Source organism: Mustela erminea, chromosome 2 (assembly GCF_009829155.1).
Source record: "Mustela erminea isolate mMusErm1 chromosome 2, mMusErm1.Pri, whole genome shotgun sequence".
Lineage (NCBI taxonomy): Eukaryota > Metazoa > Chordata > Mammalia > Carnivora > Mustelidae > Mustela > Mustela erminea.
This window is the reverse complement of record NC_045615.1, coordinates 77,406,016-77,472,081: the sequence shown is the minus strand read 5'-3', so window position 1 is coordinate 77,472,081 and position 66,066 is coordinate 77,406,016. Positions and strand designations below refer to the sequence as shown.

General features: G+C 40.7%; 1 protein-coding gene across 1 annotated transcript; it reads left to right on the top strand.

Moving 5' to 3' along the window:
- The first annotated feature begins 8,129 nt into the window (after window positions 1-8,129).
- ANXA5 (annexin A5) lies at window positions 8,130-38,091 on the top strand. The gene is made up of 13 exons (XM_032333314.1): window positions 8,130-8,287; window positions 8,394-8,437; window positions 19,142-19,226; window positions 20,752-20,846; window positions 21,956-22,069; window positions 24,038-24,128; window positions 26,918-26,997; window positions 27,437-27,493; window positions 33,225-33,318; window positions 34,217-34,312; window positions 35,848-35,906; window positions 36,100-36,222; window positions 37,555-38,091. Exons 2-13 carry the CDS (start codon window positions 8,429-8,431, stop codon window positions 37,615-37,617), a joined length of 966 nt encoding a protein of 321 aa, XP_032189205.1. The 5' UTR covers window positions 8,130-8,287; window positions 8,394-8,428; the 3' UTR covers window positions 37,618-38,091.
- Window positions 38,092-66,066: the final 27,975 nt, after the last annotated feature.

Below are 66,066 nucleotides of genomic sequence, written 5' to 3'. Positions count from 1 at the left end.
ACCTTGAGGTTAGAGAGGTCATGAGATTAGGTCTACCAGTCAGGCCCACCCTACTCAGTCCCCCTTGGCTCCTAAACATTGTGTTTAATGGCAGAGCAACTGCATATCTCATAGGAAAATTGTGGATAATGATAGTGGCAGAAAAAAGAAATCATGCCAAGCTTAGAGGTTCGATCCACATGGTTTATGAAAGGGAAAGATAACGTGCTGTGGTGTCACAGGGATATAATTCAATCAATCTACCAGGACCTCGCCCTAAATAGACAAACTGCCATCACCTTGAACCAAGGTGTGTCTCCCAGGAGGCCTGGAGACATCTGAGAAGCCACCCCCACCCCCTCCACCTCCACCCCAGACATCTCCCAGAGTGATGTTTCCTGGTGTGTTTTGCCAATGGCATCTCCTTTATGTTATTTTGCTGTAACTGCCGAATTGATGCAGTAACATGCTTGTTTTTGCCCAGGCTCCAGCTCAGTTGAATCTGTCTGGGTTGAGTTAAGGAAAGAAAGGCCACTCTGTTTAATACAGTTATGAAAGCTTCACCAACTGCTAGAAAGACAGCAGGGCGGATCAGGGACACCACCACTGAATACCTCGGTCTGAAGTGCCAAAGACAGTAGAGGTTCTCAAGAGCTTGTCAGGAAGCTGCTGCAATCCTCCAAAAGTCCACTGTCTTGTTCTGTAGCCCTGTACTGGGAGCCACTGGTTCACCAGACCTTTTCAGAAACTTGCCAGGAATTTCACGTCTGGCCGATGCCTCTGAATGCAACTCTCACCTCTGATATTTTCCACAACTTGGCAAATGCTTCTCATTGACAAATTCTAGCAAGGGATTCTGGGGAATGTAGTTCCAGGCTCTTCATCCACAGTGGAGCAGAGAGCTTGTAAGGAGATGTGGATGGTGCCCAGCACTCCAGTAGTGTGCATGGTGTGACCATGGTGTGACCACTTCTCACCCTCTGAGATCTTGGCCAAGTAGCGCAGAGATATCTAAGCTTTCAGAGGCAAGAGGGGCCAAGTTCTGGTGGGTTTATTTTATGCACAGCATTCATTTCCCAGTGGTAGCTTCTTCACTGGAGAAGTTGGCAATGTGATTTGGGCATTGTCCAGCCTGTGTGCCCCCAAGGATGATTTCCTAGTCTTGCCAGACATTGTGCCAAGGCACCTAAAATCCTTTAGTAATTCTTTGCTCATGATAGTTAGGATGGGTTCTTATTTTTTACAGTTAAAGATCTTGCCAGGCACCTTAAATAAAAAATCCCGGGGGACGCCTGGGTGGCTCAGTTGGTTAAGCAGCTGCCTTCGGCTCGGGTCATGATCCCAGCGTCCTGGGATCGAGTCCCACGTCCGGCTCCTTGCTCGGCAGGGAGCCTGCTTCTCCCTCTGCCTCTGCGGCCATTCTGTCTGCCTGTGCTCGCTCTCCCCCCCTGCCCTCTCTCTCTGATAAATAAATAAAATCTTTGAAAAAAAAAAAAATCCCGGGCGCCTGGGTGGCTCAGTGGGTTAAGCCGCTGCCTTCGGCTTAGGTCATGATCTCAGGGTCCTGGGATCGAGTTCCGCATCGGGCTCTCTGCTCAGCAGGGAGCCTGCTTCCCTCTCTCTCTCTGCCTGCCTCTCTGCCTACTTGTGATCTCTCTCTGTCAAATAAATAATAAATAAAATCTTTAAAAAAAAATCCCTCTTTTTAACTAAGCTAGCTTGAGTTGGGTTTCTGTCACTTGAAACTAAGAGAGTCCAGATTTTTTTTTAACTTTTAAAAAAAATTTGTTTATTTATTAAAAAAATTTTTTAAATTAACATATAATGTATTATTTGCCCCAGGGGTATGGGTCTGTGAATCGTCAGACTTACACACTTCATAGCAAAGGGAGTCCTGATTTAAACAGCTTTGTTAATTTGGGCTGAGAGGAAGAAGGTAGTGAAGGGAAAAGATTTAAATATAGGTAAAGGGGTGCCTGAGTGGTTCAGTCAGATTAAGTGTCTGCTTTGGGCTCAGGTCGAATTGAGCCCCATATTAGGCTCCCTGCTGAACAGGCTCCCTGCCTGCTTCTCCCTCTGCCTCTGTTGCTCCCCTGATTTTGCTTGCTCTGTCAAACGGATATATAAAATCTTAAAAAAAAAAAAATAAGTATAGGTAAGAGTAAGACCATAATCCTAGAGGATGAATTTTATACCTCAGGGAGGAAGCGTATCTTTTCACCCTCTGAGCAAGAAGAAAAGTAAGAATGAGTATGGACACAATGTATATGTAGGAGAAGGACAAGAATTCAGGGTGATAGGCCTGCTGAGCAGGAATTAAAACCATCTGCTGGAAGAAATGGGAAGGCTCGGATCTTAAGGAGAACAGCGAAAGACTAAAATCAATATCATGCGGGGTGGAGAAAGAGCCGAAGAAGGACATATTAAAGGGTTGCTAAGAAATGCTGAGGATCCCACTGAGACTGATAACCCAAGTTTGTTGCAGGGCCAATCTGTGATATGATTGGTTGTGTCCAGTGACACTCAGTAACCCCCAGGTGGGGCAGGCGATGGTGTGGTCTGGTCCATGGTCATGTGAAGACAGTAGACTGGACAGAGAAGGGCGGGCAGAATGACAAGATGGCAGCTGTGACGACGACCAGCTGGCTGGGATGCTGGGCTGGGGGCTGGGCAGAGAAGACAGTGGAAGCAGGGGAAAGATTGGTAGGCTGGGCGAAAAGAGAAGGAGAGATTTGCATGATGTCCAAGAGTAAGAGAAGATACGGCTGTAATGGTACGAGAATGAGGACAGGAAGAAGCAGTCAGGGAATGGGAATTAGATCGCAAGATTTTAGAGGAGAATGGCAGTGTCTGGGGCACGAGGGTGACTATTACAGCATCCTTCAGAGGGTGGGTCCTCTCCCTCCCCTTGCTCAGGCAAACTCCCTCCGCAGTAACTCTTCCCCAGATGTTCTCATCTCATCCAAGTAAAAAGATTGCATAAAGGGGAAAAAAAGAGGAATCCTGTAGTTCCATCCATCACATGCTTTGATCCCTGTTAGACTGACTGCCGGGATGGGCACATATCCACCCTGCAAAGGGTTTCCTTGTATAAGCCTACCTCCTACCTTCTTATGTCTACCCGAATGTTAGCAGAATTCTGCTGTGTCACCTCATTTAATCTGTCAGACGGAGTGCTCTAACTGGACGGATCCTGTGTATCTTTAAAAAAAATTTTTTTTTAATTAAAATAATTTATACGCAGTTAGCATGCTAGGGTCTGATACAATAAATTTGTTGAATGACTGAAGAAAACCCCCAGATAAACCAATGCTGAGAGGACCATCGACGTACCCCTGAAGTGGGAGTGGGTTGGGGCTGGGGGGTGAGTAGTGAGAAATTGGAACGTCCCGCAGCAGTGGAGCAAGGATTCTTGGGGACTTAATTTTGGTTTCTGAGTGGGCTGGGTGGGGACTGAATCATGAGCATGGAAGATGAGGGTGGGGTTTAGTGGGGAGAGTTTTTTTGGAAGGAGAATGAGGGATGAGAAATTAAAACCAGTCTTCCTGTTTATTTTTAGGCATTAACTAAATGAGCTCATCTAATCCTAACCACCACCCCATATTAGGAAAAATCAAATCACGTCCAAGGTCACATGCTAGTAAAGTCATAAAACAAAACTTTACCAACCCTGAGACGAGATCTCTCCAGAATTCGTAATTCTTGTCTAAGAATATTATCTATTTCTCTGGCAAAATTCTCTTCCAAGGTTTCCTTTTAACCTTTTTTCAATCTTCCTCATCATTCTGAATATCAATGATTTTCAGTTAATAGCAACTATCATTAAACACAAAAACCCCGCAGCACACAATGGATTCATTCATCCATTCACTCATTCTTTCCAGATATTCAATGTGCAGTAACTAAGTGCAGGGTGCCGTGCTAGGGGCAGGGGATGCAGTAGTTAAAGAGAAAAAGAGAGTCAAGATGCTTGCGCTTTTGTAAGTAGGCTGAGTATTTTTACTGTCTGTTATTGCTAATAGTGCTGAAGATTTCAGTCAAGCTTAAAACATTCTGTCTGAAAGATTCCTATGAGAATCTCCTTTACGTAATTATTTACCTAAGACCTACATTCCAGTCTCCTGCTAAGGCAATTGATTTACATTTTACTGGATAAATAGAAATACTGTTTTGAATAAAAACAGTGGAAGGACATCTAAAGCTAAACATCTCATAGGAAGTCTCTGTTTTTAATTTCTGGCAGGCACACGGATCTCAATAAGGGGAAATTAAAGGATCTTCTAGTGATTTAGCACTGTTGGCTCAGGACAAGGCTCTGAAAGTCAATCTGGATCTATTTTCCCTAAGGACGCTATAATCACTTTAAAGCGCAAGGACAGGGAGCCACCAGAATGCTGGCTGCATCCCCATGTCAGTGCTGGGATGTCGGAGTGATGGGAGAAACAGGGCAAAATCTGCAGAGAGATGCACCTCCTCTTCTCACCCCCATATGGTCATGGATAGATGAGCTGAGGCCAGGTAGGTGGCTTGAATCAAATTCCAAGTAGTGCTTCTGGCTTCCCTGGCACCATCTGATGGGGACCGTGTGGGCCTGCATCTGGAGCAGAGTCTAGTTTAGCTGTACATCAATAGGCACCTCTGATGGAAGACTCTGGATGTGGGAGAGGGGGAGGTGGAAGGGAAATGGTACCAGGAATTATCAGGTTGGTTCCCAGAAGTTGGGGGCTGCCAGGTGTGAATTGGCTGGTGATAAGACAGGCCTGCTGCCGTAGAACAGTGGAACTACAGGAGGTTAATTTTGTTTTCCTTGTGAGAGTGGGGGCTGAGTCAACAGAATAGGAGCCGAGAATCATAAAGTTTTTGGAAGGAGGAAGAACCATGGAGGAATAAAAATGTTCTTAGGCATTTTCACAAATTAGCTCATTTAATCCTAGCCACCACTTTAGATAAGGAAACCTAGGGTCACACTCCCAAAGTGCAGCACAGTGGGAATTTGAACCCAGTTCTCTCTGACCTCAGTGGATGTGTTCTTTCCAGCTCTAGTCTGAGAGGCCGGGCATTCCTGCTTTCCTTTGGTATCTATCCCCTATCTTCCTCCTCAAGCATTCTCTTGTTTCCTCTGCTTATTGCAATTCATGTTCCTGTCTTTTTTCTTCTTTAAGTAATTACAATTTGTAGCAACTATATTTATTAAACATACCAATTTTGCTTTATTTCTTTTAAAGATTTTATTGAGAGAGAGAGCGCGTGTGTGCATAGGCGGGGGAGGGGCAGAGGGAGAGAAAGATGGGGGGAGAGAGAGAGAGAGAGAGAGAATCTCAGGCAGACTCTGCACTGAGCATGGAGCTTAATGCAGGGTTTGATCTCACGACACTGAGATCATGATCTGAGCCGAAATCAAGAGTGCGACACTTAAACAGCTGAGCCACTCAGGCCTCCCTAAACAAATTTAATATTAGACTAGTTGAAAATTTTATTGTCTTTTAAAACAAAAGATTCCCACTCTTTTGTAATTAGGGAAAGCTTGTCTTGTACTTACTTATGCAAAGCCTATTACTCATTTTTCTCTCTCTATCAATCATTATGTTTAAGGGAAACAGGTCAGTGGATGTATAATCAAAATATTACAGTTGGAAGATGTAGAAACTGAACACAAAGAAGGCTAGTGATGCATTTAGAATAAACTGGCTAGTTCAATGATCCAAATAAAGGAGGGCAAGAGTGACAGTGGGAAAATCCTGAGTTTACATAAATTGAGTTTCACAAGTTAGTTTGTAAATCAATTATTTGCCATTTGGTATATTTCCTCAATGAAAAGAAAATTTTAGGTGGGAATGCCACCTGATTATCTCATCAGAAAATAGCTGAAATCATTATCTGTACCCAAGAACTGTACAACAGTGGATGAGCAAGTTAACTGGAGGGTCTGGTGGAGACTCTGAGGATGGCTTTTGAACACTGATCAGGGACTTTTGGAAATGGGTAATAGATATTTGTTGTTAAAATCCATCAATTAAATATGCCACTCAAAACAGCATCCAAGTGGCAGTTTCTATTTATGCACTTTTCATTCCGTGCACAAAAGAGCATTTTCCTTTTGGTTTTGCTATTCATCTAACCAGGAACCAACCTTTCTTTTCTTCATTGTCTTATAAAATATCCTCCCTTAGAGCCTAATGCAAATGTCATAGCAATTTTTAGAATCCCCTGACAAAATATTAGTCGTCTCTTCTCTGAAACCTGTTGCATTTTGATTACATTTCCTTTATGATGTACAGTTTGTCCCCTATTTTAGTTTTGGGGTACCCAGTAAATAGTTGTCAAATACAATTAAATTGTAACAATTCAGGTTTCTCCTCAAGAAATGCCTTCAGACCACCTTTGCAAAATAGTATTGCCCATACCCTAGTATACCCATAGTGTAGCCCTGCTTTATTTTTCTTATAGAACATAATAGGACACAACAGAGCTATATAAAACATATAGGACATAATAGATATTTGTTTATTGCCTGTCTCCTCCACCACAATTTCTGACCTACTTTGTTTATTTCCCCATCACCTAGAACTGTGCCTGGTCCAGAGTAGGGGTTGAATAAATCAGTGTATATGGAAGTGAAAGAAATACTAACTGGGATATATCAAGACACTGGATCTGATCATTCATTAGTTCTATAGTACTTAGCTGCAGGACATAGAGCAAGTCATTAGCCCATAATGGGCATTTCCCTATAAAACCAATAAGATTCTTAGATCTGATGTCATTTCATTCCTCTGAGAGTAGGAAGCAAGAGATGCAATGAATAAATGGAGTTCAGGTAGCTGTGCATGGGAAAAAGAATGCTCTAGGCCGCTTACAGGGCCTGCTCTTGGTGAAAGGCAGATAGAAAGCACAGAGTGTAAGCAAGGAGAGATGCAGAGAAAGGGCTGTGTTCAGGTGCAGGGGCATGTCAAGAATGCTGGGGGAGCTGTGTAGTGGAGAGCTGATGACCTACAGAGATGCTGGGCTGCTGGAGGAAAGCTCCCAGAGAAGAGGGAAGGCAAGCTGAAAGGGGAGGCTATGTGTATGTTGCAAGCTCCACACACTTTTCGATTTTGCCTTCATTTCCAGTAAACAACCACTCTGCTGTGACTTTGTCAGGGCTTGATTAAGCACGTGGCTCACATGTGAAAGCAAATGAAAATGTTCTATCCCAAGAATCACATTAGTTCTCCATTTAATTTGACAAGACGACTTCTTTATTCCCCAGAGCAGACTAGATTCTAATCTCTTATCCTGAAATCTCCACAGCACTGCTCTTCTCATCTGAGAGTATGGGCTCTTGTCTAGTGTTGCAAGCTTCTCCTCTTGCCTTGTTGCCCCTGCCCTGGTACCTCTCCTCCCCCACTCTGGGAGGCCTATGAAGGGCACTATCTTTGCTTTTTCTCTATCAGTCTAATAAAATATCCTGGAGTCAGTCTCTGTCTCTCAGCCTCTGTCTCCCCCTCTCTCATATACTTACGTATTTCATACTCATGCTTAATGTGTATTTGAGTATGAGTAAATTTGAGTATACCTCAAATTTAAGTTTTATTAAAGTTCTAGGCTCCTTTGTAAAATAGGAACTGACCCAGACAGAGGTTTTGAAATTTCCTACATAAGCAACAAAGGGCTCTATACATTTCAGGGAGGGCCCTCTAAGAAGTAACCACTGGCACTTTTTTTGTTTGTTTACTTAGAAACACACTCAAAGCTTCACTCTCTTTTCCAGAGGACGGTCAAAGATGCACTGTCCTTGGCTGCAGTGACTGTCTCGCCTTGCAAAAAGTCGGCTACGCCACGCTGTGTCCGAGTAGCTCTGCCAGGCCACCGTTCCTGCGGCCACGGTGAGAGGAGAAGCCCCAGCGACCCAAAACCCACAGTCCTGGACAGAGTCCCCACGCCCTTCCCGCTGCGCTGCGCGAGGACAAGGAGGCCCAGCGGTCCTTCGGGATCCGAGCCTTCTCCGGTTTCCAAAGCAGCTGCAAGCCCGCCCCACCCAGGCTTCGGGACCCAGGACAAGAGGCGCCCCGCGCAGGCGCACTGAGGCCGGGGAAGGGGCGGGCCGGGCTCGCTGGGCAGGCTGCGGGAGGGGCAGGCTGCGGGAGGGGCGGGGCGGGGCGGGAGGGGCGGGGCGGGGCGGGAGGTGTTTCCGTTGCCCGGAGTGGGCAGAGCGCAGCTGCCTGGAGCCTCTTCTGTTCGCATCCCTACACTACCTTCCCCGCCGGCGCCCCGCGCTCTGCCGCTCCCTGGGAGGTTCGGGGCACTTAGGTCGCTCTTTCACCCTTGGGTGAGTGCTCGTCTAGCCGGGGGTGGGGGCTGCGTCCGGAGAGGGGAGCCGCGGGGAGGCTCGGTCTGCGGCTCGCTAAAGCGGCGGTGTCTCTCTTGTCTTGCAGTTTGGCATCACCTTCTCCTGACCTGAGCAGTCGCCATGGCACAGGTATGACCGTGCGCCCCCCGCGCCGCGCGCGCATTTGCCAACTTTGTAAGCTGTGTCAAGGGAGTTCTAGAATTTGTCCGAAAGCCAACAAAGTTTAGGAGTCAATGAAATCTGCCTTCGAGAAATCTGCTACACCTTTCCTGTTTCTCCTTCAGTCCCCCTCCCTCCCTTTCCTGTGTCCCTGGCTTCTTTCCGTCCAGTGGCCGCCGGAACCTGCTCCGAAGCAGCCGGTGGGGCGCAGCAGCCGGTGACGTGGCCGGATTTGTGTGCACTCCCTTTTTGTGAGTGAATGTGTAAAATCCAAAGAACCTAAAATTAGAACCAGAACAGGAAAAGCTCTTAGCGGTCAAGTGAGCCGCACGCGTTTTTTTCCGTGTCTTTCTTTTTCTTTCTTTCCACGCCTGCCTTCTTCCTTAATTCCTTTCTTCTTTGCTCCCCTCTTCCTTTCCCCCGCCTCCCTTCTCTTTTTTGCTCCTCTCTTCCCCTCCCCTCCTCTCCTTTCCCTATCTTTCCTTGTATTATTTCCATACTACGAGTGGGCATGGCTTTTCCCAGTAGAACGCTAGTGAGATTTTTCCAGTTGCTCAACACAATTTTACTGAAAGGAGCTGTTCCTGTAGGCACTGCGTCCTCCCCCCTGCCCCCCGCCCCACGCAAAAGATTAAACAGAAGAGCTGCTTTTCTTAAGTAACTCGTGGAACGAGTTCTAAATTGAATTTGCCTTGGGATTGTTTCAGAACTTGATTACCTAATATTGGGGTTTTGTTGTTGTTGTTCTTGACATTTGTCAAAAATACAGGAAAGAAAAATCATTCATATAGTAGTCTTTAAAAACAAAGACTGTGTTGTACAGTATTTTGTGAATAAAATATCAGTCCTAACAACTCCAACGCAAAACTAATTTTACAGATCTTGGCAATCAATCTGGCTTGTCAGATAATTTTTTAAAACCAGTAGTTTGGAGTTCCTGGGTGGCTCAGTTGGTTGGTTGTCTGCCTTCTGCTCTGGTCCTGGTCCTGGGATCTGGGATCCAATCCCACATCAGGCTCCCCGCTCAGCGGGGGTCTGCTTCTCCTTTTCTTTCTCTCTGCCTCTTCCCCTGTTTGTGTGCTCTCTCTTTCTCCATAAATAAATAAAAATTTAAAACGAGTATTTTAACTCTCAGACAGTGTCCTCTCTTTATACTCTTCATTTATTAAATCAGATTAAAACAAATAAACAAAAAAACCCCACCAAACATGACTGACTTATCAAAATTGAGTAAGGTTTCAAGGTCCTTTCCAAGAGAACATGGGAGTATTATGAAGACCTGGTAACTTTATTAAATTTATACAGTGTTTCCATTCTTACTTCCTCTTTTGAACTTAGGAAATATTACAATAAACCGATTCTCATATTACTTCAAATGGAAACTTTGGTTTAGGTTCTTCCCCTCATAAAGGATACTTTTATGTGGAACTAACTTTCCTTCACTGAGTTGTTTTTCTTATCTTGATATGCTGGTGTGGTGATGTGAATGATGATTGAACAAGCATCAAAGAATAATTCCCTTTATCCTTGCTCATTTGGGTGTTTCTTGAATCTCTTTCCTAAGTTGACCCAGTGATGTCTGAAGTTTTTCAATCAATTCCTTTCAATTATATAGACTCCAGATAGCACAAATTAACATGTTTTTCCAATTATGGACATTAATTATTTCAAATAATGAAAAGTATAAAGGCTATTATATACACAAAACCTTGGAGAATGGTGGTTTGCATTATAAAATTGGGGGCATGATCTCTATCACAGTAGAACTCCAGTATTGTTTCCTATCAAAACCACAGTTGTTAGTCATCATAGAAGTTGCAAGTAACGTTAAGAAAGATAGATACAGTGTTGAATTTTGCACTTTGTTATTAGTTCTCCTTGGAAACCATGGAAGTAAAACATTTTGTTAAAATGTTTAACATTAAGATAGAGTTTTGTTTTTATACTCACACATTTGATGGGATGCAGAATGCCCCCGTTAAGAACTTGTACTTTTACTGTCAAAAAATACCTTGGACCCCAGTGTAATGGTAGGAAAGCTGAAGTAGTTTCAGTGTTAGGTTTCAGATGGTTTCTATGGTAGTATGTTTTGTTGACCTGTGGTTATGGGAACCAGAGACCTCCACTCTGTGGCCCTCTGTAGAGTAGTGAAATCAGATGCCTCAGACTTAGAGGTGCACATTTCAGCCATTTAGACCGTATCATTAAATATTGTCTCTTACTTATTGAAGAATGACAATGTATACTCCCACAGCAGTAATTCTTCATGTTTATAAATTGTACCTTCCATACCAGTGTTTTGTCTTTTTACTTGATCTTGGGACCATCCTGCTAGTCATAGTCTACAAAGATCCATCAATCAATTATATATGTAGCTCTTGGGCATGACCGTCTTGTTAAGAATTTAAAGAGAAAGCATTGACTGACTGATCTTTGATAGATAGAGTTTCTATTTTTATACAAAAATATTATTAGGGATATTTTATACTCCTGTGTATATTTATAATAACATTTTTGCTTATTTGCTATATAAATTATACATTTAAAAATCTCATAATTCGTATCAATATAAATTCTTAAAATTTTACTTTGATGATGTCAGTATGGGGAGACAAAGTCATAACAGATACCGTGAGCTACATAAAAAGTGATTTATATTATCATGGTGAGTAAATAATTCAGAGCTGTGATTATATAAATGTAACTTTTTTAAAAAATTAGTTTTTAGGGTCATTTTTCTCAGTCTGACTTAACCATATTTTGGGTTGGATTTCTTAAACTGAATTCTGACCTATTTCTCTCTTATTGCTTAACTTGCTCATGCAGGTTTTTAAAATCTCACTATTTAGCTAGAGCCAAATTATTTTGCAGATACTCTAATTTATTTTAGGTACATAAAAGTACATGCTGTACTTCTGTATTTGGTTTGGAAAAATCAGGAGTTGGCTGTATTTCAAAGATGAATGATCCATTTAATACATTTTAATTCAATTCGAGTCTGTATAATTTTCTTTAAGATAACAAAACTTTAAAAAGGTAATTCATGGGGCGCCTGGGTGGCTCAGTGGGTTAAAGCCTCTGCCTTCGGCTCAGGTCATGATCCCAGGGTCCTGGGATCAAGTCGGGCTCTCTGCTCAGCAGGGAGCCTGCTTCGTCCTCTCTTTCTGCCTACTTGTGATCTTTGTCTGTCAAATAAATGAGTAAAATCTAAAAAAAAAAATAAAAAGGTAATTCATTTCAGTCTGTATAATTTTCTTTATGATAAAACTTTAAAAAGATAGATTTTGGGGTGGGGCACGTGGGTGGTGGCTCAGTTGGTTAAGTGTCTGCCTTCGGCTCAGGTCATGATTACCTAATCCTGGGATGGAGCCCTGCCTCTTTGGGCTCCCTGCTCAGAGGAGAATCTATCTGCCCCTCCCCGTCCTCATGCTCTGTCTCTGTCTCTTAAATAAATAAATTATATATATATATATATATAGAGAGAGAGAGAGAGAGAGAGAGATTTTAGATAGATTTTGGGCAATCTGATTTTAGCTTTATAATATTGTTTATAGAGTTAATGTATTTAAAGCAGCAAGAATGTCATGAAGCAAAATCAGGCAACATAATTTTTCACTAGAAACTTCATGAACATAAGATTTCTCTCCTCCATACATAAACTGTTCAAGGTTTGATTAGGAATTTCTTTGGTTGGTTTGAAATCATTGTACTGTGATAATTTATAAAGTGCCTGTGCAGAACAAGCAGGATCAGTGTAAATAAACAGATTTGAGATGAGGTTCATTCTAGAGGAGTTGACCAGATATTGATTGTATCTTTTCATGCCATTCACTTTAAGGTCAAATCTCTCCTTAGAGATCTCTCTTGATATCTTAGATCAGGATTACCTATACTGCTTTGGGTTAGTGTCTCTCAGTTCCTGATACCTCTGAGTCTTGTTTGCATTTTGAATGCTGAGAAAGAACTAGATCCAAAACCGCTTGGCTGCTTGGCAAGCCACTGAACAATTCATTGGCTTTCAGCAAATCTTAATTCTCTTCTCTAGATCTGGTCCCTTTGGACATAGGTTGGGAGCTAGTGAGAGTTGGGCAATCTGTGGTTTTCTTCTTTCAGTGACTTAGAAATTTTAACATCATAGAAATATATTTTTACATTATAGATCAATTTCTGAAATAAATTTTATTTTTACATTATAGATCAATTTCTGAAATAAATTTTATTTGTATGACCTGTATAGTATTACAAAACTTCACAGATGCATTAGTTGATCTTTACAAAAATTAGTGCTCGCAGGACCTTTTTTTTTTTTTTTGGACCCATCTTTTCAGTTTAGTAGTTTATATAATATGTAAACCTGTACGCAGTTGATTTAGTGGAATGAATGTGTATTCCAGTTGGTATCATTTCTTTGGACACCTGTTCCTAACTGTTCTCTTTATTTCCCATTCATGGATGCAGTCATGAATATATGAAGCTTTTGAGTTCCCACTATGCATCAGGTATTGTTAGACCGGGAAAATAAAAAAGGAAATGGGACAACAGTTTATTGGTATAACAGATGCATTGCTATGTCCATTGTATGCATTATTTAGTGCTTACAATACAGCTTTAGAAATCAGTATTACTATTTCAGTTTCACAGAAGAGGAAATTGAGGTCAGTCACTTACGTGGCAGTGGTCAGATGGGACAAGGAGGAAAGGCATTATATGTAGAGGCAACACCAGCAAGAGTGAATGCTCAGAGGTATAAAGGTGTGTTGCCTGGCCAGGAGCTGCAGACAGTACGGTATGGATGGAGTGAAGCTGTGGTCAGGTGGGGAGATGGAGCCCTGCCTGGAAAAGGATGCCAGAAAGAGCTGAAGAATATGACCCATTTTGTAGGTAAGAGGAGCTGTCAAAGAGTTTTAAGTTGGGGTGTGCCATGGTTAGATTTGCATTTAACCAAGATCACCCTGGTGCCAGTGTGATGTTGCATTTCTGAGGGCTGAAGAGATCGCATGGTGGTGTGGGAGGTTTGTGGGGGGTGGGGGGAAAGGCAGGAGAGAGAAGCTGGATATTGGAAGACCACTTAAGAATCTGCTGCTATGATCCCAGTGAAATCTTAAAGACAAACTAGGCAGTGACTGGGACTGCAGATAGGAGGGGACTGTTGGAACAGTAGGCAGGTTGGGTGCAGAAGTGGGGTGGTCGTTGGTGATGAAGGCTCTGTCTGGTCAGGGTCAAGATGAATGGCTTGCTTGACTGAGTGGTTAATTTGTGTTTTTCTCTGACAAAGGAATACAGGTTTGAGGTGCGGGGAAAAGATTGAGTTAGTAGTGGACTTGTTGAATTTGAGTTCCTTACAAAACATTTAGGAGGTGCTGTCTTAGTAAGCAGCAGGGTATATATGATCTTTAAAACCTCTTTCATCTCCGTAGGTCATTTATTTATGCTTATTTCTCTTCCCACAACTAAAATTGATTTGAGGCTAATGTTTCTACCTCTGTGTAGGACCAGCCGTGTTTATTAGATTTCTGTCCCTTGTTTAGATACAAAAGGAAATAAAGTTGTGAATCCCTGCACACTCTTCTCTAATATGAGAAATCTATAAGCTTGTTTTCTGAAGCATTGGTGAATGAATTGGTTAGTGATACAGCTTTTCAAGTACAATTCATAGAATGCCCAGTTGAATAGTTATGTAAAACAGAACCCCTTGCAACCCCCACCCCCATACCCCAGCTCAAATGTGTACTCAAATGTGAAGGCTAATGCATTTGCCTACCTTAACTAACTCAAGGCATCACCATTATTCATGGACCGCTGGACTTAATGTTTGTTGGTATTTGCCAAGGAAAGGGATTCTTATGGTGGCAGGGTGTCATAGTCATGGGAGCATTAAAGAAACAACAAAAACCTAAATCATACTGACAAAATCTTTATTTTGTTATCAAAACTTCTTTTCTACCTTTGCACATTTAACTTAAATGTTTACAGTGATACTTTCCCTTGATGCTTGGTTTTAAAAAAGGGACCAGATAATGGTTAAAAACCAATTTGACTTTAAGGCTTTGAACTTAACTTTCACCTTTTTGGATAGATTTGGAGCAAGGGTAAGAATTAGGTCTTGAGATCTTATTTCTGACCCCCTGTCATTTGTGTTTGTACCCCTCAGTCCTCTTGGAGATTCTAGGGTTTTTTCCCCCTGATATTTATTTTACTTTGCAACTTAGATCATAATCATATCATGCTGGTTTTGCCCTCTTTTCTTGCTCATTTTATTTTTCTTGGCACAGTGATATTTAATTTTTTTACTTTGCTCATCAGTAGGAGCAAAGATTTCATTTTTTAAATGAAATCAAAGTATTGATTTCATTAAACTGAAAGATGGATTGAAAGAGGGTTTCTGTACCTTCAGGAAAGCTTCAGTTTAAAAGGTTCCAGACAGGTGAATGTTTTCTCATCTTTAAATTTGAAGTTCTTATTTCTGTTGTTGTTTTCCTGTTTCTTTAAATTCTGTCTAGAAAAGCAACCCTTCACATGTTTTTGGGCTTAATTGTATTCATTTTATTTTGGCATACCTAGTCCTTGGTGGTAAAGAACTTTCTCATTTAGGATAAATGAACAAAAAAAGCCAACAAAATTATAGAGCTAGAAGAGTGGATAATTTTGAAGGTCAGAGTTAAAAGAGTGAATTATATGTTTTGGCCATGTATGGCCTGAAAATATATAATAATGCCTTTGAAAAGGCCTTGGTGGCAGGGAATGAAGGTAACTGAAGATGACCTCAGCATGGGTGAAGGGATCTGTACCTACTCATAGTTGGAATTACCCTGGGCAGGGTATAAATGTTTAACTTGAGGCAAGTGGATCTATGGGAAAAAGGAGAAGCCCTCTAGTATGAGTCATGGAAAGTCACATTTGCCCAGTGCAGATAATTTTATGTGGGCCAGGATGGGGTTTGGACAGGATGTCCAAACAAGGTTTCTGCCCTTGTGACTCATGACTGTGATTCACTTCTAGTCCCTTACTACTACTATGTGGCTTTGGCTAGCTTTGACGGTGACTTGGATCATGTGGAATGTAGCACGTGTTTCACAGTTTCTAGAAAGCTCTCAAAAATACAATCAGCAGTTATTTCTTCTTCATAGTGAGTCACTGAGATTCTGAGGAGACGCCTCTTCCTTCCATCTTTCACCTCATTTCCTTCAGTCTCAGTGGTCAGATGTCTTTTTAAAGCAAATCTCTCTAGTCCCCCCTGTTCTTAACCTCTTGATATACTAGCAACTCCATAGCCTGTAAGCTGGAGAAAGTATGTTTTTTTAAAGTGAGTTTTTAAAAGCATGTTTAAAAAAAAACCAAACAAACCATCATTTGTAAAATCGGAGTTCATGGAGATGCTCACAATTGACTTTTTTGGTGTTCCCCAGTCAGGCTTTTACCACCATCAAAGACCTCCTCGTTACCAAGTCCAGTGGACCCTTTCACTCTTACCTCCTGTTTGACTTCTCTGTGATACTGGCTTTTCTTCCTTTCTTCCTGGAACATTTTCCCCCTTTGGCTTCTCCATGCCATCACACTCTTTGGAGATTTTGTTTTTGGGAGGCTGTGCAGCATCATGATCAATAGTCTGCAGTCCCATGGCCTGTCTTCAGGTACTGGCTCCACTGCTTGCTTCATGGTTGCTTGGATGATTCCCCAAATCTTTCTAAGCCAATGTGTTTCTTCATCTGTAAAACGAGATGATCTGTGGGAAGCTCTGAACACTGTGCTTGGCTCATTGCCACACTGAGCAAATATTAGGGTCTCAAACCAGGGGCTTGACCCTGAGATGGAGACCTGAGCTGAGATCAAGAGTTTGGATGCTTAATCGACTGAGCCACCCAGATACCCCTTAGCTGCCATTCTGATTGTAGGGGACCTTCCCTTCTTTGTTGACTCTTCCTGACTAACATTGCCTTTTGTGATAGGCTCCTCATACAGCTCCAGTGACCACCTATGTGCTCTGGTAACTGACAAAGCCTGGTTCTTTTCTGTATGCCTACTGGGGAGAAGTGTAAGACTAGTCATTCTGTTCCCCATCCAAAAAAGGAGTCATCCTAATTGGTTCCCTTCTGCCTTGGTTCTGTTACTCTCTGTCTCTTCCTTTCTATTTCCACTGAGGCTCCTGACATCGATCAGGTCCTGTCTTCTTCCCTTGTTAGTGTTTTTACAACAGCCTTACTGTCTCCACTCTTGCCCAGTCCATTCCGTTGTCTCCACTGCTGCCCCAGTAATATTACTGTGCATAGTCGACATTGTTCTTCCCTACTGAAATGTCCTCCAGTGACTTCCCTTGCCTACGGGATGAAGTTGGCACTTCTTCTTCTTCTTCTTCTTCTTCTTTTAAGATTTTATTTGAGAGGGAGAATGAGAGAGAGAGAGAGAGAGAGAGAGAGAGAAAGAGCATGAGCATGAGAAAGGGGTGGGTCAGAGGGAGAAGCAGATTCCCTGCTGAGCAGGGAGCCTGATGCGGGACTTGATGTGGGACTCGATCCTGGAACTCCAGCATCACGACCTGAGCCACAGGCAGTTGCTTAACCATCTGAGCCACCCAGGCGTCCCGAAGTTCACACTTCTTAGCATGGCTGTCCAGCTCCTCCTCCCCTTCCTCCACGACCACCATTTGCTTTTCTATGCATACTTAATGTTTGTTTCAGTCTGTTCGAACTCTTAATCCTTTGTTCAGAGCACTAGAATTTTTCATTTTTTCATGTTTTTATGCATGCTGGATTATACCTTCCTGTACTTACCTACTTTTTTGAACCTGCCTTGGAAAATCACAGGCAACTTTCAAGACATTTTCTGGGAAATTTTTCTGGTATCTTTTCTTTCCATTCTTCCCAATTCAGACCCTTCTTTATGTGTGTATGTGCCCTGATGAAACCTGTGTGTGTGTATACTCTGCTGCACTTGATTATTTACGTGCCTATCATGTTCTCTTGACGTTTAGAGATCATCACTTTTTCTTAGTACAATACTCGGCATGTGGAAAGCATTCTAAAAAATGATTATTGAGTGAATGAATAAACAGACAAGGCACTGAGTTACCTGTTGTGTCAGTCCTAGGTTCTCACACTGAGAGGACCTGTGGTATTTATTCATTTTTCATGATGACATATTGGTGGTGTCTTCCTAATCAATTTGAAGTGGTCCTACGAAACTGCAGTTTGACCTGAGAGATATGACATTCCCGATCTGTGCCAGTTTTGGAGGACAGTTTTCTCAAATCTTATCAATTTCTCTCTCGATTTACTATTCCTCTTGATTATGTTGAACCATATGAAATTGCCAGACAGTTTTTCCTTGTAGGTCACTTTGCTTCCATGCATTTATAATAAAGCACATGTGATTATAAACCAGACAAGTGTTCTCAGCCCTTCCCCACCTTGTAGCTGTTTTTCCTCAGTTGTATTTGTTTTTAAAAATTTTTTCTAAAAAAAGATGTATTTATTTATTTTAGAGAGAGAGAAAGTGTGTGTGTGAGTCCATGTGAACTGGGGGAGGAGCAGAATGAGCAGGAGAATCTCTTCACAGGCTTCTCACTGAGCACCGAGCCTGCCCTAGGGCTCCATCTTGTGACCCTGAGATCAGGATCTGAGCCAAAACCAAGAGTAGGATGCTCAACCTACTGAATCACCCAGGCTCCCCTCTGTAACAGGAGCTTTGAAGGACTTCAAAAGCATTTATTAGTGAAAGTTTATGCTGGGATCCTCCTTTTATCATAAGATAAAAATTTAGGACTCAGTAGTCATAAAGTCTTCTGATTCTCAAGAACTAATGATACTGCAGATTTTGAGGGGAAAGCCTTAAAATAGTTTGATGATTAAAAACACTACATGTATGATAAAATAAGCATAACAGGAAACCTTATGAAGAATGTCTTCCAATATATTTTTACAAAGTTCTTTTTTTAAAAAGATTTTGTTTATTTATTTGTCAGAGAGTGAGAGTGAGAGGGCACAACCAGGGAGAGGGGCAGGCAGAGGGAGAAACAGGCTCCCTCCTGAGCAAGGAGCCTGATACGGGGACTGATACAGTTCTAGGACCCTGGGATCATGACCGGAGCTGAAGGCAGACGCTTAACTGAGCCACCCAAGTGTCCCTACTTTTATAAAGTTCTAAGTTCAGAGATTTGGCATGTGAATTACCAAATATCTTTTTAGGCTTTACCAGGTTATCTTAAAAATCCCTAAGCAAATATAAGGAAACAGGACTAGATGAAAAGTTACTTAGTAAAAATACCGCTTTGAGTTGAGTGCCTAGGGCATTGCATCAGGTTTCAGTGAAGGTTCAGCATGCTCCTTGATCAAAGTGGCAAGAGACTTAAATGGAAGAAATCCTGCAAGGAAGTGCCTTCTGTGAGTCTGGGGGTGTCACCGGGCTGTGGACACTGGGGGCAATGCCCAAGGGATGAAGGCCCTGGGAGCCAGACCTTCCCATTAATGGTATTGCAGGTGGACCAGAATAGCTCATGCACTGAATTGGTTCTGCTAATCGAAACTGTAAGCGGTCCTCTTTCCATTTCAAATGGGGTTATCAAATTGTAAATTTATTTAAAGACTGAACATGATATAGAACAATGGCTTGCTTTGTTATTATTTGCTTTGTCGTATGGATCATACCATGAATAATACCATGTTGTGTTTCCTTTCTCAGGTTCTTAGAGGCACTGTGGCTGCCTTCCCCGGATTTGATGAGCGGGCTGATGCGGAAACTCTTCGGAAGGCCATGAAAGGCCTGGGTAAATTCAACCCTCCTTTTGTTCTTAAAAAATAAAACAAAACAAAACAAATGTCAAAACAAATGTCACAACAAATGATGTTTGTTTTTCCAAACAAAATTCACTGATTTACAGTAAGGTTAATTTTAGAATATTTTATCTGAAATGTATAAAGAGAGAGAAGATATATGAAGGCAACAAAAGAGTATGACTTATCATCCCTAATATTCAATGTCTAGAATTGAACAGGAAGTTAAATGTGCCCTCTTTGTTTTTTAGCTTTCAGCTTTCCCTGGGACGTAGCTGACCATGTAGATAAGCAGACATTCCCGAGAGTGAGCAGCTCTGCAGGGCTTTGTCCCTTTTGCCCGATCAGGAGTCTAGTTCTGCAGTCTCTTCTCTTTCCCCAGTCTCCTTTTCTTTTCTTTTTCTTTTCTTTTTTTTTTTAAATTTATTTATTTGACAGACAGAGATCACAAGTAGGCAGAGAGGCAGGCAGAGAGAGAGAAGGAAACAGGCTCCCTGCTGAGCAGAGAGCCCGATGCGGGGCTCAATCCCAGGATCCTGGGATCATGACCTGAGCCAAAGGCAGAGGCTTTAACCCACTAAGCCACCCAGGCGCCCCCCAGTCTCCTTTCTAGCCACAGATATATCTCTCATCTTGAGGATTTCTACAGAGAACTGGTCCTCTGCCCTTAAGCTGCTTCTATACTAGGGTCCATGAATGGTGATCCACCTTCTTCAAACTTGGCTCTGACCCCTTCTCTCTCCATTCTGCATATCTTGTGAGATTTCCTGTTGTAGCAGGATTAGTGTTAGCTTCTGGCCTTGCACTCCCTTCCTTAGTATCCAGCCCACATGGTCCGACTTCGCTCATGTTACCGCTCCGTGTGTTCTCTGACCCGGACATGGTAGGTTATCTGCTATTCATGAAAACCCTGTATTTTCCTCTGCTGAGCTTTTCTCTCATTTTAAAAGCCTGTCCTCTTTCCCTGTGTCGTTGCCTGATAAAACCGTTCCATCCTTCCTGTCTCTTTTGGGTGTCACCTTCTCCATGAAGCCAAAACTCCTTCCACCTGTTAGCTAAGAGAACCTCCTCTGAAACCCTGTTCAGCACCTGGGCCTCTCCTGAGGCACCTGTAACATTCTGCCTTAGTTCACAGTTGACTATGTGTTTTTGTATTTTTTATGCTAAATTGTAACTTGAAGTCAGGATCTCTTTCTTCTCTCTTAATCTCCCACTTAACACCTGCCTTGTGAATATCCATTGTTTGAGTAACTCTGTTGCGAGAAAAGCTAGGTGCACTAAGTTTTTAAAAAGTCAGGAATGTTTTTTTCTACCTACTTCACAGTACATCAGGAACAGGGGATAGCTTATATTAAAAATATAACATGTTATATGTTGGACATTTTATAGTTCAATAAATTATTTAATAAGTCTATTTTATCAGTAAGGAATCAAAGTGACTGGGATGCTGGTCTCAAAGGCTATTGAGACAGTGGGCACGTGGGAGCCAAGATATAATTCTTCGACCATAAATTGCAGGCACTGATGAGGACAGCATCTTGACTCTGTTGACCTCCCGAAGTAATGCTCAGCGCCAGGAAATCGCCGTGGCTTTTAAAACTCTATTTGGCAGGGTAAGACTGCACTTCATCCTAAGTTAGAATGTGAGAGCCCTGATATGCTTTAAGATTAGTTGGAACTCTATGAGTATTCTTTTGTAAACATTATTTATTCTATTATTCTGATTTTACTGTTCCTTTTCTCTTTTTAAACTTCTTAATTATCAGCTGTTGGTTTCCAGTGCTCACCCAGCTTAGCCCCATAATTGTTTTTCCCTGCTTGATGCTACAGAAGGGCCAGAAAATCCCCTGGCGATAGCTGCCTGTCTTCTTGCCTGCTTCCTGCTCAGGACTGTGTTATTAGCTATTTTCTAGATGCAGACCTGTATGCTAGTCTGTTTTATTGTGACGTAGCTACAGTCTTGGTTCCTTGTGGAGTGGTATTTTAATAAATGAGTTTTTAGTTCATTGATTTAAATGCTCTTATTTGAGTAACAGCTCAAATAAAATTTGTTACTTAAATGAATTACTGTGTGTATGAAAAACTTAAACATAGTCTTGTTATTCTGAAATTTTGTGTTCATCATTTAATTAAGAAACAAATGCACAGCAAACTAACAAATAAAAAGAGTATTCTGAACATAATTTCTGGTTTCCTCTGTGTTGAAACTGAAATGGTTCAGGCCGACTGCGTTTCTTCTCATAATTTTCTACAGAGTTTCTTCATGGTAGCAGCTGTCTCTCAGTAGTCAGGAGCGTAATTATAAACATAATTCATTGTGTATTGGAATAGCAATAGATATTGAGAGAAAAAATTGTTTTGTAAAAATTCATTTATGATTTTATTTTGGGAAAATTGTTTTTTAAAGATACATGTTTCTCAGAACAGTGTTTTTAAAACTATCTTTAACTGACTTTTGTTCATTTTTTAACTGTTGAAGTTCAGAAAAACGTTTCTTAAAAATGAATACCTTGACCCATAAGTGTCTTTGTTTTAGCTAAAGCTTTAGGTCAGCTGTCAAAAGTACATTATTCAAACCTGGGTTTTTGTTTAACCTACATGTCTTTTTTCTACTTGGAGATGGCAACATAATTCATTTGTGCAAAGGGCTATGCTTTATATTTAAGAATACTCCCCTTGAAATTACTGCTTGGTTAACAAATTTGTGTTTTCTGTAATTTAGGACCTTCTGGATGACCTGAAATCAGAACTGACTGGAAAATTTGAAAAATTAATCGTGGCTCTGATGAAACCTTCTCGGCTTTATGATGCCTATGAACTGAAGCATGCTCTGAAGGTAAAAGAATTAGTAAAAGGAGCATTCTTGTCATGAAAACTATTATTTTGTGTTGGTAATTACACTTAAAATTTTTTGAGTTATTTCTGTGAGGGTTTCTTGAGGACAAAATTGTGTAGGAGGCAATAAGAAAAAAAGGAGGGAGAAAATGACAAGTGCATGATATAATCTTTTTGTATAGTTAACTCAGTAATAGTGGCTGTTTAAAATTTTAATATTTTTTTGTAGCTCTTTATGTTTTATCTTCATGCCTGTTTTCTGATTTTTGAGATGTGTTTAAAAAATGTTACAGGTTAATACTGTTATGCTGAAAATAAATAAAAAATAAATTAAAAAAAAAAAAGGAAAAAAAAATGTTACAGGTTAAGTATTTTATCTTTTAAAATAGAAAGTTGCCCGATTATGACACAGTAATATTGTTCATCATTTTAGGAAAAAAAAAAAACTCTACAGAGAGAATTTTCAGATAGGAAAGATTTTTCTAATACCCTTTCTGTCTTTTCTGTACTTCTAAATACTAAAATAGTATATATAATACTAAAATAGTAGCTGGTAGTCTTTTTGTAATTTCATTGTAGCAAATAACTAAATATATATTCCCTTGACTGGTGTTTGGAATATTGTATAACTATGACTACATTGAAGCATTTGTTTAGACTTATGGGACAGGAAGTAGTACAATCAGTGGTAGATTTTGAACGGGCAAAATGAGATTCAACAACAAGGAGGTAATACAACAGGGATTCTTACTTATGGAGTGAAAAGAGAAGAGAGCTTATCAAGTTAGGAGTTTTTCTGTGCTTATTCTCTTCATTTTCCTATAGTGCTGCTTTTGGAATAAACAAAACCTCAGCTTGTTGAAAAGGGGCTTTTTGTGGAGTACTTCTGAAATGTCAGTAGTAATTTAAAATCTGCCAGAGCATAAACATAGGTTTTTCAGTGATTTTTGAAAAAGAAACAGAGATATAAAGAGAGTAAGCCTTAAATATGCCATTTTTAAGAATTAAGTTCAGCTCTATCCTTGCTTGTAGCTTCTAATTTAGCAGTGTAGATAGACTTTTATCATCAGAAAAAAGAAAACCAACTAAAATTACAGTTAACCTTTGAGCGACATGGGTTTGAACTGTGCATATACTGATGTTTTACAGCGCAGTATGGTTACTGTATTTTCTCTTCCTTATTATTTTTTGAATAGCATTTCTTTTCTCTATCTTACTTTATTTTAAGGATACAGTATGTAATACATATAACTTATACAATATGTGTTAGTCAGCTGTTTATATTATCAGTAAGGCTTCTGATGAACAGTAGTAGGTTCTTAGTAGTTAAGTTTTTGGAGAATCCAGAATTATATACAGATTTTCGACTTGGAAGGTGGTCATTGCCCCTAACTTCCACATTGTTCAAAAGTCAGCTGTACTTTCCAAAAATCCAGCAGGCATGTTTCAACTCCTCTGTATTGATCTAGTTCCTAATAACTAAGCAGTGCTACATTTATTGTTTACTTTGGCACAGAACTGGAAATTCCATGGAAGACTTAATTTGAGGGCCAGGGCTTTATTCTTTGAGATACAATTGTTTAAGTATCAGTGCTTCTCTGTGTAAATTTCTATAGTTTTCATTTTTACTCTTTTTAATTTCATGTTTCATTAACATGTTTTACTTTTAAACTATTTAGAGTGAAACTGATAAAATTAAAAATTTATATGATCTATTATGTGTCATATATCATGTACATATAATAAATATTTTTCATTAGACAAAAAGGGATAAAATTGTCTTTGGAGAGCAAATTAATTGGAAATTTTTTATTTCTGTAACTAATACAACTTGTATACAAAGAAGTGAATATTAACTTGGATAATTTATATGTTCTATTTATGTAACTAGGCAATTTGGGTAATTCTAGGAAAATAACTCTTTAATCTTATTGACATATGTTCTCATTAAAAACAAATTTCCAAACAGGGAGCTGGGACAGATGAAAAAGTACTGACGGAAATTATTGCTTCAAGGACACCTGAAGAGCTGAGAGCCATAAAACAAGTTTATGAAGAAGGTAAATGTTTGGAATTACATTTCCCCTTCATCTCCACTGTCACTTTTTTACTTTTGTAAAGTGAGTGCAGTTCATAGTTATGAGGCAGGCTGTTTGGGATTGCTAAATGAATGAAGGAGCAAATGAATGAATAAGCCGTTTGGGATTGCTAAATGAATGAAGGAGCAAATGAATGAATAAGCAACGTTTATGTGTAATAAGCTTGTTTCTCCTTCAGTAACGAAAAGACTGCTTTTTACTAGACGTGTATCTATTGTGATCCTTAAGGGGAGCTTCTGATGAAGATGGGAGTTTACTTTAACGTAGAATTTGCAACTGGTGGAGAGACATACAGGTTATTTTTATTTTATATGAACTTCAAGATGTAGGTGGTTTTTCTTCCAGAAAAAAACAAAAAATCAATTTATGTTGGTAGAAGTTAAGAGTTATCTAAAAGGCCCTTTTGGAATTTGGGAAAGGACACTGTGTCCAAACCAGAGTTGAAAATGTTTGAGAAAACATGTGTTCGTTTTAGTTAATGGCAGTACTTGATTGAACACTCTGCAGTTTAATTTTTCTCTTTGGTGTGCCTTACTTTTTTGTGTGAAAAGCAATCTATTATTTCAGGGGTGCCTGCATGGCTCAGTGGGTTAAAGCCTCTGCCTTCAGCTCAGGTCATGATCCCAGGGTCCTGGGATCGAGCCCCTCATCGGGCTCTCTGCTCAGCAGGGAGCCTGCTTCCTCCCCTCTCTCTCTGCCTGCTTCTCTGCCTACTTGTGATCTCCGCCTGTCAAATAAATAAATAAGTAAAATCTTAAAAAAAAAAAAAAAAAGGAAATCTATTATTTTCAGTCTGAAGTATATTCTGTGAATGGAGCCAAGAAAATGAAATAAAAAGTCAAGATAGAGTGTTTTTTCCTCATCACATTTGCTGTACCAGACTCTTTCCCCTACCTGACTGAGGAGGAGCGGACCATTGAGATTGTCTGCTCAGTCCTCAGACCAACAGGCTGAGTGCCTTCATCTAGGGAAATGGGTTCCTGTCTTGGTATTAGTGTATTCATCTTGGAAATGGCCTTGTAACTCAGCAAGTCAGAACAGTGTAAAATTTAAATAATTACCTTTCTGAAGTGATGAATCTTTCTCTCCTGCTTCTCTTTTTATAGTTGGATAGGTCCCCAGCAGCAAGGCAGAGGGGATACATGTAACTTAACTGCAAAGATCACCTTTGAGTTTTAGTTGATGTAACGTTCCGAGACCTTTCTCCGGGGATGTTGACATGTGTGAAGGAGCCTTTGTTTGCGGGGTGACAGACGGGGTGCTATTCCGTGCTATGCACTAGCTGTGTGTCTGGTGGTGCACAGGCTGTCACGAATGACACAAAAGGTGCCCATACCATAGCTCCTGTCCTCAAGGAGTTTGCAGTGTCTCTGGGGTGATGGGATTTAGAAACTGACTGCAGCTGTTAAAGGATAGTAAAATCCAAACTAAAGTCAAATACCAAAAAATGTTTAATGTAAGAATTCATTTAGAGCAGAGAGGTCATCAAGGCTTTTGATGTTAGGACAGGCTCTGTGGTGCTGTGAGACAAGGTTTCAAGACAAAAAAAAAAAAAAGACAGACATTTTTGGCATGTGTGTCCCTCTCTGCAATGGCATGGGGATTGGAGTGAGAACAGTGTATGGAAGGAGTGGGAAGAAGCTAGCTGTCACGGGAGCTGTGTGCATGTCTGGTGTGGAGATAAACGAGTCAATGCAGGCTGTGTTGTCGATGGTTTTACGTGACTGGGTGAGAGCTTTGCTCTTGATTCAGAGGTGGTGTAAGTTCCTGAATGGGCGGTGGAGTATTCAAGGGACAATGAAGGAGGATGGCGATTGAATCAGGTGGCCAATTAGTAAGCTATAGTGTGGGGAGGTAAGCTAGGCAGTTATGGCCCAGCCTAGGTGGGCCAGTGGTGGGAGGTGTGACAGGGATAGAGGAGAGGGAGCAGAACCATTTGAAGGGATTTGATCGTTCATCAGATACAGGTTTTGTAGTACACAAAGAGATCGACGATTCCTTCAACATTTGGGATTTGGGGAACTGGTTGAAATCAAGATGGAGCTCTTCTAGACCTTTTAAAACAGAAATGTCAGGCTTTTAAAGTTTGTCTGCTTTCAAATAATGATTAAATATTTACATGTCTTAGAGCTGCCTTCAATAGCAGCTCTTTGAGACTTAGTGAAGAGGGCCTGTAGACCTTTGTAGATACCAGTTCTCCCCTTTGCTGTGGCCTCATGTGTAATAACTGGAAATAGAAGTGGGAAGGGGCATATTCTAAAACGCACCGCTCTCTCAGAGTTAACTTTATTTGCTGCAGAGGAAAAAAAATATTAGGGGAAAGAATAACTATGCCTAAAGACAGAAAAACTCAGAATTCTAGAGGACAGAAGACCTTCAGAAACTAATCATGATGTAAAACATTTGAAAGACAGCATTATAGAGTTAGATATGATCAATTATATGTTAGAGGTCTTCCTGTACCATCACACGTCTCCAGAGTAATAACTGCATTGGTTGAGAGCTTTTCTAAATGGCTCAGTCTGGTTTAGGTTGGAATTGAATGCTTTTTGGAGACTTTAATTTGTTTTCTACCAGCCACTCATATAAGCATTTGCCTTTAGTCTTTAGAGCCCTCAGAGACGAAGTAGAGAACATTTATACTAATCAAGTATTCCTTCCTTTACATCTCTTCCATTTGATTAATAGGGCGGGATATCTTTTTTTAGTTGAAAGAAGCTATAAATAAGTATGAAATTATTCTGTTGCAGAATACGGCTCAAGTCTGGAAGACGACGTGGTGGGGGACACGTCAGGGTACTACCAGAGGATGTTGGTGGTTCTCCTTCAGGTATTGGGTATAGACTATTTAGAGTCTGATTAAAAAGTCTGAAGCTGGAGTGGTCTGAATCTAGTTAAGTAAGGTCATTTATAATTCTTTAATCATTTCTCATACTTGCTTGATTGTGGTTGCATGTTGCCTGTGTTGGTTTGTGTTTCAGAATATCTGACCTGAACTCTTAATAGCTAGCTAACTTTTGGGATTTTTTGGTTTGTTTTTTATTTTAGATATTGCTATTCTCTTTCATTCATAGGATTTAAAATTAAGAGGGTCAGATTGGTTTTGAGCAGTGCTGTATGATGATGTGGAATATTGTAGAATTGCTGTCTTAAAAATCATCTTATTCCTAAGAGAAAGAGCTTGATGTGCACAACCGTCAGGTGGAACCAGTTTTCCTTTTGAATAAAAATGCTCATGTAATTCAATGATGTGACGTTATCTCTTACAGGCGAATAGAGACCCTGATGCTGGAATTGATGAAGCACAGGTTGAACAGGATGCTCAGGTGAGATGGAATATGTGGGACTTTACGATGACGTACGAATGAGAAAAAGAATCCACGCTAATGGGAAATCATAATCTGTATTGTGATAGCATCTACAAATAATCTTACTTATGGGCCCTTTACAAATCACAACACTCACGTAAATATATTTTTCTCATTTTGATCTGACCAGCTAAATATTTTGTCCCAAAAGGGAAATGAAATAAAATGGGTTATATCTAAATAGTGAATTTTACCTAGATATATATTTTTTTGTGATTATGGAAGTTCACAAAATAGATATTATTACCGAAAAACAAAGGTATTATTGACTCCACTGCCAGTGAGGCAGTAGGTGTCTTGGCAGAAGAGGATAAAGAAGAAAGGATATAAGGTATTTTAGTGGTAAATGGTGTTTTAATAGGTAGTAGATTATAATAGTTATTGTAGTTTTTGGGAATCTTCTACCTTTTTTTTGATAGAATTCTATAGGATTGTTCTCTTGTTAGCTGCTTTTTAGTGACTTCCAAATGGAATTCTGTACCTAAATGGCTTAGGTACAGTATAGTGTCACTATGGTTAATAAGTAATCAAATGTTAACTATAGAGAACAAACTGATGGTTACCAGAGGGGAGGGGGGTGGGGGTACGGGGGGCAGGTGGAGGTGTGGGTAAGATAGGTGAAGGGGTTCAAGAGTACACTTCTCATGATGAGCCCTGATTAATGTATAGAACTGTTGAATCACTATATTATACACCTGAAATTAATACAATACTGTTAACTATACTGGAATTAAAATATGTTTAAAACCCATAAAAACGTATATAGTCAAATGTGGAAAATAATTATTAGGAAATTTGAAACATAAGACTTGAAAACTGGAAATTGGTAATAAAGGAATTATTTGCATTCATAAAATCACATACTAAAGTCCGGTCTCTGGTCACATGTTTCAAGTAATATATAGTTCTTTTTTTTAACAATTAAAAAAAAAAAGATTTTACTTATTTATTCATGAGAGACAGAGAGAGAGATCGGCTGAGGTAGAGGGAGAAGCAGGCTCCCTCGGAGCAGGGAGCCAGAGGTGGGACTTGATTCTAGGACTGTGGGATCACGACCTGAGCCGAAGACAGCCGCTTAACCAACTGAGCCAGCCCGGCGCCCCAAGTAATGTCGAAGTCTGATAGTTAGTCATACACCACTGGAAAAGGAAGAGCCATATTCACTCCTCCAGCTGACTGTTCTCTAGGAAACAACCATTGGCTGTGTAATCTGAATTTGTTACTAGGAAGAGAGAGCATTATTATTCTTTTGGGTGGGTTGCTTTTATCATGGTTGCAGAATGCTGTCATCTCTGTACCTAGCTGGAGACAGAAGGAAGGCAGACACACATATACTGAGGACTGTCTGCCGTATTTGATGCTTCTCTCACCATCCTCCATAGAATTCAAACCTCTTGTGTCATGTCCCTATATACAACCTTAAAACTTCAGTGGATCCCATTGTCTCAGAATAAAGTTCAAGCCCCTAAATGTGATTTCTAAGCCCCTTCATTACCTGTCCCTTGCTTTCTTATGCCTCCAGCCTCTCTCGCTCTCTCTCCACCTGCCCCTTCCTCCACCCATTCACCTGACTGCTTCCCCTTCCGGAGTCAGCCCTGGGGTTAGTTACTTTTCAGGTGTCCCTGCCTGACTGCTCCAAGGGTACGTCAGGCGCCCCTTCCGGAGGCAGTCCAGCTGCCGTATACCGAAGCTGTCTGTTTACCTGACGGCCTGCCCAGGGCACTCCGAGCTGTCTGTCCAGTTTGTAGCCTTTGGATCTAGAATGTACTAGTCTCTCAGTGTCTAACTGGTGAGTGGATTAGTGTATAACTGAAGAACAGGGGATGATTTCTCTTTTACAGATAAGGAAACGGAGGCTCAGGGATTTGACAATCAAGGCCCCCACTGACTAGTAGTAAGGCTGGGATTCATACCTGAGCCGTCTATCCCCAAAGCCCTTTTTCTTTCAGTTAGACAGTTGTCTGTGTTTCCTGCTCGTTCCTCTTGCCCATTGCCTATACCATATAAAATGTTTATTAAATATAAATTGGAAGTACAGATCCAGACCAACTCTGCCTTCTTGGAAGAAGAAATTTGCCTCCTTGAAGAGAAAGTGGTAGATTAGCTCTTCAAAACTATACTCCCAACTATTGGAGACAACCTTATTGCTTTCCAAGCATTAATTACTCGTGGGCTTTGCTGGAAGCTGTGATTCTCACACTCTGAACTCTTAAGAGTGGGAGTTCTAGATGCTTTTTAGTGGTCACAGTAGAAGAAGCCAACTCCATTAGTCTCAGATGACTGCAGGGTGGTCTGCATTAGTAGGCAGTGAGACGATTTCCCAGCCTAGCTGGTGTTACAATGAGAGCATGGCTGCAGTGTGAGGCTAGGGAGTGCAAACCGTGCATTTGTTACCTCATTCTCATTGATTTCTGTCCTCAGAGCACTCAGTGTAGAGCAGTGCTTCTCAAGTCCGTGTGAATCACCTGGGGATCTCATTAAACTGCAGGTTCTGACTCAGTAGGTCTGGGTGGACCAGGGAATCTCCATTTCTAACAAGCTCTCAGGTGTTGCCGCTGGCATCTGGGGACCACACTTGGAGTACCAGCGATGTACAGGTGTCACTTACCTGTTGTGCAGAGGATATGACCGTTCAGGACTGTGGAGGGGAAAGTTTATACATCTGAAAGCTGTTTTATGAAGTTACTTTAAAATATCCCTTGAATAGAATTCAGGTTTTCCTTACCCTTTCCTTGAGCAGGAACAACCTAGAATATGCTATGCTGGCTATTAGTCTTGGATTCTTTAAAATGTATTATTGGGGCCCCTGGGCGGCTTAGTCACTTGGGGGTCCAACTCTTGATTTCTACTTCGGTCTTGATCTCATGGTCTTGAGATGGGTGGCCTCTGGGCCTGGGGCTCCGTGCTCAGTGGGGAGTCTGCTTCTGTCCTTCTCCCTCTCGGCCTGCCCATCCCCTCCGTTCTCACGCTCACCTGTGCAAGTACGTACAATCTCTCTCTCAAATAAATAGATAAATATTTGGGGGAAAAAGTACTATTATGCATGAATCCAGCTGGTTAAAAATAATTATCCTTTTGGTGTTATGAAAAGGTATACAACCATTTCTTTCTTGTACCAAGGGCAGCTGGCCTGTTATCACTAAGGGGAATTTCAGATTTCTTAATTGAGAGTAAGCTGAGACAAAGGGCTCTTTTGTAAGCTTTTGAATTTTTTTCTCTACTGATACCTGGCACAAGAGGATTCCTTTTATTTCAGGGATTTGATAAGCCACAGTGAGTCATTTACCTGGGAATTTAACATTTTGTAGATAACCCACTTTACTTTCTTACATTTTTATTTTTATTTATTTATTTATAGTTTTTTTCTTACTTTCTTACATTTTTAAGGTGAGAAATTGATTTTCCCTTCTCTTCCTCCTCCAAATCCTCGTTTCCTGATCTTGGAGAACAACCTGAACTTAAAGGGGAAGGTGGGGCAAAAGGGAAGGAGAAAGCAGTCAGTGTTTACTGAGTACTAGCTCTTGATTTCCTGACACTGTTTGATGCATTCATTATATAAGTTACATCATCTCCAGTAATGACTCGTTAGAAATATTATTCCTACTCTAGGTATTATTGAGTATTAATTATTAAATATTTTTCCTTCACTCTAGGCGAAGATGCTGAGCCTCAAGAGACTAAGTAACTCATTTAAGATTTCACAGATAAAGATGAGGCTCGGATCTTTTTGACTTCAGCACCTCTGTCCTTTGCACTGAACTAGAGATCATCCAACTATATACAGCCCCCTATGAGGGGAGTGGGGAGGGTGAGGAGGTGTGAGGGTCCATCATCCGGACCTGCTCTGGGGATAGTCAGCACCCTCATTGAGAAGAAAGCACTCTTACCTTAAACCAAGATGAAATAAAACTTTCAAATATTGTTCCACATGAAGATTATCATTACTACTGCATATGATTTACTTAATAGATTTAGAATAGATCTTGATCTCAAACATAATTTTTTCAAGAAAATAAAGAGTGCGTAGTTTAAAATAGCCATTTCACAAATTATTCCATCTAACAGGCTTAACTGCTATACCTATTAGAGACGATTTCAAGAAATATGGAGTAGTTGTTAAGAAAGGAGTGATTCAGCAATGCTTGCAGTATAGTAGGGGGTGCACCCTCTTTTTTGGGTGTTAATGTGTGTGTATGTCTTACCTATGTGTAGAAAACATACTGGAGGTGGCAACCAGTATCTTCAGAATATTGACATTCATGGTAATTTTTTTCTTATTTGTGTTTTATCTCTTGTACAAAATTCCTCAGTGAACATGTGTTCTTCTTGTTATTAGATTTAAAAATTTATTTTAAGACAGGTCTATAAAACCATAATGTAGTTCTAAAGTTGAGATACATACATGCCTTTCATAGGAGTTCTTTTCAGTTTTGAAGAACATGCTCCCATGACCAGGATTGATATTATTTTTATCATTAAATTAATTTTAAAACCAAGTATAAAGATGTGACACGTTTTCAAAATGCCCTGGAAATACAACAAGAAATAGATATACATCACCAAAATCTACATTCTCAAACACACTACGATAAAAACTTCCACATCCAGACACATGTTACGATCACATCACCTTCTGTCCTTACTTGGTTTGCTGCTTGTGATCATAAAAGCACCTCCAAGTAGCAGGCTCACCAAATTGCATTTGTCTTGGTTTAATAGGTGTATTTGCCTGGAAATGAACAAAAGGGTAACGTAGACATTTTAAAGGTTGATATGGGGGCGCCTGGGTGGCTAAGTGGGTTAAAGCCTCTGCCTTCGGCTCAGGTCATGATCTCAGGGTCCTGGGATTGAGCCCCACATTGGGCTCTCTGCTCAACAGGGAGCCTGCTTTCCCCTCTCTCTCTGCCTGCCTCTCTGCCTACTTGTGATCTCTGTCTGTCAAATAAATAAATAAAATCTTTAAAGGTTGATTTGTTGGGTTTTAATAAATTATCCACATTTCAGTAAGTGGAGTCAGGTTTAATGATGGTGTTTGTGTATATAATTTTATTTTTTCAGCAATATATGAGCACGAAAAAGCATGTATTTTCCATGTAAAAAAAGGAAATGTGGACACTCAATCTATTCAACAAGTATATATTAGTTGCCTACTGTGTGCCAGGCACTGTGCTATACGCACAACCTTTGAAAAATTCGTTATGATCTTTTAGAAATGTGAAAACTCTTTGTAGCTAGTTTTTGTTTAACTACAGTTGAAAAGAGAAAATGTGGAGTTTATTTTGTCCTGTGTTGCTGAATAGCTACCGAGTAAACAAAACAGAAAACATAGTTTAGCTCCTAGTTACATTCTTTTCCGGTCTGTAAGCGGATGTGTCAACAGTGAGGTCATCCGAAATTTCCACCAACCACACCATTACCCCAAAAGCCTAGAAGTACAGGAGACATTTTGGTAACATTTAATCCTGCCCCATTGCTGTGATTTATTGCTTTGACTCATTAATCTTCTGTGCACAGTTCTGTGGGGAGCTCCAGAGTAGCTCCAAACTCACCTCACTGAGTTCAGGAAACATGAGGATCGAAAAGTATAAGGTGATGAATCTTATGTACAGGGAGTGGCACACCGGCGTACCTCAGAACCTGGAAATGAGGTGGAGAAACAGTTTACTAATCGAGGTTGAAATTTTCACAGGCTTTGTTTCAGGCTGGAGAATTGAAATGGGGGACAGATGAAGAAAAGTTTATCACCATCTTTGGGACACGAAGTGTTTCTCACTTGAGAAGGGGTGAGTGACGGGAATGTGCGTGGTACAGGTACTTTGGTTAATTTTGAAAATACAGGAGCCAGTATGCCAAAATATGTGCTTTATAACAGGCACTTAGCTGAGTGAGTCAGGTTTTATATTTCTTCCTATTGGTAACCTTGAAAAAATCTCACAATTCTCTTCACTGCTATTGCAGTCTTTACAGAACTAGAGATCCTTAGTTTCCCCCCTTCACTGTCAGGGTGATGAGGAAGCTGGGCCTCTAGATCGTGACTCTCATAGTCACTAATCACTTAGCTACGGCTCACTTCAAGCATTTCTTCTTAAGTAGTGGCACCCACGATCTCCTCTTTGGGTTCTTGTAGTATCGGTGGGAATGAGTTCAAGTGACAAGAAACCCTATACTAATCGGGGCTTTAAAGACTGACTTTCCTGTAGGAAGGATTCCTTGGCTGATTCAGGAGGACCTGAGTGGGCTCTTTCTGTTTTTCTGTGCCACTGCCCTTGGTGTTTCAGGATTTTCTTTCTTGTGCTCTGTACCTCATTGTTGCAGGATGGCTACCGTAACTCCAAATTTATCAACATTAACAGCAAGAAGAAAAGAAAGGGATAAACTAATCCTATCTGTTTATCACTATTACTAAGGAAAGATTTCTCAGAATCCTCTGCAGCAGATTTACCTTTGGGTCTCATTGGTTATAACTAGTAAGTAGAGGCTAGGATCTCAGTGAACAAAGAACATTTATAATCCATTGTTTAGGGCCTGGTATATTGCTGCTCTGTCACAAAGTCAGGGTTCTGTCAGCAAGGACGGGGGGGAGATTTGTGTTCCATGGGACAAGACCTGGTTAGAGTAAGTAACTTCTTTCTGTACAGAATGATCTTTACATGACTCAGAAATTATTTTCCTTTTTTATAGTGTTTGATAAATACATGACTATATCAGGATTTCAGATTGAGGAAACCATTGACCGGGAGACTTCTGGTAATTTGGAACAACTACTCCTTGCGGTTGGTAGGTAGTTTTACAATGAATCTAATATTTATGTTGTTAAGAGCTCAAGTATTTTATTCAGTTGAAGCTATATCTGAAAATAACCACTTCTTGCTTTATGAAGAGCTTATTATGATACTTGAGTGAAGCACACTCCCACATTTCCAACTCAAAGTCTGTTCTAATGTTGGAAATATGTGATTATCTGGTTAGTTCATCTAATCCTATGGAAATACTAAAACAACTGTTTATAAAAATCATTTTGAAGCTGTATTAAAAACACATTATGAATCTGAAGTGTGGGCAGTATCTCAGGGGCTTGTAAATACTATTTCTGATACTGGCCAGAATTTTAGTATCCTTTTGAATACTGTCCTCACAGCTTTGAGGCAGACTGAGAAATTGGCATCTGAGGTAGAAAAAGTATCTTTTGTATGATGGAAGATATAATGATGGTGGTTTTCAGATTACTTTGGAAATTTATTTTAGTTAAATAGTTAGAATGATCTGGAAAAATTAGAGAACCGAGTTCATGCAGTTTATGGTAGTGTTACATACTATCCAAATCCAGCGCGAATCTAGTCTGTGAGTTCCCAGGGACCCTAGTTTTCATATTGGTTTGGAGTGAACCTCTGTCTGCTGTTTCTTCGGAGTATTTGGCATTGAGCTCAAGTTTTTGTGCTGTCTTCTGGAGAATAAAGAGGTGCATGAACCGGCACTAATAGTAGCCTTTGATTTGACTTCCACAGTTAATGAATTTTAATAGGAAACTTTCAGACAGCCCCTTCCTTAGAATACACTTAAAATAATGGCATGTTTAGTTCCTATTGAGTTTTGTTTAGGCACTGGAAGGCAGAGGATAACTCCACCCACCAATCATGGATTGTTATTTCTCTATATGAAGGAACTTTTCTGTTGATAGTTTCTGAAGCTGAGCTGACTGAGGTCTGAGCAGCCCTAACACAGAGTAGATACATTCATGTTTAGGGAAGATACTTCTTTTTCGGTTACCAGTTTATCTGGGTGTCTCTGCTGAATTGGGTAAATCTTACGCTGCTCCATGCGAATCATGGATTATAAGAGTCCAGAGAGACTGCCTGGGGTAAGATTACCGAAAGATAGCCCAAGATTTGTCACAGATTAGATGGAGTGGGTACTTTGTGCTATTTGCTTGAGTGTGTGGATCGAAAACTTCCAGGACGTTTGTATCATTTCCTGAAGGTGAGGAAGGTTGTGGTATAACAGCCCAGGCTGCCGAACAGTGGTGGCAGAGAGGTGCTCAGAACAGAGGGGTGTTAAAACCTCACATGCCTGTCCTACACGGCTCTCTCTGCAGAACTCGGAAACTTCAGGAAATTCCAGCCTGGTTTCTAAAGAAATACTTGGTGAATAAGGAGATCAGATCTGCCTGCAAATGAGCAGTTTTTTTTTAGCTGAGGTTATTTTTATGCTTGTAAATAAGTAGAGCAATAAGGAGGAAGCAAGATTTTATTTTTAATCACTAAATCTTTTCCTATCAGTACAGCGTCTGACCATCATATTATTTATTTTCTTAGTGAAATCTATTCGAAGTATACCTGCCTACCTTGCAGAAACCCTCTACTATGCCATGAAGGCAAGTATATACCTTGAATCTTCTAATTTATCTTTCTAGCTATCTTTCCCCTGTGTATTATTTGGATTTAAAAAAACATGCAGTTCAGTTCTGCCAAATTGTTCTACTTTATGGATTCATCCCAACTCAGGGGAGTTTGATGCTGTGTTTGACATTGAGAAACAACGTGCCTCCCTTTTCTTCTTTCTTACAGGGAGCGGGGACTGATGATCATACCCTCATCAGAGTCGTGGTGTCCAGGAGTGAGATTGATTTGTATAACATTAGGAAGGAGTTCAGGAAGAATTTCTCCACCTCTCTTTATTCCATGATTAAGGTAGTGGAACCTTTCTTTAAATTATGTTCAGAAATCCAGAGCACAGCAGATAAATAGCATGTAAGACACAGATGGGAGAACCCACTTGTTATGTAAAGTTTCAAATTTTAGTGGCGTGATTAGAGCCAGGACTTACAAAGCTTGGTTTATGTTCCTAAAGTACAGATGATGGCTCCCAAGCGAAAGATTGGCTCTCAGTGAGCTTCGGAGCATTATTTAGAAGCGGTGACAGATGAATCATCAAACCCAGCCCCTGCCCCCAAAGATAATGTGTGTGTTCTTTCTCTCTTGTATCAGTTCCAGCTGTCTTTATTAGTTCCTCCTTCCTTTCACTTTGGTCTTTCTTTATTGTCTGTTATCACCTTGTCTCTGGTATTAGTTCATAGTTCAGGAAAGAACCTATGCGGTCCTATCAGAAATAAGTTAAGAGTTTAGGTATTACTATCATTTTTTGTCTTTTTTAAAAGCGAGGGAGATTGTGGCCTATGTTTAAATATGGCTTAAGGCCTTTTGACTTTCTTTTCTTTCGTCCTTCCTTCCTTTCCCCTGCCTCTCTTTCCTTTAATAAAAGGGAAAATGGGCCCAATGCAAATCAGATCTCCGCTAGGCAAGCTTTGAACTTTGTGTGTGTGGTGTGGCTGGGTTGAAGGGCACTGGGGAGTTCTCGCATTCAGTCTTTACTTGAAACATTAATTTATCACACAAATCTGTGTAAGACAAGCAGAGGTAAAGCATATCTTGCCCTCCGTCTTTGAAGCAAAAACACAGCAGCCACATAGTCCCAGGATTGTCTGGCCACATACTGGCCAGATGCGTAGTATGTGATAGTAACTTACAGGTTTAGAAAACTTGATTTGAATGTCACTGTAAAAGCTTCCTTCTTCTCTGCATTACCAGAGGGAAGAACATACTTCATTGTCTCAGAGCTGTGCTTTTAAGGGGTAAAATTAGAAAGTTAAACATGTGTTACGTTGGTAGGAAACTCCTTGTGTAACATTCCTGATGTGAAAGTCTTATCCACTTGGGAGAAAAGTCACACGAATAAAACTTGTTGCCAGACTCTTAGTTGTTTTTTTTTTTTTTTTTTTTTTTTAAAGATCTTATTTATTCATTTGACACAGAGAGATCACAAGTAGGCAGAGAGGCAGGCAGAGAGAGAGAGAGGAGGAAGCAGGCTCCCCGCGGAGCAGAGAACCCGATGCGGGACTCGATCCCAGGACTCTGAGATCATGACCTGAGCCGAAGGCAGCGGCTTAACCCTTTTGTTTTTTTTTTTAATTTTCTGCGGCTTCTGTGACTCATGGAAGTTAACGGAGTACATTTGGATTTCAGGGTGATACGTCTGGGGACTATAAGAAGGCCCTCTTGAGGCTCTGTGGAGGAGAGGACGACTGAGGGTGCAGCTGCGGGGGATCCTGCGCGGTGGTGCCCGTCCCGCCGCCATGACCTTCCTTCGCATCTCCCTGCACTTCATGTATGCCAGTGCCTGACGCATTGCCTTATTCATACTAGCATGCTAATGACCAAAACATACATGTCACAGAAGAAAAATAGTGGTGCTTCTTGCTGATGTTCAGTAAAGCTCTTTCTCTTCGTCTGTTGTAGTACTGAAGTGTACTTAATGTTACTAAAGTCTAAAGTCTGGGTCATTTAGATTTTCTTTTAAAAGATCTGACTGCTTTTAGCCTTTTTAAAAAAACTTCATTTATATTAAATTGATAACTGTATTTCCTTAATCGGAACCTTAGCTTTAAAATGATGAGCTCTGGAAGTGTGATTAATCAAGTTTGCTACTAAACTAAACCTGAAATGTTAACAGTGGTTGCATTCAAAAGATTAATGAGAAATAAACATTTCCTTCCCGCTGAATCATGTGTGGGTGTGTGTTCAGAAAACGTTTTTTTAAAATTATTTTTATTGGACTTTGATACAAGGTTACTTTTATTTTCCTGTGATTTAGTTTCTCTGTGCTGTGCTTTCCATAAGTGCCACCAGCTGTCAGCATATAACACTGTTCCAGTATCATTGACCAGAGTCCTTAAAATATTTTTATTTATTTATTTGATAGAGAGAGATCACAGCTAGGCAGAGAGGCAGGCAGAGAGAGAGGGGCAAGCAGGCTCCCTGCTGAGCAGAAAGCCCGATGTGGGGCTCGATGCCAGGACCCTGAGATCATGACCTGAGCTGGAGGCAGAGGCTTAAGCCACTGAGCCACCCAGGCGCCCCTTGACCAGAGTCCTTATGCTGCATTTTATGCCTACGACGTTCTCATTCCATCACCGGGGGTCTGTATCTCCCACTCCCCTTCACCTAGCTTGCCCATCCTCCCCACCCCACTCTCTTCTGGTAACCATGACCTTTGTTCTCAGTACTTACACGTCTGATGCTGTTTTTGTTTGTTTGTTCATTTCTTTTTTAGGTTACACATGAGTGAGATCATTTGGTATTTGTCTTTCTCTGTGACTTACTTCACGAAGCATAATACCATTAATAATGATACCTTTTTTCAAGGCAGTCTATTGACAGTGCTGTTAACCAACAACTGAATTTATAGTTGGCTTTTGAGTGATAAACTTGAAATATAGCTGTATTCCTCTGCAGTGTGGAATGAGGGAGGAGATGTTAAAGGGGTCTCTGGTTTATTTGTAGCATATTTATTTGGGCATCAGTTAAGGCAGTGCTTACAATGCTAGGTGCTTAGTAGAAAAGCTATCTTAAAATAACCTAAAAATGAAAAAAATAAATAAAACAACCTAAAAAGTCAGAGTGCTACTTTTCTCTTTCCTATTATCAACTTGTTTTTCCAGTTTCATCTGTTGCGTTCTTTGGGATAAAAAAGCAGACAATATCTGTTAGAAAGAAGCAGTTTCTCTTAATGTTTACCTTTTGGTTTTCTGCATTCAAACTGCTTTTTGAATTGGGGTCAGTTTCCTTTTTTCACTGACTCCCTTGGATATGCATATTTTTAAGAGCATGTGATTGCTATTAATAAGACAATTTTATAAATGGACTACTCCCTTCAAAAATTTTCAAATATAATGTTCTTATCACAACCTTGGCTACTCATCAGAATGGAACCTTAAAAGTCATGTGTGTGTGTACATGCGACTTTTTGTTTGTTTGTTTGGAAAAGCTTTCTAGGTGATTCTGATGCAGAGTCAAGTAGAGAATTAATTGTGTATATATATTTTCCAGTTTTATTAGGATATAATTGACATATATCACTGTGTAAGTTTAAATTAGATTGCATAATTAATTGATTCTTACATATATCACAAAATGATTACCATAGTATATTTAGTTAACACCCATCATCTCATAAAAACTAAAAAACTAATTTTTCCCTGATAAGAACTCTTAGGCTCTGTCTCAAATACAAATACTGCACTATACTATAGTGTGAATTATAGTCATCAAGTTGTATATTACATCCCTAGTACTCACTTATCTTAAAACTGGAAGCTTGTACCTTTTGACAACTTTCATCCAATTACCCCATTCTCCACCCCCCACCACTGGTAACCACAAATCTGATCTCTTTTTTGTAACTTTGGTTTATTGATGTTGTTTTTTGGATTTCACATATGAGATCATAGAGTATCTTTTCTCTGACTTATTTCACTTGGCATAATGTCCTAAAGTCTCACCCATGTTGTCGCAAATGACAAGATTTCCTTCCTTTGTATGGCTAAGTAATACTCTGTTGTATGTCCCATTTTCTTTATCCATTCATCCACTGGTGGACGATTAGGTTGCTCTCATGTCTCGGCTATTTGTAAATAATGCTACGGTGAACATGGGCTGTCTCTCAAACCTTTGTGATTGTCCAAGCAGCCAACTTTCATTCCTAGTGGCTCCCAGGAGTCGAAGATGCACCGAGACCCATTAGTTGCCTAAAGTGGGAGATCTCAGTCTCAGCCTAGATTCAGGCTGATTGGGATCCAGAGTCTCAGCAGCTTTTAAGGTATGCAAAAAATACCTTTGTCAGGGGAAGATGGGGAGATGGACATTTCTGTTTGCCTCTTTGCTGTCTTTGCACTGAGTCCTAGGGTGATGACCAGCTAAGAACTATTTCTTAGTTTGGTACTGTCCCATTAAACTGGTGAACAAAGCCCTTCTGGCCTCCAGAGACAGGCTATCAAGGAATTTGTTCTCTGGCAGCCGCCATATAAGCAAGTACACCAGACGTCTACACAAACTCCTTTCTTGGAGATACACTGGAGTGTTAACTTGGAGTGGGGCAGAGGGAGGGAATGAAGATGGCACCAGCCAGCCTTCCTGATTGGTAGGAGAGAATTGTAGTCAGCCTCTTGGGTCTGTTTGAGATTAGAAGCTACCCCATGGACCTTGGATATAAAGATAAGCTAATAGGCCTCTTTCACAGAATGATAGCCCACGGTGTTGGACTCTGCTAGCTCTGTGCTATGCCCTGAGGTGGGTAGCTGGTTGAAACTATTTCTCCATTCATAACAGCCCTTCAGGCCCTGTGAGCCCAAGCCATGAGGGCCACCAGACCAGGTGATCAAAAGGTATCCCTTGGGGGGCCGCTGTAACAATCAGATGGGTGCACAAGCTTCTAACCAGGAGCACCAGGGAACCAGAACAAGGCACAGGGAGGTACAAAGAGTGCCCATTGGCCTCTGTCTCCAGAGAGCATCTGGGTAGGCCTGGGGGTGCTAAACCAGAAACCCACCCCTTAGGCTGAAGCTCTAGAGAAGCAAATAGGCCTCTTTCACAAAAAGACTGAGGGTGGGCTTCAGCCCACTGTCGCTATGCTTGGGCGTGGTAGCCCGCCATTCACCAGCTCTTCCTTTGTTACACTTCCAAGCGACCCACCACGGCAAGTCCTGCTGGTCTCCAGAGCCAGGTGATCGAAGGGTGTCTTCTGGGTGGCAGCTGTGAATATGGCACTAGCCTATGCGCAAGTCCCCTCTGGTGGGGCACAGGAGATCCTGAGCGGGGTGGGTGGGGGTGGGTGATGGGGGGAGGCTGAGAGGGTTTGGGGGGTGTTAATGAGAAGACCGTGCCAGTCCTCTGAGGTCTCTGGAGAGGATTTTTAAAAAATATTTTATGTAAACTCAATTAACATAATGTTTTATTTGTTTCAGGGGTACAGGTCTGTGATTCTTCAGTCTTCTGTAATACCCAGTGCTTTGGAGAGGATTATAATCAGCCCTTAGGATGGGTGTTTAGTTACAAGCCTGCCTCCTCAGGGTGCAGCTGTGACAATAAATAGGCCTCTTTCACAGAGGAGCCTCCCGGGCCTGTTGCCTCTCTACTGCCCCCCGGGGGTGGGGTGGTGGAACCCAGTTAAGAACTCCTCTGTTGCTTGCAGTCCTTTGGGACCAGACATAAAAGCCCTGCTAGCTGCCAGAGCCAGGTGATGTCGCAGTGTGCCCTGGGTGGCAGACGCGCACATCGAGACTTACTGAGGGTGGACGCGTGCCTTTCCGGGAGTTACGGGGTCCTGGCACCGGAAGAGCACAAAAGCGGTGCCTGCAGGCCTACATTTTCGGAGATGATTGCCTTAGGTGTGTGTTAAATTAGCTGCCTGCCCCTCCATGCTGATGCTTTAAGATAAGCAAATTGGCCTGTTGCACGGAAAGTCTGGGTGATTTTCTGTTGGCCGCCTCTGCGCCCGGTCCCGGAGTGGGTGAGTCCGCAGGAGCCTTTAAAAACTGCATCTCTGGAGGTGCCTGGGTGGCTCAGTGGGTTAAAGCCTCTGCCTTCAGCTCAGGTCATGATCCCAGAGTTCTGGGATCGAACCCCACGTCAGGCTCTCTGCTCAGCAGGAAGCCTGCTTCCTCCTCTCTCTGCCTGCCTCTCTGCCTACTTGGATCTCTGTCAGTCAAATGAGTGAATAAAATCTTAAAAAAGAAAAGAAAAGAACGGCGCCTCAGTTCCTGAGAGCCTTGTAGGTCCTGTGGTTGCGAGTCCTGTTGGCTTGCACAGCTAGGTGTTTTAGGAGCTCATGTCTCAGGTGCAGGGCTTAAAAGTTGAAATGCCAGATGTGGGGTCCAAACCCTTTGTTTCCTGGGGAGAAGCTCAGGGTGGTGTGTTCCCTTTCATACATGGGTTATAGCATTAGAGGTGTGGTTTATGGTGAAACTGTGCAGGCCTCTCCTACCCATTCCCAAGAGGTTTTTTTTCTAGTTTGCCCAATGTGTAGCTGTCACTCAGCTAGTTTTTTTGTGTGTTGTTTTTGTTTTAGACAAAGAGAGCACTAGTGGGAGGCAGGACAGAGGGAGAGGGAGAAAGGAAAGAGAATCTTGAGTAGACTCCATGCTGAGCTGAGTCTGATTGGAGCTCAGTCTCCTGACCCTGAGATCATGACCTGAGCTGAAATCAAGAGTCCCATGCCCAACTGACTGAGTCCTCCAGGTGCCCATTGTTTTTGTTTTTTTGTTTTTGTTTTGGTTTTTTGAGGAAATTATTCCATATATAGTTGATTTGCTGTGTCTGTGGAAGGAGATGAGTTTTCTTTTTTCTATTGATGAAGTGAATTGATTTTCCAATTCACAGTCTATCCAATGCAATCTATCTTGCATTCTCAGGATAAATTCCACTTTGCTGTGATGTATTATCATTTAAAAATATTGCTGGATTTGTTTTGTTACTATATTTTTGAGAACTTTTTCTGTGTTGATGGGTCAAACTGGCTTGTAGTTTTCTTTTCTTGAAATATTTTTGTCTAGTTTTGGTATTACAGTAATGCTAGCCTCATAAAATAAGTGGAGAGTGTTTCTTCCTATTCTGTCTTCGTGAAAATTTTCTTATATGTTCGGTAGATTTTCCAGTGAAGACTTTTGGGCCTGGAGTTTTCTTTTTTTGGAAGGTTTTAAACTGAAAAATCAAGTGCATATGTATTTTTTTTTCTTTTTAAAGATTTTATTTATTTATTTGACGGACACAAGTAGGCAGAGAGAGAGGAGGAAGCAGGTTCCCTGCCGAGCAGAGAGCCTGATGAGGGGCTCGATCCCAGGACCCTAGGATCATGACCTGCGCTGAAGGCAGAGGCTTTAACCCACTGAGCCACCCAGGTGCCCCACATATGTATTTTTTAATTAAAATGAAATGTTTCCTAAAATATATATCTCAAAATTAATCATTGCATATCATTTGGTGTTGGCAGAATAGTTGAGAAATAAGATGCCTTAAAATGTTCTGCACTCTATTTCCAGCTGTTAAAGATAATTTTGACCATGTCAGTGTTTTTTAAAAAATTTAAATCCAATTAATTAATATATAATATATTACTTGTTTCAGGGGTACAGATCTGTGATTCGTAAGTCTTGTATAATACCCAGTGCTCATTACAACATATACCCTCTCCAATGTCCATTACCCCGTTACCCCATTCCCCTCCCCCCAGCAACCCTCAGGTTGTTTCCTATGATTAAGATTCTCTTATGGTTTATCTCCCTCTCTGGTTTCATATAATTTTTAATATATAATGTTTCATATAATTTTTAATATATAGACATCAAATATGTATCTATAGAGATCACAAACTTAGTGGCTTTAAATAATAATACAAATTATCCTATAGTGCTGGAGGTCAGAAGTCTAAAACAAGTCTTATCTGTTTAGAGTAAAGGGCTGTAGGGGAGAACCCCATTTCCTTGTCTATTTCAGTTTCTAGAGGGCCCCTGCCTTCCTTAGCGCTTGGGTCCTTCCTCCATCTTCAAAGCCAGCAGTTGATTCACTTTAATTTCTGCTTTCTGTCCTCACATCTCTTTCTCTTACCCTGACTCTTGCCCGTTTTAAAGGATCCTTGTCAATTACATTGGGCCCACCCGGATAATCAGGGATAATCTTCCCATCTCAGGATCATATCTACAAATTCCCTTTTGTCACAGAGGTCACAGATTCTGAGGATTAAGACAAGGACAATGTATTTTTTGGGTGGGGGACATTTTACAGACAGTTTCAGGAAGTGATTTGTACTATACTATACACAGCACTGCCTCTGATAGTACGCCTCGGTTAAATCTGAGGACACAAATGGGGAAAAGCATTTCTTTACTTGATTTTTTGACTTGTATTTAATTTCAATCATCGAAACCCCCCAGGGACAAATTTTTCCTTCCTCATATGCCTGTATGTGTGTTTGTGTGTGTTTCACATAAGAAGTTTAAAAATTAATTTGTCAGGAAGCCTGGGTAGCTCAGTGGGTTACTCGGGTGGTGATCTGGGATCCTGGGGGTTGAGTCCCGCATAGAGCTCCATGCTCAGCAGGGAGCCTGCTTCTCCCTCTGTGCCTCCCCCTGCTCATTCTCGCTCGCATGCACTCTCTCTCCCTCTGACAAATAAATAGATAGATAAAAAAATACATATATTTTTAAGAACCAATTTGTCAGTTTGTGTGTGCCCAGTCTCTTATGCCAAGCCTGCTGCAGTCTATCTTATGCCCAGTGGGTGGTGCTGTTGGCATAAACTTACTTTCATCACGTTCAAACCGTTTCTATTTCTTAAAAGCAAAAGTTAAAAATTTTCAGCATCAGATGACATTCCTATAAAATCATCCTCACTGTAACACACAGGCAAAAAGTCAATCAAAATTTTAATCCTCTCTTTAATTACTTCTCTGTCACTTGGTTTAGAATCATCCTGTTTTCCTGGGTTTAGGGCTCCCCCAACTCCCAGCACTGGTTTGTCCTTTGTCCCAAGATCTTTTTTTTCCCCTAATGTTCAGCTAACCAGCATATAGTACATCATAAGTTTTTGATGTAGTGTTCAACGATTCATTAATTGCATATAACACCCAGTGCCCATCCCAACATGTGTCATCCTTAATACCCATCACCCAGTTGCCCCAAGGTATTTTGAAGTCTAATTCCTAACTTTTTCCAGGTAGTTCCACCCATATTCTTGTGTTATATATAAAAACTACTACTACCCCTTCTTTATTCAAATTTTTCTATTGGTTTCCAGGTTTAATAGATGACTATGTAAGGTCCTTTACTCTATTCCATCATCTCTTCTACCTCCTCTCAGCATACTTACATTGCTTTTTTTTTTTTTTAAAGATTTTTATTTATTTATTTGATAGACAGAGATCACAAGTAGGCAGAGAAGCAGGCAGAGAGAGAGGAGGAAGCAGGCTCCCCGCTGAGCAGAGAGCCCGATGTGGGGCTCGATCCCAGGACCCTGGGATCATGACCTGAGCTGAAGGCAGAGGCTTTAACCCACTGAGCCACCCAGGCACCCCTTACATTACTTTTTGATGTCTTTTGTATTTATCTGTGTAACTTTAAGCAATATGTTTACATTTTTATTTCTTGTTCCAACGATTTCAGAGAGAATCTTTAGACTCCTCATTTTGAAAGGCTAGAGTGCAGAGACTCGATGTTTCTTCTCTCTTCTCTCCTTTCCATCTTCCAATTCTGTCACCTGTAATTTTGCTTTTCAGATTGTTAGCACTGATTGTTTACATTCTGTTCTATAATCCCCATTAGGTCACTGTATTGGTCAGTCTATTGATTCTACAATTTGGAAATTGAGAAGTTCAGATTATCAACCTATCACTAACCTACCTGCCTTCCATGATTTCCTTTCCCTCCTTTTGTACTTGTATTTCCTGCCCTTATGATAGCAGCCTTTATTGCTTCTTACATGTTTGTAACAACACAAGCATTCCGGGAAGTCTGTGACATCTTCCCCGCATTTCTCCTCCTGAGTTTTCTCTCCTGAGGCTCCATCCTTTGATTTGACTCTTTTCTTTCTAGGTCTAATGCCTGTCTGCCTGTCTGCCTTCCGTCCGTCTGTCCCTCCCTCCCTCTTGCCCCCCTTCTTCCTCCCTCTCTCCCTCCCTCAGTCCTTCCTTCCTTCCGTTCTGGCTAACGGTAGAGGTAGAAGTTGGTGAGAGAGATTCTGAGCTCCAGGGTCTAGTGTTTATATGAGCCTGGTTTCATATGCAGATTTTCAATGACTTCTTCCGTTTTAGGTCCTGCATGTCACCCTACCTCCATGCTACCTGACATCTGTGTCACACGCTTTTCTGGGACGCCACAGACATGACTGCCTTTCTCTACACTTGCAGCCTCTTGGCTGTGTATTTTCAGTTAGGGCTTCATCACCTGCCAGCACTCTTCCTTCAGCTGTCCATTTCCTAGAAATCTGATGACGTTTCTCTTGTGCTTATGGGTTCCCTGTCATTCTCTTTATTGTGAGATTTTTAATGCCTTGATTTTCATTTTAATAGTGTCCAGGGCTCATAACTGCTCAGACTGCCGTCTTGAACTAGATGATGTAAAATGACTTCTCGAGTGCCCATGCTGTTCACGGTGTGTTTATAGTGTCTTCTTCCAGTCCTGCCTCATCCCTCATGCCCTTGTCATCATTTTTTCCCTTTGTGTGACTGCTGTGCCTCTTTCCAGAAGCCCCAGTCCTATTCCTATTACCAGGCCAGTACATAGTTGACCCTTGAACAACATGGATGTGAACTGCATGGGCCCACTTACATGTGCATTTTTTTCTAGGAATACAGTACAGTACTGCTTATGTATTTTCTTTTGCTTATGATTTTTTAAATAAGAAAATTCCTTAACATTTTCTTTTCTCTAGCTTACTTTATTATAAGAATACAATCTATAATTCATGAAACATACAGAAATATGTTTAATCGACTGTTATGAGTAAGTCTTCTGGTCAACAGTAGGCTATCAGTAGTTAAGTTTTGGGGGAGTTAAAAGTTAATATGTGGATTTTGACTGCACAGGGGTCAGCACTGTGAGCCCCCACATTGTTCAAGGGTCAACTATAGTATTTAAACTGCCTTTGCACCTCCCTCACTGATGATGATCTTAGTTGCCCTGATGGACTATGAACAGGAGTCCTAGTTCTGATCTCTGGGTCCCATATTTGTCCTGAAGACATGACTTGTCCTGGGACTCAGGAGAAGTCATGCCCCAGACTCCTGCAACTTCACTTGGGTTTTCTTTCTGTTTCTAGCAACTTGGTCTTGTGTTGGCCTCTTCTCTTTGCCCATTGGTAGTCTCGTGAGTCAACCAGAGCACAGCACACCTCCCAGATAATCATGGCTAGCACGCTGCAATCACCATCTCTCAGAATCCCTGTTACTGTGGACCATCTGTGTCACTGGAAACTTGTGACAACTTCTCCCGGAAACTTAGCTGCAAGTTGCTGTCCATGTGTCCCCTGACGGGGCCACCTCTTTGAACACTTCCTTGTCCTCCTGGTTGCCCTTCCTATTGTGCATTCAGTCAGCCTCCAACTGTGCACTGACCATTTTCTGTCATTAGGCACCATCTTCTCCATTTGTTGCTTGCTTGGGCTGCCACAAAGAAAACAGAGATACTTTGTACTTTCATCTGTTCACATTTCTTGTATGTGATCAGCTTTTTTTGTACTTGACTAGGCTCTAGGGCAAAGTTTGCATCACAACCCTTGAGGAAGATTAAAGGGTGGTAGGAAGAGAAGGAGTGAGGGAGGAAATGAAGAAGGGAGGGAGAGTGAGAGAGAGAGAACAAGTGGGAGTGCAAGCATGCATGAGAACGTGAGCACATATTTAATGCTGGCAAGGAGGAGGTGAAACTCCTACCTTGATTAATACCACCCTTCTGGAGAGAATTTTGACTTTAAAATATTTATACTATTTGATACAGTATTTCTATTTTGGGGAAATGACCTAAGGAAATGCTTTGAAATACAGATAAAAATCCTTATGTGTAAAATGTTAACCACAATATTACTTGTAGTGACAAATAATTGGAAACAATCTAAGTGAGAACCCCAGAGGGATGGTTAAATAAGTTATAGTACGTACATATAATGAAATGTGATATAGCAATTAGATATAATATTTCTAAATAACTTCTAGTAACAAGAGAAAATACATTACAATTTAAATGATGAAAGTAGAATATACATTTCTAGACTTAGTATAATTCTACCATAGAAAGAAAGTACTCAAGAACTATACTGGATGTAACCAATATGTCTATCTAGAGTAGAATGGATAAATTAAATTTTTCTGTGTCATGCAGTGGATTATACAGCAATGAAAATAAACAAACTCCAGCTACATTCAAGAATGTGGATTAATCTGGCATACGTATTGTTGAATGAAAAAATCAAATTAAAAATATGATTTAATTTATATAAAGCTTAAAAGCAGACAAAATTAAAATCAAATTTTTGGTGATATATACTTGGGTGATAAAATTATAATGAAAAGCAACAGAAATAATCACAGAAGTTAAGTTGGTTGTTACTTACAAGGGAGGAAGGGGGTTATAACTGGACAAAGATGTTTGGGAGATTCTGAAGTGATGGTAATTTTTTATTCCTTGACCAGGATGATGGTTACTAGATGTTTGTTTTGTAGTTATTTCTCAAAAGTCTACATTTTGCCCTTCTACACAGGTATTATATTTCACAATAAAAATATTAGGAATATTGGAAATAAACTACTCATAAAAGTATTATTTCTTAAAGGTAAAATGATAGTTGTTTTTTGTCTTTGTATTTTACTCTATTTTCCAAATTTCCCAAAATGTACACACCTTCCTTTTATCATCAAAGACCCTATCGTCTAAGACCAATGAGAAAATCATTGTTGAAATTACCTCCTTGCAGGTGAAAAAACTAGTAAAAATTTTTAAAATAGGTCTAAGAGCTCCAGTGGGATTTTAGAAAACACTGAAGGAAGGAAATGCCAGGAAAAGATGGGTATCCTGCTAGTCAAACACGTGTGGGGACAGAGCAAGAGTATTTAGGGCATTAATATAGAGCTGACCTCATTTCGGGCTGGTGAGACTGGAAACATGCAGAACACATAGTCTATGGGTTTATGGTCTTTCATTGCAAGTAGCAGAAATGAACTCAGATTGCCTTAGATATTGCTTAGTTTGACTTAACATGAAAGTAAGAGAGAATCCAGCTACTTCTGGCTTAAGCAATATGGACATTCATTATCTCAAGTAACAAGAGGTCTAGAGGTTCTGGAGTTGGCTAATTATTTTTCTCTTGTGTATTGCCATTACTATGATTCCATTCCAACAACTGTCTTTGTCTTTTTTTTTTTTTTTTTTTTTTGAGAGATAGAGGGACACACACAGAAAGAGTGAGAGTGTGTGAGCCACCAGGGGGGAGGTACAGTGGGAGAGGGAGAGAGAGTCCCATTCAGGTTCCACACTCAGCACAGAGCTTACCACAAAGCTTGATCCCACGACCCAGAGGTCATGACCTGAGCCAAAATTAAGAGTCCGGTGTTAAACAGGCTGAGTCAACCAAGTGCTCCATGTCTCTTTGTCTTTAAGTCCAAATTTTCAAATATTTGAGTGGCCCGGCTTGTGTTGGTTGATCACTCCAGCATGCGTATAAATAGCTGGGTAGTAGAGCTACAAGGAGCAGTCAGATGACTGGGTACCCACCTCCATAGGTAGCCAGCCAAGAGGTGTCTATTATGTTAACATTTCGTATCTGGTGAAGAGGAAGGTGAGAAGGGATATCTATTTCATTTTTTTTTTTTTTTTAAAGATTTTATTTATTTATTTGACAGACAGAGATGACAGGCAGGCAGAGAGGCAGGCAGAGAGAGAGGAGGAAGCAGGCTCCCTGCTGAGCAGAGAGCCCGATGCAGGGCTCGATCCCAGGACTCTGGGACCATGACCTGAGCCGAAGGCAGTGGCTTAGCCCACTGAGCCACCCAGGCGCCCTTCTATTTCATGTTTTAATAAGCATCTTAAAAAAATTTTTTTAAAAATTTTTCAGTATTCCTGTATTTTGGTAACTTCTTCTCTCATACCAAGTGATGTTAAGGAACTATATATTTTGTGACCACACTTAATCCTTCCTCCAGGCTGTGAGCTTGGCTCAGGATGGAGTCCAGACATGACTTTCAAGCAATGTTAGTCAACCATCTCTTAAAATTTTAATATGGATTCTGGGAGAAAGAGGTTACTTAGCTTTTCTCTGAATTTGTATGTTGATATTACCATTTAAACTAGGATCTGCTGGTGGCTATCATTGCCAGTGAATGGAAGAAAGCATGCTGAGAATGAAGCCAAAGCAAGAAGGAGCAGAGCAGGAAGATGGAGAAGATAAAGTCCTGATGAAGTGTTCCATCAGCAATTCAATCCATCCCTGCCTAAAGCTACATCACCCTCTGCTTAAGCTAGTTTCTTTTATAGTAACCATGAGTGCCGATCAACATACGTCTTTCATTCTGTGTCAATGCAAAAGAAAATGGAGAAAGTATGAAGTGGGTGTGATGCCAGCAATATGCATGAAAGTTCCAATAAGAAAGCAGTTTGTTGGGGTGCCTGGGTGGCTCAGTGGGTTAAGCCTCTGCCTTTGGCTCAGGTCATGATCTCAGGTTCCTGGGATAGAGCCCCATGTTGAGCTTTCTGCTCTGCAGGGAGCCTGCTTCCCCCCCTCTCTCTGCCTGCCTCTCTGCCTGCTTGTGCACTCTCTCTGTCAAATAAATAAATCAGCATAATCTCTTCCAGTCCCGTCCATGTTGCTACAAAAAATATTAAAAAAAAAAAAGCAGTTTGTTTTCCCTATTGCTTTCTCTATTAAGGAAATAGCATCATACAATATTTAGCTAATGCAAATCTAACCAAGAGAAAGAGAAATATTGGGTGGAAGGGCTTTGAATGATTCCACATAACAATACCCATAAGACTTCTTTACCTGTAATGGGAAAGGATGGGGCGATCCATTCCTTTGTGCTCTCGTAGCCTGGGAACCTCACCACAATGAATCTAATTCCAATGTTCAATAATACATACTTTTCATAAAACATGGTTCCACATGAAGAAGAGAGAACCTTAACAAAACATGATATGAGGTTTTCTAAAAAATACTAAGCTGAATAAACAAGTATTGGATAAAATGTTAGCGGGACTTTTGGCTACAAAATTAAATCACAAAGATGAATTGATTGAAAACAACACATTTCTACAGAGGCTTCTTGCTTTCTGATCTCTCGCGTAAGGAGGTAAACAGGAATTCGAAGCCAACGAAAGTGGGCACAAATGTTTTAAAATCTGCTTCAACCTCAGGGTACACAACACTTAAATTATTTTTTAAAGATTTGTATATTTATTTTAGAGAGGCAGATTGAGAGTGCACATGTGTGTGCATGCAGGAACAGGGTGGAGGAGTATAGGGAGAGGGAGAGAATCTCAAGCAGACTCTGCTGAGTGTGGAGCTCACAGTGGGGCTCGATCTTACAACCCTGAGATCATGACCTGAATCAAAATCAAGAGTAGGACCCTTAACCAACTGAGCCACCCAGGCATCCTGCATAAAACTTTGTAATTTAGTTATTCAGTTAAGCACATATATCCTAGATCTTATGAAATTACGATTTAAGGAGTATTCGATGTTATTCTTGTGATTTTTGCCCTGCTTACTGAAGATTAGCCATAGTTCCCCTCTGACTTAAAGACATCCGGAACTTTTTCTGAGCATAAAATTTTCATTTACTTATTGTGAAAATGATATTTTATAGTTACAAAATAATAGGATCACATTTTTGAAGATTAAGGATATAAAGACAGGAAAAAAATACCACTCTAACAACTTATGTGTACCATTTTCAAAATACTCATTCCTTCTCTTTGTTGAGGTTTCCCAGGGGAGTCCAACGCACAGAAATCCTCATCTCTCCTTGGTTCTGATCAGGTTAGTAAATTACAACAAAAAGTGAGGCAGAAGAGGTCCAAAAATTACCTGTATTGCTGGCATAGGGACTCTAGGCCTACCACCTGGGTTTGCTAATATTGAACCCCAGAATTAGGCAGATAAACCAGCAGTCTTAGATGGAAGAGGCCTCCCAGGAAGGGGATATAGCCCATGATACGTCAGAGGAGCTGCACTGTCCTGGCCAAGCACACCCAGTTATTTTTCCTAAACTTAGCAATCAGTTAACTCACTCCACCTCTCCACAACCAGTGTGAGTAAAGGGAAAAGGGAGGAAGTGAACAGGGGAGTTTAGAGAAAAATCTTCCTTATGGTAAATGTGAGGAGAAAGGGTGTTTTTTCTTTATAAGTAAAAAAAGAAAAACAAACAACAACAACAACAACAACAACAAACCCCAAACCCCAGGGGAGCGTAGTATGCCAAAACTTGAAAAGAACAACACGTTGGTTGTAATGGAGCCATGATTATTGCCATGTCAAGAAATATGCACAGAAAGCAGTTAACATAGCAGCACTGAGACTGCTCTCCTTGAAAAGGTCTGCTTGCAAGACTGGCCTCTGGTTACCCTCTGGCAACCTGGGTGTTGAGAGGGTTCATGCCTACAACTAATAAGAGTTGTTCCCTGTGCCTAAACAGTACAATGTGGTTGTTGTTGAACACCTTCCTTCCTTCTGGGAGTCTGAAATTTTGGTACATCTAGGCAGAGAGGGCCTACAAGACCAGCCTCCAAGAAGATCTCAGGGCCTCGAGCCCCTAATGAGCCTCCCTGGCACACAAGCCTTCACATGTGTTGACACAACTTATTGCTGGGATAATTGAGTGCATCCTGTGGGACTTCACTCGAAGAGGACTCTTGGAAGTATGTATCTGTTTTTCCACATGTCTTCCCATACTTTTCCTTTGCTGATTTTGCTTTGTATCCTTTCACTGTATTCAGTCTTAGCTGTGAACATGACTATGCTGAGACCTGTGAGCCCTCCTAGAGAATCACTGAAACTGGGGGTGCTCCTAGGGACCCCTGAAATAACGCGGCTAGTGGTTTCAATTGTCCTTTTGATCCTCAGCCATTCCTACATGAAATGAGAATGATAGGAATTGCTTAAAGATGGACCATCGGACTTAAAAGACTCAGAAGGAAGGTAACATGAAGGCCATTTGTCTATGGCCTGTGTAGATTGTTATTAGGTTAATTTAGCTAACCTGAAATTGTGTTTTCTAGAATTCCTTTTCCTGTATGGTTTTGGGTTAGCGTGAGTCAGGAGAGATATTTTGTATAAGGTTTGGAAGGCAAAAGTGGGACAACAGGTATCTTACTTTTTATGCTCTTTACATTTAGTGAGGGGCCATTGTAGATCATGTGTATTGTCACTTGTCCGCTGGTTCGCACAGGTCAGCAACTGGGTTGGCATCAGCTGTAGCTCCTGCCTCAGGCTTCCCGACACCCGGGCCAAATGCATGGCTAGCCTTATGATGAAAGGCACCAGTGTCTCCTGCAGGACACATTCATCATCATTGAAGTTGAACACTTGGAGGTAGTGAAAGACCAAGGCAGGTTCTAGTTCATCTAGATGGGTTCCAGCTCGGCCTAAAAAATGTTGGAAGAGGCAATCCCCCATGGTCTTTGAGTGTCCCTTGATGTTCTTGCTGGGTATGCTGAGAATACAAGTCTCTTTCCTGGGCACTTCTCAGAGTTGTGCTTAACTTACTGTGAGCAACCCTGAGGTTTAGATAATATTTCACTCTGGGATGGTTCCTTTGATGAATCTCTAAATTCAGGGTTTTTCAACTGTGATGCCAATTCCCCGTAGGTGCAGTACCCTCTGAGTACTTCTGTGTTGCATCCATAGGACTTGGGGGCGAGAAGAACTGAGACAAGCATGATGTTTCTGCTGTTTGCTGTACTGTGGGTAATAAGGTTTTTTTTTTTTTCCTCTGACCCTGGAGTATAGTGTTTCCACTAGAATCCACAGAACAGTAATAGGCCAACTTATTAGCTAGAAAGAAGGTTAAAATCTTAGACTCTGAGAGCAGGTTGTAGCATGTCCTTGCCCCCCCTCCACTTCATGTTCCTCTTCCCTTCCCAGCTGCCTGCCCTGTGAACTCGGGAACCACACATAGAAAAAACAGGAGAATCTAATAGTTGTAGCAAGGTGGACCACCAGTCTTAGAGATTAGGTCACTAGGGAGGTTCCTAAAACAGGACTGATAAGGACAGCGACCAATGACTAGAATTGGGGTTAAAAGGAACTGGGCTCGGTGGCAAGATTGGTTTGATACTGAATGCCAAAGTTGCCCCAGAGTGCCAAGGTCTGGACTGTAATTAGAGTTGGAAAGGGGAGAGCTAGCGAGTAGCTTAAGTGGTCCTGGGTGTGGGGAAAGGAAGCCTGCAGATTAGATGCAGAGACCCCAGTCTGAAAATGCAATGCACCTGCCATTAGTCATGCTAATGTAAATAATGTTATGCTGTTGCTGCAGCTTTATACTGTGAAGTGTATTACACATCAGGGACCTGAATTTTATAGTAATCTCTCTCTTTCCTTCCTTCCTTCCTCCCTTCCTTCCTTCCTTCTCTTTACTTCTCTCCCCCTCTGTCTCCTTCTCTGTTTTTTTCTGTGTTTTGATGTGACTCTATGTGGAAACCTGATACCCAAACAGAATGAGAAGAGTAGAACTTCGTAGCATCTCTACTTCATGGTGATGAAAAAGGCCCTGGGCCTTCTACGCCCCTATCTCAGGTGGTCCCTATTGCATTAACTACTCCACAGATGCAGGTCATATTTCTATTCTGACTTTTCCAGTGAGGTCGGAGGCAGACTCACCTGCCTACTTGTCATTCTCACAACCACTTCCCTTGAAATCCTCTCCTTTCTCAGTATTTTCCAACTCAGCAAATGCCATTCATCCTGGTCTATAATCATTCTCCACAGAGAAGCTGAAGAGATCTTTTAAAGCGCAATTGCATTATGCCACTTTGCTATTTTAAAATCTCCAAGTGGCTTCTCCTACAATTAGAATAAAATGGTCCTGCCAAAAGGCTTGTTTTGAAAAAGTGATAGATATATTTGAGCACAGTGAGTTTCATATTTGCTAATGTTTGAAAAACACCAGATGAATGCAGAAATTGCACCCAGTGAAAGCAGCACGCATGCACACACCTCAACCCCATGCCCTCCCAGCTACCTTGGTTCACTGTGGGTTGTGGACCACACCTGTCCACATCAGGTGTTACAGATAACCCTCCTTCGCCTACCCAGAACTCAGAGCTGCAACCCTTCTGAGAACTGCTTCCATGAGCAAGCTTCAGGTATGTAGTTACTGTAGTATTTATGTCATTAATCACTAAAAGTGTGCAAAAATGTGCTGTATTATTATGTTTTAATCAGTTTTTTAAAGTGTCACAACAAAATTTTTAAGTGTTTTACCTTTAGCCATGTATTTTCCCTTAAAACCTGTGGTTTTATTATGTGATTTGGCATAGCAGAATGGTTTTTAGAAATATATATGTTTTGGGGCTCTTGGGTGGGTCAGCCGGTTAAACATCCGCCTTCAGCTCAGGTCATGATCTCAGGGTCCTGGGACTGAACCCCGCATCAGGTTCCATGCTCAGCAAGGAGTCTGCTTCTCCCTCTGCCCCTCCCCTGCTCATGCTTTCTCTCTGTTTCTCAAATAAATAAATAAAATAAATCTTTAAAAATGCATATGTCTTGTTATAGCAGAAATAACTATACACATTTTTTGCTTCTAAGAACCTCATGATCGCCTCTGCTTGTCTTTCTAACCTCATCTCCTACCACCTTTTTGGCTCCAAGTGCTTTAAGCACCCAGGCACATCCTAACTTAGGGTCTCTGAGAGACTCATTCTTTCTGCCTGGGAACCTATTCTTTCAGTTCTTGTCATAACTGGTTCTATTGCTTCTTTCACATTTTAACCTCAATTTTACATTTTCAGATTGGCCTTTGCCAACCACTCTGTTTGATGTGCCTCCCACCAGATCTCCCTTTGATAGCTCTAACAAATCATCTTGGTCATTCCTTTTGGTAAACCTATCCTAATCTAAAAATACTGAAGTATTTTATTATTTTTCTTCTTAGTAAAATGCAAGATATTGAAAACACTTCTTCATATCCATCAACTTTAATAAAGCCTGGTACACAGTGGGCACTCAACAAATATTTTTTGAATGAAAGAAAATGAACATTTTGTCATCTTTTTGCTCTATCATGAATGCCTTTACCAAAATCCCACATATTTTTGAGCTATAAAACGACATCAGAAAATTTTTCAGAATGCGAATCTTCCTCCAAGCTTTCTCCAAAGGGAATGGTAGCATTTTACTAAAGTGAATGAACAGTAGGAAAAAGGAAATACCCAGACTTTTGAAGAGATTGTTACATGCCGGCTCTGAATTGATGCTAAATCCAAGAGAACCGAAATGCCATTATGGTCCACTCATCAAAGTAGGGCTCATGGTGGTCAAGTGATATATCTCTATCGCTATAATTTTTTAAAAAGATTATTTATTTATTATTTGACAGAGAGATTGAGATCACAAGCAGGCAGAGAGGCAGGTGGGGGCTGGGGAAGCAGTCCTAGCAGAAAGCCTAATGTGGGGCTTGATCCCAAGACCCCAGGATTATGACCTGAGCTGAAGGCAGAGGCTTTAACCCACTGAGCCACTCAGGCACCCCTCTATCTCTATAGTTTTGGCCTAAATTTGAATTACTGTCTTTACCTATGATTCTTTCCTAAATTATTGAATGTATAATTTGAATGGACACATTTGTCAACGGGAAGAATCAATACAAAGGTTCTCTGACTTGTAAAGACATTATAGGAAGAATCAAATGAATGCCCATAGAATTTCCCTTTCCTGCCAGAATGGTAAACAAAAGCAGTACTATATATCTCTGCAGAAATTTCAGGGATTATTGCCACTATCAAAGACTCAGAAGATGCATGTTTGATGATACAAATCAGATCTCTAATTTGATCGTTTGGACTCTGTAAAAGTGGGGTGGATCTTGGAGAATGGCCATGGATTATCATGCATTTAATCAAGTGTTGATGTCAATTATAGCCGTTGCTCCAGGTGTGGTGCCTTTAACTGAAACAAATCAACATTGGTATGCAGCTATTGGCCTGGAAAATGCTTTTTCCTTTTATATTAAATTGCAAGAACCACACAAAAAGTAGTTTGCTTTTGAGTGGTAGGACCAACAATATACTTTCTTTCCTCAGGGCTCTGTTAATTTTCTTGCTTTCTATTCTAGTATCTTCCACAGTGATTGTCTTGACATTTCAAATAACCTCACTTTTCTCTACGACATTGGTTAAGATTATGTTCATTGTCTCTGATGAGCGGGAAATAACAAGTTCTTTAGATGCCTTAGTAAGACAGCTGAGAAAAAAAGATTGAGTTATAAACCCCATGAAAATTCAGAGACCCACCAGCTCAGTGAAATTTCTGAGACACCATCTCAAGGATAAAAGACAAGTTCCTGCATCTTGTACCACCAACCAACAAAAAGAGGCACAATGCTGGGTAGACTTTTTTGGATTCTGGGGGCAACATATATTTGAGTATGATACCTCCTACAGAATAAGCTGTAGGCTGTTGGTTTTGAAGAGGACTTCAAAAGAAGGCTCTGCTGCAAGTTCAAGCAGCAGTGAGAACTTCTTTTCCCCTTAAGCTTTATGACATAGCAGATCTGATGATACTTGAAAAACCCATGGAATAGAGGGATCCACTACAGAGTCTTTGACAAATACTATTACAATATTAGGAGAATTATAGGACAGAAGTCAATAGAGTTTTGAGCACAGCCTCCCTTTCTTTGTTTCTTTGTTTCTTGTATTGGAGAGAGAGAGCTCCTGTGAGAGCACCTGAGTGAGCAGGGGGAGGCTAGAAGTGGAAGGGAAGGTGGGAGAAAGGATTTCAAGCAGACTCCTCACTGAATGTGGAACCCATCACAGGGGCTCCTGAGATCATGACCTGTGCTGAAACCCAGAGTTGGATGTTTACTTGACTGAGCCACCAGGTTCCCCTCCATGCTGTCTTTTATGGATAACTATTCTTTAGAGGAATATCTCTAGGTTTGTTACCAGGCCTCAGTGTCTAATCATTGGTCATCAAGTGACTAGGTGACCCAAGAGTCCCATAATAAACTGGATGTTCTCTGAGATAGCAAGCTATAAACTTCGGCATGAACAACAGAAATCAATTATTAAGTGGAAATAAGTGGTAAGTAAGAAATTGAGCTTGAGCTTGTGCCAAAAGGCACAACGAAGTTGTGTGAGGAGGTACCTTGGACTCCTTCAACACTAAATAATGTTGTATTATCCTTTTCTTTCTTCCATACCCATGGCTTCATGGAAAATTTCTTATGAATTTATGGCTGAGGAGGAACAAACCTTGAGCCTGGTTTACAGATGGTTTGGTGGTCTTGATTTCCAAGAGGGACCCAACAATAGTTCTGTTGAACTAAAAGTTGAGACTGCTACTTGGCTGCTTGGGTCTTCATGTCATTGAATTAACAGGTCAAGAAGGAGGTTACTCTGTTTGAGTACATGGATCCTGATTTCCAATAGGAAACTGGGTTCCTTCTACACAACAGGGGCAATGAGTATGTCTTAGTCTGTTTGTGTTACTGTAACAAAATACCATACACTGTTGTGCTTATAAATAACAGAATTTTATTTCTTACAGTTCTGGAAGCTGGAATTCTGAGATCAGGATGACAACATGGTCAGTTGAGAACTCTCTTTAACATTGCAGACTTCTTGTTGTGTTCTCACATGGTGGGAAAAACAGGAGCTCTCTTTAAAGGCACTAATCCCATTTGTGAGGGGTCTGCCTTTATGATCTAATCACACTCCAGGAGGAGTCAAGATGGCAGAGAAGTAGCAGGCTGAGACTACTTCAGCTAGCAGGAGATCAGCTAGATAGCTTATCTAAAGATTGAAAACACCTACAAATCCATCGGCAGATTGAAGAGAAGAAGAACAGCAATTCTAGAAACAGAAAACAACCACTTTCTGAAAGGTAGGACTGGCGGAGAAGTGAATCCAAAGTGACAGGAAGATAGACCCTGGGGGGAGGGGCTGGCTCCCGGCAAGCGGCGGAGCAACGGAGCACAAAATCAGAACTTTTAAAAGTCTGTTCCGCTGAGGGACATCGCTCCAGAGGCTAAACTGGGGTGAAGCCCACGTGGGGTCAGGGTGGCCTCAGGTCCCGCAGGGTCACAGAAGGATCGGGGGTGTCTGAGTGTCGCAGAGCTTACAGGTATTAGAACGGGGAAGCCGGCTACAGAGACAGAGCCGACAGTGAGCTCACAGCTCGGAGTTATCTTGAACTGATCAAAGGCTCGGTGAGCTCGGAGTGTGGCCGGAGGTCAGGCAGACGGGAGTAACTGGGCGCTGTTCTCTGAGGGCACACTGAGGAGTGGGGCCCCGGGCTCTTGGCTCCTCCGGGCCGGAGACCAGGAGGCCACCATTTGTATTCCCGTCCTCCGGAACTCTATAGAAAGTGCTCAGGGAACAAAAGCTCCTGAAAGCAAACCCAAGCGTATTACTCAGCCCGGCCCCTGGTAAGGGCAGTGCAATTCTGCCTGGGGCAAAGACACTTGAGAATCACTACACCAGGCCCCTCCCCCAGAAGATCAACAAGAAATCCAGCCAAGACCAAGTTCACCTACCAAGGAGTGCAGTTTCAATACTAAGGAGAGCAGCACAATTCCAGAGGAGGAGAAAGCAAAGCATGTAACTCATGGCTTTCTCCCTGTGATTCTTTAGTCTTACAGTTAATTTAATTTTTTTTTCTTTTTCATTTTTTTCTCTTCTTCTGCTAAAATTTTTTTAACTTTTACCTTTTTCTTTTTTAACGTTTTTAAACTAGTTTATATAATATATATATTTTTTTCTTTTCTATACTTTTCTTGATTCCTTTTCTTTTTTAAATTCTTTTCTTTCTTTCTTTCTTTCTTTCTTTCTTTCTTTCTTAACCTCTTTTTATCCCCTTTCTCCCCCCTCACAATTTGGGATCTCTTCTGATATCGTTAAAGCATATTTTCCTGGGGTTGTTGCCACCCTTTTAGTATTGTACTTGCTCCTTCATATACTCTTATCTGGACAAAATGACAAGGTGGAAAAATTCACCACAAAAAAAAGAACAAGAGGCAGTACCGAAGGTAGGGACCTAATCAATACAGACATTGGTAATATGTCAGATCGAGAGTTCAGAAGGACAATTCTCAAGGTTCTAGCCGGGCTCGAAAAAGGCATGGAAGATATTAGAGAAACCCTCTCGGGAGATATAAAAGCCCTTTCTGGAGAAATAAAAGAACTAAAATCTAACCAAGTTGAAATAAAAAAAAAAGCTATTAATGAGGTACAATAAAAAATGAAGGCTCTCACTGCTAGGATAAATGAGGCAGAAGAAAGAATTAGTGATATAGAAGACCAAATGACAGAGAATAAAGAAGCTGAGCAAAAGAGGGACAAACAGCTACTGGACTACGAGGGGAGAATTCGAGAGATAAGTGACACCATAAGATGAAACAACATTAGAATAATTGGGATTCCAGAAGAAGAAGAAAGAGAGAGGGGAGCAGAAGGTATACTGGAGAGGATTATTGGGGAGAATTTCCCCAATATGGCAAAGGGAACAAGCATGAAAATTCAGCAGGTACAGAGAACACCCCCCAAAATCAATAAAAATAGGCCCATACCCCGTCTCCTAATAGTAAAATTTACAAGTCCTAGTGACAAAGAGAAAATCCTGAAAGCAAGTCTGTAACATACAATGGTAAAAATATTAGATTGGCAGCAGACTTATCCACAGAGACCTGGCAGGCCAGAAAGAGCTGGCATGATATATTCAGAGCACTAAACAAGAAAAACATGCAGCCAAGAATACTATATCCAGCTAGGCTATCATTGAAAATAGAAGGAGAGATTAAAAGCTTCCAGGACAAACAAAACCTGAAAGAATTTGCAAACACCAAACCAGCTCTACAGGAAATATTGGAAGGGGTCCTCTTAGCAAAGAGAGAGCCTACAAGTGGTAGATCAGAAAGGAACAGAGACAATATACAGTAACAGTCACCTTACAGGCAATACAATGGCACTAAATTTATATCTCTCAATAGTTACCCTGAATGTTAATGGGCTAAACGCCCCAATCAAAAGACACAGGGTATCCAAATGGATAAAAAAACAAAACCCATCTATATGTTGCCTCCAAGAAACTCATTTTAAGCCTGAAGACACCTCCAGATTTAAAGTGAGGGGGTGGAAAAGAAGTTACCATGCTAATGGACATCAGAAGAAAGCAGGAGTGGCAATCCTTATATCAGATCAATTAGACTTTAAGCCAAAGACTATAATAAGAGATGAGGAAGGACACTATATCATACTCAAAGGGTCTGTCCAACAAGAAGATCTAACCATTTTAAATATCTATGCCCCCAACTTGGGAGCAGCCAACTATATAAACCAATTAATAACAAAACCAAAGAAACTCATCAACAATAATACAATAATAGTAGGGAACTTCAACACTCCCCTCACTGAAATAGATCATCCAAGCAAAAGATCAACAAGGAAATAAAGGCCTTAAATGACACACTGGACCAGATGGACATTACAGATATATTCAGAATATTTCATCCCAAAGCAACAGAATACACATTCTTCTCTAGTGCACATGAAACATTCTCCAGAATAGATCACATCCTTGGTCCTAAATCAGGACCAGTATCAAAAGATTGGGATCATACCCTAAATCAAGTGGTATCAAAAGATTGGGATCATTCCCTGCATATTTTCAGACCACAATGCTCTGAAGCTAGAACTCAACCACAAGAGGAAGTTTGGAAAGAACCCAAATACATGGAGACTGAATAGCATCCTTCTAAAGAATGAATGGGTCAACCAGGAAATTAAAGAAGAATTGAAAAAAATCATGGAAACAAATGATAATGAAAACACAACGGTTCAAAATCTGTGGGACACAACAAAGGCGGTCCTGAGAGGAAAATATATAGCGGTACAAGCCTTTCTCAAGAAACAAGAAAGGTCTCAGGTACACAACCTAACCCTACACCTAAAGGAGCTGGAGAAAGAACAAGAAAGAAACCCTAAGCCCAGCAGGAGAAGAGAAATCATAAAGATCAGAGCAGAAATCAATGAAATAGAAACCAAAAAAACAATAGAACAAATCAACGAAACTAGGAGCTGGTTCTTTGAAAGAATTAATAAAATTGATAAACCCCTGGCCTGACTTATCAAAAAGAAAAGAGAAAGGACCCAAATAAATAAAATCATGAACGAAAGAGGAGAGATCACAACTAACACCAAAGAAATACAAACTATTATAAGAACATACTATGAGCAACTCTACGCCAACAAATTTGACAATCTGGAAGAAATGGATGCATTCCTAGAAACATATAAACTACCACAGCTGAACCAGGAAGAAATAGAAAGCCTGAACAGACCCATAACCAGTAAGGAGATTGAAACAGTCATTAAAAATCTCCAAACAAACAAAAGCCCAGGGCCAGACAGCTTCCTGGGGGAATTCTACCAAACATTTAAAGAATAAGTAATTCCTATTCTCCTGAAACTTCCAAAAAATATGATCTGATCACACTCCAAAGGCCCCACCTCCTAATACCATTGCCTTGGGTGTTAGGTTTTCAATATGTGAATTTTGTAGGGGGAAACAAAAGTTCAGACTTTGGTAGAAGAATATGGAACCAAGGTAGTTCTTCGGAGTTTTTGTGGTACATCCTGTCTGAGAGTAAGAAGTTAATATAAAACCATAGAAATTAAAAAAGATGGGAAAACTGGAGATTTAGTATCTTCAGAAAGGAAAGTTTGGTTCACTATGTAAAGCAGAGATTCCTGACTAGCTGAGGACTTGGTGGGGACAAAGGATTGAAAGAATTAATAAAATTGATATTATTTCATGAATGAAATGTAGAAGAAAGGGGTTATATATATCAACCACAGCTGCATGACCATTACAGAAATGAAGACTGCTGCGGCTACATGTATCTTCTTGTGTGTGTGTACATATTCACCTTCCTTTCTTTTCCTTTTCTTTACAATTGTATGCAAGTTTTGTTAGAATAAACTTTACAACCAAGTCTTTAGAACGTTGACTGAATTTGAAGTATAGTTAACATATTTCAGAGAACAATACAATGACTGATGGAAATTTGCATCTCAGTATTTTGGGGAGAGGATGAGAATGCTTTCATCTGTCTAAGGGATAGTGCCATTAGGTGCATAGATGGAGTTCTTTCTGTTGCTGTATGAAAGTTCAAATATATGTAGAGTATGAATGAGTGCTGAGTAGCCAAGGGGATAGATTGCATGGGTTATTCAGCTATTATGTCTCAAGTCCAACTCACACTGAATCTCTGCTTTTTGATATCAGGGCTGGATTCTTCTAACAGGATTTCTTTGCCAGTTGGCTCTCAGACTGACAAAAAGGGGCACTAAAAAATTAGACCAGAGAGAGCTTTGAGAGAACTTCAAAGCTGGAGGAGAAAGAAGAAAAGGGTTCTTATTTGTTGTAAGATTGGGTTCTTGCTAATATCACAACAGTCTCATTTCTTCCATCTATCACTGACACTTTATTTTGATAGAAGAAATTGAATCCAGTTTGTAGATTTTCCAACGTTTGAAGAACTGGGTCTCATCATGCCCATTGCGGACACTAAAGCTGCCATTAAGCCTCCCTTCTGAGAAGTCTGACTCAATGACCCATGGGTTCCTCCTCTAAATTCAAAGACAACTACTCCAGTTAAGGAATATAGTCTTTTCTAAATATTTGCTGTATGAGACTTCTTGTCCAAAGTTCTAATTTTAATAGTTCCAACACCTTCATTTACCTTTCTGTAGTTCCTAGTTTCATGACACCATATTCTTCTTTAATTTTTCTGTTTTTAGTTCTTCAGTTATAAAGAATCTAGTACCCAGTTTAATTCTTTATATTAAACCCTTTCTGTTAAAATAACATATGTAATTTTTTTTGTCTTCTAACAAAGGTCAGTATATAAAAACAATAGAGGCATACTTGCTTTATCATACTTTGCTTTATTATGCTTTGCAGACATTGTGTTTTTTTAAAATACAGATTGAAAGTCTGTAGAAATCTTACATTGAGCAAGTTTATTAGTGCCAATTTTAAAAAAAGATTGATTTATTTGAGAAAAAGAGTGAGTGTGGGAGAGAGTGTGAGGAGGAGTACAGGGAGAGAATCTTCAAGCAGACTCCCCACTGAGCCTGGAACCCCATTTGGGGCTCAGTCTCAGGACCTCTGAAATCATAACCCGAGCCAAAACTGACTGAGGTACCCCATCAGTACCATTTTCTAACAGTATTTGTTATACTTTGTGTCACGTTCTGGTAATTCTCACAATATTTCAAACTTTTAAATTACTGTGTTTGATATGGCAATCTGTGACTAGTGATCTTTGATGTTACTGTTGTAATAAAATTAGACCAGTTAATAATCCTACAGTAATCTGTAAGTGTTCAAATAAAAGGTAGAGTCACATGTCTCTCAGTTTAAATTAAAAGCTAGAAATCATTAAGCATAAAAATTGGAAGCTAGAAATCATAAGAAGGCATGTTGAAAGCCAAGAGAGGCTAAAAACTAGGTCTCTTACACCAGTTAGCTGGGTTGTGAATGCAAAGGAAAAGTTCTTGAAGGAAATTAAAAGTACTGTGCTGGTGAATATATGAACACATGAGTGATAAGAAAGTAAAGCAACCTTATTGCTGACACAGAGAAAGCTTTTGTGGTCTGGGTAGAAGATCACAGCAGCTACAATATTCCCTTAAGATAAAGTCTAATCTGGAGCAAAGTCCTCATTCTCTTCAGTTCTGTGAAGGCTGACAGTGGTGAGGAAGCTGCAGAAGAGTTTGAAGCCAGCAGATGTTGGCTCATGAGGTTTAAGGAAAGAAGGCATCTCCATGACCTGAAAGTCCAAGGTGAAGCAGCAAGCAAGGTATCCAGAAGTTCTGGCTCAGGTAATTAATGAAGATGGGTGCACGTTAACAATTGATTTTCAATGTCCATGAAATAGCTTTCCATTGGAAGAAGATACCATCTCAGACTTTCCTAGCCAGAGAGGATATGCCTAGCTTCAAAGCTTTAAGAGCTTTTTTAAGAGCTTTTTTTAAAGAGCTAATGTAGGTGGTGACTTTAAAGTGAAGCCAGCGCTTATTCACCATTGAAAAAAACTCCAGAGCTCTTAAGAATTATGCTTAATCATCTGTCTGAACTCTATAAAAGGAAAAACAAAACCTGGATGAAAGAATGTCTGTTTACAACATGGTTTACTGATTATTTTAAGCTTACTGTTGAGACGTACTTCTCAGAAAAAAAGAGGCCTTTCAAAATTGTACTGCTCATTGGCAAAGCACCTCATCACCCAAGGGCTCTGCTGGGGATGGACAACATTCATGTTGTTTTCAGGCCTGCTAACACAATACCCATTCTGCAATGGATCGAGTAGTAGTAGTAGGTCTTATTATTTAAAAAATACATTTTGTAAGGCTCTATCTGCCGCAGATAGTGGCTCCTCTGGAAAAAGTAAATGGAGAAACTTCTGAGGAGGAATCAGCAGTCTAGATGCCATTAAAGACATTTCTGATTCATTGGAAGAGATCAAAATATCAACACTCACAGGCATTTGGAAGAAGTTGATTCCAACCCTCATGGATGATTTGAGGGGTTTAAGACCTCAGTGGAGGAAGTGACTGCAGGTGTGGTGGTGGAAATAGCAATAGAACTAGAATTAGAAGTGGAGTGTGAAGATGGGACTGAATTGCTACAATTTCAGGATAAAATCTGAATGGACGAGGAGCAAAGAAAGTGGTTTCTTGAAGAATTCTACTGCTGGTGAAGATGCTGTGAAGAGTGTCAAAGTGGCAATAGAGAATTTAGAATTTTCCATAAACTTAGTTGATAGAGCAGCAACAGGATTTGACAGGATGGATTCCAATTTTTTAAAGATGATCGAATGTGGGCAAAATATTATCAAATAGCATCACATGCCACAGAGAAATCATTCATTAAAAAAAGAGAGTTGATTGATGCAGCAAACTTCATTGTTGTCCTTATTTTAAGAGATTGCCTCAGCCACCCCTG

What these genes read in the sequence shown, in the direction of transcription:
- ANXA5 (XM_032333314.1), top strand. An exon ending in AGGTTGAACAGGATGCTCAG is followed by an intron (nt 27,494 to 33,224) that starts GTGAGATGGAAT and finishes AAATTTTCACAG; the next exon opens with GCTTTGTTTCAGGCTGGAGA. An exon ending in ACAACTACTCCTTGCGGTTG is followed by an intron (nt 34,313 to 35,847) that starts GTAGGTAGTTTT and finishes TTATTTTCTTAG; the next exon opens with TGAAATCTATTCGAAGTATA.